Raw genomic sequence first — 69247 nt, 5'->3', positions numbered from 1 at the left:
CCCTTTTTTGTCAAATGGGGCTGATTTATTAGCGTCAAAATGGTTTTCTTTTCTCCCATAGACAGCTCTCTGGTCATTATGTTTGTTGAACAGCAAACAGGCAAACGACATCAACAAGCACTTTGTCATGTTTAAGCAATCAGCGTAAAAGTCTACACCTGAGGAATTAGAAACACCCATCCGTCACGTTTTTCAATACCTTTGCTCACTTGTTTCTCACCTGTCAGCTTTTGAAGGTGAATCATAAGATAATCAGGAAACCCCCAAAAAAACCTGTGGTTCAAGATATGAACAAACCAAGGTAAGTGGACAGATTAACGGGGGAAAGAAGACCGCAATTACAAATCGCCAACAACAGTATCAATTCTACCAAAGGAACGAATGAACACGGAAAAGACGAGTAAGGCCGCGCATGTGTGGAGCTTGCTGGACCCAAATCCGCACCCAGAGGACAACTAGCATTGCTACAGTAAGTTTCAACAACTGTACATTTCAAGAGAAGATTCCACTTTCTCCTTTCGGGACATAACAATTACTTATTACCTCCAATTAAATGCATTGCATTGAAGGATTGCATCTGTCATTCGTAAAGAGCTATCCACTACAAAACAGCGAACCCCTCAACTTACTTAATCAACTTTTAGTCTCGTCAGATTCCAGCACATTCTATTTAGTGCAGTTAGAGTGTGAATGTTCCTCCCTCTGGTTTTATTAATTTGATTCACACCCGTATGAAGTTTCGTTTGCTGTTTATTTCCGAGACATTCTGGAACGTGTCCTTCGAGCCTTGTAGTTACACATTTGGCCACGGGGAGCTGGCGCGACGCGAAAAATAACCATCCTACACGCTCCTGTGAATGGGGAGGTCTTGGGTACGAACTGACATTGGAACTTGGTCAGCATGTATTGTATTGTATTGTATTGTATTCTTGTCTCGTTCAGGCTTTCTTGTGCATTTGGATGAATTTCAGAAGAAGAAAGTGGAGTACTTGCGGAACACATTAAGGGCAAAACGGCACACAGGATGTTGTATATTTTATGACATTCATCACTAGGGCTTTGTGATGACAACCTCACCCCCAAACACTTGACGTGTCAGAAGGCCTTTGTGGTCAAGTGAAGAGTGGGTCAAAGGAATTTCAAAGTTGCGTAACATTCACATATATATTGTCTGCAGTTGTGTATTCTGTTGCTATGGAATTTTTCAATTACAAAGGAAAAATGTCAAATCCATGCATTTAAATTAGAAAGGTAATAATTAAACACAAGATACAGAGATTCTGTATCAATGCTATTAATCACCGCATATTGTAGCAATCCCCAGCCCGGTAAATGTGTGCCCGGCTGGCTCTGAGCAGTCAAGAGGTGTGATCTACGCGTTTGCATCTGTCGTGGTGGAAAATCTGGCTTCATAAAGCGAGGATGTTGGAAATGGAAAGGTGGTATGGATTTTATGGCCATTATGGTTTTTCCTCCCCATAGAGATTCACCGTAGAGAAAAAGCTTAATGTTAGAAAACTACAACCGGTCACCACCAAAAATCATTTGTAAATCTACCTATGCCCAGACCAATCTTTGAAAATATCAAAAACATTCCCTTCAATATTTTGGATTTTATGGATATTCAGTGTTTTTCTCATTAATCGACATTATGTTTGAGTGTGGGCCTATGGAGATGAAGACTGTAACAATTGGTGCGATCGTTTTGATTGTTTTCGGACGTTGATGTGGGCATATGTAGAGATGTACACATGAATTTTGGTGGCAATTGGTCATGGTTTTCTAGCATAAAACTCGGTTATAGTTTTTAATGGAGGGGGAAAAGCCTAACGCCCCTCGAATCCAAAATATCAGGGTGATTGATTTGATATTTTCAAAGACTGATGTGGGAATGGGTGGAGATTAGTCATAGTTTTATAACATTAAGCCACGTTAAGCATTTTCTCGATGGTGAGACAAAACCTTCATACCTGGAAAATTCAAAACACTGTGGTTATTGCTTTGATATTTTCAGATGTTGGAATGGGCATGTGGTGAATGGTAGGTGGGAATGTAAAAGAAAATGGTTGTATGTGTTCTCCCGCCTGTTGGCGACCAATCCAGAATGTACTTTGCCTCCCAATGAGTATACACACCAGAGGAAAAGAGATTTGATAAGTGGTCTTACGCCATGGATTTGATTCTGAGCTGCAGTCTTCTTCTGTGGAGTAGTTGATATGTTATGCCCTTGCCTGCGTGGGTTTTCTCTGCGTGGGTTTCCTCACACATTACAAACACATGCATGATAGGTCAGGTGTGATTGTGGATGTAAATGGTTGGTTGTCGACAATTGTGCCCTGCGATTGGCTGGCGACCAGTTCAAGAATTTCGCCGCCTACTCCCCGAAGACGGCTGCTCCACATCCGGGAGTCTTGTGAGGATAAGCGACTCGGATATCCATTGCAGCCATTTTAAACACCGCTTAACAGGGTCGCGGAGGGGGCTTAGAACCTATCCTAGCTGATGACAAGCGAAAGGCGTTGTACACCCTGAACTGGTCGCTACTCAGTCGCAGGGCGCACAGAGACGAACAACTATTCACACCCACATCCACACTGTCACTGAGCGAGAACTGATCCCACGCTGCCCACACACAAGTCAGGCGAGTGTACCACGACACCATCAGCGTCTGCAGCCCGGATAATGGATGGCTATTTGGAAATATATCAATGTAGATCGGAACACTAGCTAGTACATAACATTCAGTACATGAGCAGAGGTGGTTTTGGGATGACTTCAGTGATGTAGTTCTTTTTAATTTGCCTTGCGTCATTGCTGCATCATCGATGTTCTGTCCATGAATTTCAACTTTAATCTTTTCTCAGCGTTCCACTTACTTGTTCAATGTTTCACAATAATTTATTGGTTGCCATAAAAAGCCCTCAAAGGCTCTAAATGGGTTGCACATTTTCTTCTGTGAATGAGTCGGAAGCCGTTGTGCAAAGCTTGATGCTCGTACCAGTGGTGAAAACCGAAGGGTGTATTCTAGATGTCATCCACTACTGAGAAGGTGAGTCATGGTATGTTGGGTACAAACGTCATGATTGTCATACACGTCTCCGCTTAAAATAATTTACATTTCCCCAAAAAATGTGAATAATTTCAGTCTTTATAGAATCGTTTTTTTTCCTATTTTGCTGATAGTGAGGAAAGCTTGAAATAACTTTCTAATTTTGCAACATTCTAATTTTGCAGACAAAAAAGTTATCCAATTTGGAGAACATTGATTTCACAGCCCTCTAAAGTGAATCAAAATACAGAACTCTATTGTGAAAACAAAACAAAAAACACATCGTTTATTTTCTTTATGGAAAATGAACGATTGAGATCACTGCTTGGCCTCCGTCTGGATTGCTTTTAACGTGATGTTTACAAGCAGTGGGCGACCAGGTGGACCAGTTGTTAGCGCATTGATTCCAATATAGATTCTATATTAGAATCAATATGATTCTAATATACTGAAGTCTATAGGCTGGGCATCCCGGCTGATGTAACCTGCAATATAATTCATTTTTAGTTTATGGTTATATTGAGGGCTATTGAGTACAGGATACATTTCTCTCCAGTGGCTGCTATTTCGCTGTTCAAACTTGGGTCCCCTCCATTCGAACGTGGTTCCAGTTTGACGTCTGTGAAGCCTGTGCTGGATAATCCAAGCACTTAATTTCAGTGTTAAACGATTTCATGTCAATCTTAGGTTAGCTTAGCACTTAGCTTGACTCCTCCATCTTTCCTCATCGTCCCTTTGTGAGAACGATACTAGCCAGAAGTTTAGATTATTTGCCGCCATGGAGATGAGGATTACTGACTACACAACACGTTTAGCCACACTAGCTAGCAAGACAAAGCTCTTTGCCAAAAATCATGCCTAATACATTCATGGCAAAATTAAATTAATGGCACCGTTCACATTGTGTACAGTAAGGGGACAAAATGCAGAACAGGCCATATATGTTGTTTGAACAGAAACACATTTGATGACATTGAAAATTAAACCTCAACTGTCACAGGGAACCTAAAAAGAATAACAACCATACACACCGTCACTGAGTGGGAACTGATCCCATGCCGTCCGCACACAAGTCAGGCGAGTGTACCACAACGCCATCGGTGACCTCAAGTGGAACATGTAGTTTATTTTCTTTTTAGAAAATGAATGATTAAGATCACTGCTTGGCCTCCGTCCGGATTGATTTTAACGTGATCTTTACAAGCAGTGGGTGGTCCGGTGGGACAGTGGTTAGCACGTTTACCTCACAGTGCAGAGGTCGTGGGTTCAATCCCGGCTCTGGTATATGTGTGGAGTTTGCATGTTCTCCCCGGGTCTGCGGGGGTTTTCTCCGGGTACTCCGGTTTCCTCCCACATTCCAAAAACATGCATGGCAGGTTCATGGAACACTCTAAATTCTCCCTGAGTATGAATGTGAGTGGATGGTTGTTTGTCTCTGTGTGCCCTATGATTGGCTGGCAACCAGTTCAGGGTGTCCCCAGCCTACTGCCCGATGACAGCTGGGATAGGCTCCAGCACCCCTGCGACCCATGTGAGGATAAAGTGGATCGTCAAATGGTTTAAAAGCAGCCTTGTGGTCCCAGTCACTGCATGTTGAGAGGAATTCAAATCACTTGAGTGCTTTTGATGACAGCTTTGTTGCGAAGTTTTGAAGAGCATTTTGTTTTGTTCCAAGGTGGGCAAGGAAATTAATGCAGCCGTGCAAGGTAGTTCCATGTCGTCAAGGGAGACTTTGGATTTTTACTCACTCTCTACTTAATGACGTACAACTACTCCTCATCTCAACATTGTTTTTCCTTTTTTTTCTTCTTTGTTTTGCACGGAAGTGATTTAAAGCAGAGTTGAGCGGGTGTGCACTGACAGAAACAAGACCTAACATGCATTTATTTATTTGTTGCTAGGCCCACTATTTGTGGGCCAAATGGAAAAAGGTGGTGACACATCTGAGAAGGTTATCTCGCTTTTTCCTCGACTGCTGAAAAAGCAGTGATAAGACAGATGCGCACCTTGATAAATTGTTCTGATGGTAATAAAATTACTCTCTTAAAGGTTTTATCCTGATGAATGAAGTTTTCTTCTTGGTATAATCAGTTTTATGCATCCATATATTTTCAATATGCAGATATTCATTGATGAAGATTCAACATTTTGAATTCATTTGCTTTTTATATACATTGGCTCGTTGCTATTTCTGCAGTTCTTTTAGAGCTGGTTGTTTATGAAAAACAGCCATTGCTGCATACAAAGTGCTGTACATGGAGCAATTTAACATGCACAATAAACGGTAAGACAAATCGGTAATAAAAGCGGTAGAAAGCACCAAACAGTAAAACCAAGAACAAAAATATAAGTCATGCTGAGTCGAATGCCAAAGAATACAAGTGAGTTTGTGAGAGGAGAGGTTTTATTTTGGCCAGCTGTCAAAGGTGAAAGAAGCAGGATTTGACAACTGCACCAATTTGCCGATCAAGTTTGAAATCAATGTCCAGTTTATGGCCCAAGTTTGAGACTGTTGACTTAACATAAGGAGACAGGGGCCGAAGTCTACAGGATGGGATGTACAAGGGCCACTGGGACCAAACAATATCACCTCTTCTTTTCATTGAATTTCAAGAAATTTTGTGCCATCCAGGTTTTGATTTCTTCCAGACAGGATAGGAGTGGCCTTGCCTTTAGCTTAACACCGTCATTACGTCCCACACCCATCGACCTCTCACCGCCATCTTACACAAGCACACTCATGTACAGTGCTTGTACAGTGGACCTTGTACATTCCATCCTGTAGACTTGGGCCCCCTATCTCCTTATCTGAAATCAACGGTCTCAAACTTGGGACTTAAACTGGACAGTGATTTCAAACTCGATCGGCAAATTGGTGCCGTTGTTAAATCCAGCTTCTTTCACCTTAGACAGCTGGCCAAAATAAAACCTCTCCTCTCACATGAACACTTTGAGACAGTAATTCATGCCTTTGTCACATCCCGGCTCGATTACTGCAACGCCCTGTACTTTGGAGTCAGCCAGTCCTCCATCAAGCGCCTTCAGCTGGTACAGAATGCCGCTGCTCGCCTCTTGACTGGTACTCGTAAGAGGGAGCATATAACTCCTACTTTGGCATCCCTTCACTGGCTCCCCATTCATTTTAGAATTATTTTTAAGATCCTCCTCTTTGTTTTCAAATCTCTGAATAATCTCGCGCCACCTTACCTCTCTGAGCTCATACGCCCCTACACCCCTGCCCGGCGCCTCAGGTCTGTGGACCAGTCTTTGCTAGACGTACCAAGAACTAAACTGAGGCTCAGAGGGGATCGAGCCTTTTCTGTTGCTGGTCCATCTCTCTGGAATGACCTCCCACTGAACATTCGGCAAGCCTCCTCGCTGCCCATCTTTAAAGCCCTCCTCAAAACTCACTTGTATTCTTTGGCGTTCAACTCAGCATGACTTAGATTTGCTATTGGTTTTACTGCTTGGTGCTTTCTACCGCCTTATTACTTATTACTGATTCGTCTTACTGTTTATTGTATATGTTAAATCGCTCCATGTACAGCACTTTGTATGCAGCGATGGCTGTTTGAAAGTGCTCTATAAATACTGTTGACTTGACTTGACTTGACTTGACAAGCACACATAAACACACAGACATACATGGAGTGACTGCGTCAAGGTTGGAACATTACAAGCATGGGTGCTTCCCACTCCCCGTGCACTCTGTCTCTGTAATGTCTTCCTTGAACAACCACTGTGTATTTTTTTTTTGTTTGACACATCCCAAACATTCCCACACTTTTTTTTCCTCTGTGCATCCACCCTTCATATTTTGTAGCACATAATGTCGACTCAACATATTTAAACTTTTGTAGAGCTCTTTTCTAAAAAAAAAAAAAGGGATCTTAGCGTTCCCTTCTATTGGGCACAGTCTTGACTATCTGTGGTATGAACATGATGTGTCGAGTGGGTTGAACCTTTAACTTGACAAATTAAAGAAAATTTGGCATTTGGGTGGCAGAAAAATGGATTTTTCTGGATGGTTACCGGTCGAGTCCTTTTAGTTCTTTAATGTTCTCCAAACACCTTATCCTTAATGCGTCATGATGTTGCCACCCTCTGTACTCATTTACTCAGTCCGTTAAAAAAAAAAAATCCAACAAGGTTATCAGTTCATATAACCAATCAGCACTTTTACATCATGAAGTGAAACTGTATTACATAACAGCTTACACAATGATTCTATAAGGTGCTACGTTCTAAATACAAATGAGGTGTGTCACAAAAGATTGATCTCAAAGTACAAACTGTATGGTTGTTCCCCTTCAATGTGGGCAAGGTGATCAACCAGCTCGTCTACAAAGAGATCCTGCAGTGTTCCCTCCTGAGCATCCCACAGTTCCTAGCAAAGAAGAACATTGCCGCACAAGAGCAACCTTCCTACTCACCTGATCTGTCTCTGTGTGATTTTTTTTTCTCCCCCCCCCAATTTGCCCTCAAGGCAATCATAAATTGCCCAGTTTTCACAATGTGGGTGACATAAAAATGGCTGTGATGACGGAGCTGAAGAGGATGCCAAAAGAATCCTTTCAAGAGTTCATGAAGGCATGTCAGAGAAGCTTGCCGGCGTGAATTTGACTCCGGGGGGATTTCTTCGAAGGGGAGTACTTGTCGTTTGCAATTTGGATTTGAAATATATTTTTTAGCGACTATGTATTATAATCCAGTCCCGGAACTTCTCTGACACGCCCCAAACATAATGAGGACAAGCGAAAATTGATGGATGACTGGATGCATCTACCTAGAATGTAATTCATTCTGGTCAATAACTCAATAAGTTGTTCATATAGCAGGAAATCCATTGCACAATCGTCATTTCAAAAAAGAAAATCATAAAAACGAATTACTGATTATGTAGGATTATGCCAAAAATATTTTAAACAGATGTGAACAACATTGTTGTGGTATTTGTCATTCATTGTTGAACGGTGATTGAACAGAATCATCAAAACATTTGGTTCTGGATAAATATAATTTTTTCCCCAGATGAATCAAATCAAAATGACAAATTAATCAAGCAAATGGATTTGTTCCCCCATTTGTCCCATTCCTAATGAGTCATTCAAATAATGCCCTGTTGTGATCAATTGACATGCTAACTAAATAACCTTCTGTTGGGCAGCGGAGGCCTAAAGGGAGGAGGAGGTTTCCCCAGCACCTGATTTGTGTGGGGGGTGGAGAGAAAGGGGAGGGGGGATAATACAAAATAATTTTTCAAAGCAAGTAAGAATTGGACGGCATATTTTTACTTTTCATGGTCCAGGATATTAAGAAACCTCAAGCATAAACTAACCAACCATGAGTGTGTGATTATGTACTTGGCAGGTCAGCATATTAAATCATCAAGATATGGGTCACTGTCAAATGAAAGGCATGAATCTCTTTTTTTAAGTCAGGAAAAATCATTTTTGGTTATATTTTCTTGAGAACAAAAACCACTGAATGTCAAAATTGCCCCCAAACATGGAATAAGATATTGAAGTAACTTGATAGCCACTCTGTCGATTTCAGATTGAACTCTTCCTTTAAAGGTAGTGCCGAAGTTTAAAGTTCAAGATGCATTTAACCACATAAATTCATACCTCATATTTATTAATACTCTATGATGTTACAAACATATAATTTTTACTTAAATGTTAAAAATCAACTCTTAAATAAAAGTCTCACACTTGATATTGACCACATCATTTCTTGGGCATCAGATCTTTTTACAGATCTGCTCTTCATTTAAGATGGGTGTCTGTGTGCATGTTATTAATATTCTATATTTTTGTGTTAGTGCACACTGCACCCTAAGCATCCTCACAGTTTCATTTTCACCAAAAAAAAATTAAAAATAAAATAATATAACAAAGTCACCTTTAACCAACGGTGCCCCATCACCTGCATCACCGGAAGTTGTTCTTGGTCAGTAGTCTGCACTGGCAGCTTGCCATTACAGCTGCACCCATATATCTTTTTAATTTTTATTATTCTAATTCAAAGTTTGTTCCGTGTACATTTCACCGATGGCACTGGCAAAGAATGGGAATCTGAAGTTCTAGGACAAAAAAAATTAAAAACGATACACGTGAGCTACGATAGTGACGTTGTTGCACTGAAGACGCTGCCAAAGTGCGTCCCGCGCCGCCGCGGCATGTCTCGACTAAGGTAGGCACTAATTCCTTTTTACAAACACACAAGTTCTTGTATCTACTTTATTTTTCTGTTTCGTATTCTGGGACATTGTGGCTGTTGCTCATCATGGTATGCGTGTGCGTAACTGCGTATGCGTGCCCGTGCGGTAGAGTGAATGGGACACAGATGGGCCCAATTGCCATAAAGAGGAAGTCAAGCTTCTGAAACAATGGGAAATGGTGACAACAAAATAAAATGCACATTGAAAACATGAAAGAGGACTAAAAACGAGAACAGATTACATCTGACATAGATCTATTTATATTTCACAGAAATATATCAATTTAATAATTTTTGTCAAGTATATCATTTAAATTCTTAAATATACTGAATGTGTATAAATGTTTCCATTTTCATAATCTACATAGAATTGTATGTAAATCCGACATTCCACCAATTGCTTTTTTTCATCGTTTTAAAGCTCTTTGAAGTTGTAGTCTTACTGCCATGGTCCACTCATTGTGTTTAATTTATTCAGTGTGTGTTTTTTTTGGGGGGGGGGGGGAGCACAAAAGGTCTGCCAAGAATGTGCCGTTTCTTGACTCGGTGGTGGTACAGCACTAAGCAAGTGTGAGTGTGAGCGGGCTGCGCGAGCCTTTAAAAAGGAGTAGTAACCTTCTAAATATAGTCAGACGTGACTCAATGCCTCAACGTGACGTTTCACCGACACGTTGCTTGGAATTTTTCCACTGGTTTTCGACGTCGCCCCGGTAACGACAGATGCACTCTAGCCTCCAAGCAAGAAGTGTCAACTTTATGCATATCATCATCAACATCTGAATGTGCTTTGTTATTCTCCACACATATAGGGCTGATATTAGGGCAGGCTGTAAAGTGCAAGACATTAAACAAACAAAAACTTTAAAAAAGTTGTTGATAGAGTCATAAATCTTTCTTTTGAAGATTTTTGTGTACAAGAGGGGTGGAGAGACTTTCTTTTTTGCGTGTCCTAGAAAGCAACCATGGTCCACTTCATTTGTTTTGTTTCAAACTGCCATGCATCTATCATTACTGTAAATGATATGTTCTTGACGTCATCATCTTGTTTTCACAAGTCCTTCAATCATTTTGTGGGACAAATAAATTGGTACAATGTTGTTGTATTTTTCCAAAGGAGCCTTTTATTCGGGCACAAAGTGAATGAAGTCCCTGTGTCATACTGTTGTGTTCAACCCCCACCCACGAGCGTGCAGTCTTTCATGACAGTGTTCTCATGGGAACTTGTGTGCAAAGTCAGACCCTGGATTACTACAATGGAACATCTCAAATTGAAAACAATCAGTTCTGTGATGCTACAAATAATCTATTCCAGGGTCAAACTGTTTTAAAATGGAGTTACGTTCCTACGGTGACGATGTAACTCAAACTTCTACATAAATTGGAATGCCCTAGAGGCATAAATGTTTATAGTTACCTGGAATATTAGTTGAAACCAAGGCTCTTCATTGAACCTGTGGCATGTTCATCCTTCAGATTTGGCTCTCCGTAACGTTGGAAAATAAATGAGGATTTATTTTTGTAGTATGCTTGTTTGTCAACTGTGATTCTGTGGAGATTGTCATGCTCTTGTAATATTCAAATAAAACATCTATATTTTTTTGTTGCTCAAACTATACGCCACGACTCATCGACACTGGGTAGGTAAATGGTGAACACATCCTACAAAAGAAATGTATGTTGAGGTTTGAAAAAAAAATTCACATGAACAATATAAGTATTTTAATTGGCTATTATTTTGCAAATACATACCTTACCGCAAATTAGGGGAAGACTCAGCCGATTAAGATAGGGTTTTGGCAACCACGAATATGCAGGGAATTATTATATCATTAAACTGTGCTAATGCAGTAACAAAATTATTATTTTTTTAAATCTATGACAGACACTTCAAGGCCATTCAAACAAAACAAAACAGTTCACGATGGCAGTAACTGTAACAGTAAGTGCTTTTCTTGTGCCACTTGACCACAAACTAGTTCAGTGTGTTGCTGTTTGGATCTTGAAAGTTCCTGTCGGGAGCCTTGTATACAAGAACATGCTCTAACAGGCTATAGTGAACATTTTTGTCTTCTTAATGTTTGTTCAAGAGTAAAGATAAGGTCCACTATATAAAAAAATAATGGCCTTTGTGTCTGATTAGCGGTTGGCACATCAGCCTCACAGTTGAGAGATTCTATGTTTGAATCTGAGCTCAGGCCTTCTTGTGTGGAGGCTTGATGTTCTCCCTGTGCTTGCGCTGGTTTTCTTCGGTTAATCTGGCTTCCTCCCACATGCCAAAAATATGCATGTTAAGTTAAGTGAGAGCTCAAACTTGTCCATAGGTGTAAAGCAGAGTGTGAATAGTTCCTTGTCCATATGTGGCTCGTGATTGGCTGGCAACCAGTCTATGGTACACCCCACTTCTCACCTAGAGTCAGTTGTGCTTGACTTAACTTTAATAAGGACAAGTACTATAGAAAAAGGATGGGTGATTTTTTTTCTGCAAAAAAAGCCATTTTTTTCTTCAAATATAAACATTGCCCTCACAGTACATCCGACATTACATTTGACTTACCCTTTTCGGTGTTGGCCATTTGGTGCGTCTTGAAGCAGAAGCAGACCCAAAGTATTTTGGCAGCTCTTTTCATTGCTGAAGCAGTTCCGAGTGGTGTAATGCGATGGGGGCGAGGGGGATGGTCGGCACAAGTAACCGTGGTGCAAAATTTCAAAAGAAAAAAACTAATATAGTTGTAGTTGTAGAGGGGAAAAAATGGCATGTTTGCAACTGGCATCTTGTTAGCATCCATTGCCCTGAACTCCCCCCATTCCGCCCTTATCTGTTCCGAAGACAGCTATCAGGTCCAGATGGCCTTTTTCTTTTCCTTCTTTCTCTGACTATTATCTGCTCTTGGTATGAAAATACCACGATCAGAGTGACCAAAATTACCACTCTTATCAGTATTATCGCAACATTTCTAAGAGAAATGTAAACAGAAAATTAAAGTTAACACATTTTTTGGAATGTAAAAAATTTAAATTCAGAAACCCCGTTTACCATTTGGCACTTTAGAAATTGTCGTCTGTCATGCTCACGCATTCAAGACCCAACAGAATCAATTCGATTATGACTTACTTAATATAATGCTTGCAATTACATTTTGGGTGGTGTCCAAATTTTGCTGGAGAGGACAGAAATGATTCCCCGCACTCCCAAATTTTTGTTCCTGAATTTTCTGCATACAGGGGCATTATCTTGACTGAACTTTCCATCTGCTGTCGAGAAGAAAATAGAATACGCCCTCACTCCGCTCGTGTCCTTTTTGTAGGTGGTCTGGGTTCTGCCAGGTTTCTTTGGACCGTAACATATGTGTCTGATTTTTTTTCTCCGCTGTCTGAGTTGCATCACGTTCATTTTTTTTCAACAGTTCTTGTCTTTTTTTCTCACCTTGTCTTTGCTGCTGTGCTGAGCACCAGATGGGAAAAGTACAAAAATAAGGGCACACATCACAATAAAATAGCTAGAATGGCATGTTGAATTCTTTGCCGATCGGTTAACTTTTGATTACAATTTTCATTAACCCAATCCAATATTTCACTTCCTGTTATGTTGAAAATGTACTGTACATATTTTCATTTTCTGATGCTGCTTACTGAAATCAAATTAGTATTTATTCTAAGAATATCATAAAATGATACATTCAAAACCGAATCGAACCGCAGCAAAGATATTTTTAAATTAATATGTAAAAAAACAATTCAAAACTTATTCAGCGATTAATCTGAAAAAAAATCGACAGATCAATCGATTATTTAAATTATCATTACTATAAAACACTATTACAAATCCAAACAAAAGAAAGTTGAAACAGCCTCTTGGAACAGATTGTGTTGGAATGGGGTCCATTCAACTTGTTTTTGCACATGCCACTATCTGACAGCAGTTGCCTCTATCAAAAGTGTGGCAGTTTTGTTATTTTCTCACTTTTATGTATTGACCTTAACCGCAGTTGTCTGGAAAAGAGGATGACTACTTGCTAAATTCAAGAAATAGATGCAATTAGCCTCTAAATAACTGCATGGGGAAAGTCCATACTCATGCTTCTAATGCGTCGTGAATTAGTCCAGTCATGCAGCTTCCTCCTTCTTGACGTCAGTGAGGGAGGTAAGCCCAGAGAGGGTGGGGGAGGACAGCCTAATTGAAAACAGCCTCAAAGGGAAGCGATGCCGGCCTTTAGCAAGAACTCTCATTGAACACAATATATCGCGAATGAGTCAAGGCCAGCGTGAGCCTTTAGGAAATGCAGAAACTTTTACTCATACGATAAAATGTTTTCTTTTCCCAAACTACAAATGCTTTGACAACCACCAGAGACGTTGACTCAGCGAGTGTCCGGATGAAAACGTTTTTTCACAAGAGCTGTGATCTAGTCAACGTTAACTCTGAACTCATCTTACATCTTGGTGAAAAGTGATCTCCTGCCTTTCTCCGTGGCAAATTCTGTCACTCGTGACCCTTAGTGTGCAAAGCACTGGTTCCTAACCTGGGTTTGATCGAACCCTAGGGATTCGGTGAATTGTCTCAAGGGTTCGACGAAGCCTCTGCCATGGAGGTTAAGACACACCCGGCTCAACATGTCAATTAGCTCTGACACGGCCACTTGGCCATCACTGGCTGCAGATGATCTCTTTATATTGCTTGTCCAATAAGTGTTGTGGGAAATTTAGTTTGCTCACTCGTCTACTTGTGACTGTCGTGATAGTACGTCGTAAAACAACGACAACAACAAAAAACGAATACTTATGTCATGAAATGTTATTTACTTTTTACTATTTTTAATACATGCGTTTTTTTTTATGTCTGGAATTTTTTTAAAGTTATGTTTGTTTTTCCACTAATGAAGGATTCGATGAATGTGCATACAAACAGTTTGTGTTCGGTACCTCCGACAAGGTTAAGAACCACTGGTGCAAAGAAACATCAGTGGAAACTGGAATCGAATACTCCACATGCCTCACACAGCTGATAGAACCATGGGAGTTCTGCCAGCCTAAATAGCTGTTTTCTTATTAGTGGCCAGGAATGCAGCATGCTGGTCTAGTATTGGGCAATTTGGAGCTTCCCCTCTTTGAACTCCAGCTTCCGCCCACATTCCAGAAAAAAAGTATAAAAGCTTCATTGAAGACTCTTAACTGTCCATAGGTGTGATTGTGACAATACTTGGTGGTTGTGGTCGATGTTCCCTATAAATAGCCAGACCAGGGGGTACTCAGCATCTTGCCCAAAGTTAGCTGAAGTAGCCTCTGTCTTATCATGAACATTTATGCTAAATGGTCTTTCACTGATATCGCTCGTCTACCTTCAAGGGACTCGAACCGTTTGAATTCTGTCCACTCTTTTACCCGATGAGGCATCAGGTCAGGAGCAAATGGGTGTTCAGTATCTTGCTGAAGGACATTTCAGAGTGGTCATGGGGCGGTATGGCTCAGTGGTAGTGTAGTCATTTCCCAATCCTGAGGTTGCTGGCTCAATCCCCGGCGATTGAGTACCCTTGAGCAAGATACTGAGGGTCTAACCCACAACATCGGGTAGGAAGAGGACCACGATCAGCTGAGCCATTTTGCCTCTTGAATACTTAGTTCTATCAATCAGTGGTCCCCAGAGCCAAAATGGACCACATGCCATTTCAGACAGACTGAATTAAAAAAAATATTATATTCATCATCAGATTGTAAAAGTAGATATGTTTTGAAAACCAGGTTCATTTAAGCCCAAGCAAGAAAGACAGGAATTTAGTCATTAGTCCTGCCGGTCTGTCAAACTATGTCTGTAAAGGAAACAGGTCTGTGGTACAAATAAAGGCTTGGGGGCCAGTGCTTTGGAACACGGATGCATTGTGGCCATAGCGTCTGAATTGTAAAGTGTTTATTTGAAGGAGGCATCCATTCGAGATGAGGCCTTTATTCAGGCATGTGCTTGTAGAAATGGATGACGCTCCACCCACTGACTGAAATGTTGATGACAGGTCGCAATAGAGTGGATGCACCTATCTATATAAGATAACACTTAGTCCCCCTGTTTGAAGGGGCTCCTCTTGTTCCGTTTCTACAGTGTTGACATACCCCAACTTTGTATGTAGTTCAGAACTTACCATGGTCTGTCACCCACCTACACGAGCACTAGAGTAAATATTTGAATGAAAATCAGATTTAGCGAGAACTATAAAACAATGACACATACAAAAATAGCAGGGGCGTCAGAAACTGAGCTCAGCTACTTCTGCTTCCTTATTTTCCGTGGGTGGAAAAGGGGTAATCGTCGATTATACTGCACTATGTAATGTACTGTAATGTCGAATATAACAGTCAGGGACATGCAATCAGCAAACACTGATCCCTTTCTTAATCATTGTAGATGACCACGAGTCTGGCTGAGAATCGGAGATCGCATGCTTTCCGGGCACATCCGCGATTACTCTTCTGGTGATAGGCAATTTTGCCAGTGTTCACCGCTCAATAGTTTGTGCAAAACTTCCGCTTGTCCAGGTAGTCACTCTCCGACATTCCTCTACATCGATTGTCATGATAAACCCGCCCGACTTTATTGCTACAAATTGGCAGAACCACGGTGGCCACCTGCTGGGTCTCGCTCTTGCTAAAAATCCAGAAAAGTATTTTTTTCTACATGAAAACAGTGTTTTTACAGGAATATTTATTTTTGCTCAATGATGTTGCGATTTCAAGTTTGAATCGCCACAAAACTTGTAGCGGGCGGGCGGCCACTCATAAAAAGTTGTTGCCGAACCACCCCTCGCACTGCACGGCAAGAAGTCGATTTCAGCCACGTTGGTCAATATGTTGCCGCCCTTTGCGTGTCACAGAAAGACTGCAAAATTATCCAGGTCACAGCAAATTGGAAAGTTTTTCCGCAAATAGTTTTTTTTCAATTCTTCACATAAGATGCTGTGCTGCCCACGTGCAAAGGCCACATTCCATAACATTTGCCTCACACGTACTAATCATTTATCACATCCACACCTACATTCAGAATATATACATCCATCACCCTTAGAGCTTGGACATAACCATGAGGGACACACTTGAGTGTGGAACAAAAGTTTATTTCAATAGTCAAAAGCTACACAAATGTTTGAGGAACATTACACCCTAAGCAACACTTTATTTCTGATGTTGGCAGATTTCGACATCATTTACGTGTGATCTTTGTCTTTGGAAAAGATCACGTGTGATCTTTTCCAAAGTTTTCCCCGTATTTTGTTTTTTTTTTTCAAATTTTCCAAGATAAGATCGAGATCTGCCCACATCAGAAATTGCCTTTTTCCAAAGAAAAAGATCACATGTGAGTCAACAGTGAAATTAAAGTATTTGAAAATGCACCACGTTTTCAAGCTTTGAAGAATCGCGCTTTGATTGTCTACATGAAATCGTACCAATTTGAAACGAGGTTTGACCCAAGCCAACGCAGTCATCTAAGACCAAAGTCATACTCCTACGAACAGTCTTTGAGTCAACTTTATACCTCTTGCTCCTTCCAACCAAATTTACCTTGTGTTAATCAAAAATGGTTTTGCGAGGACTGCAATTGGCTGGCTGGCAACCAGTTCAGGGTGTCCGCCGCCTACTGCTGGAAGACGGCTGAGATAGACTCCAGCAAGCCTCACGACCCTTATGAGAATAAACGGATAAGAAAATGGAGGGATGGATGAATGGATGGTTTTGCGGGGAGCCATTCTGCAAATATAAATATTTCCACATCAACCAAAGATTCAGCGAAGTGAGCCTCGAAGTTTTAAAGACCGTGAGCTGCGTTACAGGAGGCCAAAAATACAGCCTTCTGACTCATGGCTCCTTCTCTAGAAAAAAGAGGATTAACAACACCACTCCTAAGTACAAATATATGCACGTGAGTAGCCTTTTATAGCAGTCACACTTCTAAGTAACTCGAACGTTATCTTAACTATCACAAACAAATCGATGCTATTTCCTTGTTGTCACTCCCTGAAAAAAATGAAATCGTTGTCTTTTTTTCAATCATATCTGAAAATACAGACATTGAACTGTGTGTCTTCACCCGTCTCGAGCAACTCAATTTTTTGGGGTCATTGTAATGAGACTTCCCAACGTCAACCGTTCCCAGCTGTCATTGGACAGTAGGCAGGGGACACCCTGAACCAGTTACCAGCCAATCGCTGGGTACACAGAAAGGAACAACAATCTGCGCTCACACCGACACCCCGGGATAATTTGGAGTGTTCAATCAGCCTGCTACGCATGTTTTTGGAATGTGGGAGGAAACCGGAGTACCTGGAGAAAACTCACGCAAGCCCGGGGAGAACATGCAAACTCCGCACTGGAAGGCCGGAGCCCGGATCCAACCCACGACCTCGGCACTGTGAGGTCGACGTGCTGACCAGTGGCCGCCAAAGAATTACGTTTTTAAAATGGCCTCAAAAACAAATGTAGGGATTTTAATTCAGCCCCCTTACTCTTAGCCTTCCCATGGCCTACAGAGGAGCCCGGGACAGAAAGAGACTGGAGCGACTGGTCAGGAGGGCCAGTTCTGTCCTGGACTGCTCCCTTGACACTCTGGAGGAGGTGGGCAACAGAAGGATGCTAACTAAGATAAAAGCTATGATGGACAGTCCCTCCCACCTTCTCCAGCCCGCCCTGACAGCACTGGGTAGCTCCTTCAGCCAGAGACTGTTACAGCGGCGCTGCAAGAAGGAGAGATACCGCCGCTCGTTCCTTCCGACTGCTGTCAGGCTGCTGAACAAACATACGTGGAAACCTGTATCCATTGTAAATAGCACAGCTGTGTTTTCTATGTATTTCTATCTATTCAATGAAAAGAAGACAGAGGTGATATTGTTTGGTCCCAGTGGCCCTTGTACATCCCATCCTGTAGACTTGGGCCCCCTGTTTCCTTATCTTAAGTCAACAGTCTCAAACTTGGGCCTTAAACTGGACAGTGATTTCAAACTTGATCGGCAAATTGGTGCCGTTGTCAAATCCTGCTTCTTTCACCTTTGACAGCTGGCCAAAATGAAACCTCTCCTCTCACAAACTCACTTGTATTCTTTGGCGTTCGACTCAGCATGACTTAGATTTGTTCTGATTTTACTGCTTGGTGCTTTCTACCGCCTTTATTACCGATTCGTCTTACTGTTTATTGTGTATGTTAAATCCCTCCATGTACAGCACTTTGTATGCAGCGATGGCTGTTTGAAAGTGCTCTATAAATACTGTTGACTTGACTTGTTCGTGTGGTACTTCTTCTTCTTTGAAATAAAGCGTGGATAAAGAGGACGTAACACAAATGTGTGAATCATAAAAGAATAAATGTTAGGGTTTGGATGTGACCCCGATAGCACGTCAACAGGCAGGTATCGTGGAAGCCAACACTTGCCGTAGTTTATTTAAGAGTCTTCACAAAATCACTCGGGGAGAAGCACGAGGAGTCCAAGAGGAAATGTCCGCACAAGGAACAAGAAGCTGCAGGAGACGGCAACAGAGTCCAAACGAGCAGATAGGCATCAGGTGGGTGATGAGCTGATGAGTCTCAGGTGTGAGGTGCAGAGCACCCTGGCTGAGGAGGCTGCCTGGCTGGCCCCTCCCTAACAATAAAGGCTTTAAATGATTACATTTCATGGTAATATCTAATTTTAGGAACCGGAGACAGGCAACAAATGTTTTGTTTTTGTTTTTCCCCAGTGCTCTAGCTAGTTTATCTTAATTGTACGCCTTATATGCTGACAAATCACTGTGTCACTTAACTTGATTGAAAACAAATGTATTTTCTAGTGAATTTTATCTGCATCTATATTTGTTTTCCTCGTGATACAAATGGCACACATTAGTTGGAATGGCCTTGATACAGTTCTGAAGAAATCGTAATACACTATCGCCAAACCCATGCCACTCTGTCCTACTTGTTTATGCTGACTGCAGCTGTCTAAATATAGCATTACTTTATTGGTAGTGTTTCCCTTTGTGATTGTGGCATTATCTGTTTTTCCTCATTCTCAATTTGATTCCGATTCAGATGGAAAAAAAATTATGGGTCTGTTCATTAAAAATGTATTTAAACAAAAAATTATTGTTGGAGGAGATCAAGCAGGGGGAAGCGTGTTGTTGTGGACACGGCAGGATCCCTTCACCGTTCTCCACTTCCCCAGGTCCTTCGTGTGTTCGTTTGATTCGGGCTGAGTTGATGTGCGAAAATCAGAGGCTGGAAATGGAGAAATTCTTGCAAGATGTTTTACTGAACGTTCAGGGCACAAGTGTGAAACAACACAAATCGATTCGGGCTCCTGTGAGTCTCAGATTTCATCAGGAAGCCCCGAGCAACTACAGTCACACGTATACATAGGCATAATATATTAATTAGGGGCGGGCAGTCCTTCCCCTTATGTAAAATTCAGAGACAAAGAAAGTCGAGCAAAGTCCGATCTTGGCATTTTGACAAAGTACAGACCATATCTGCTGTGTGAAAATCTCGAGATAAGAGTTCCTCCCCAAGGGAGCTTGACAGCCTTCAGGAACTCTCCCGAGGTGGGAGACGCAAAAGAAGACACTTGTGGGCTGTTAATCACTCCAGGGGGAAATAGGACCCCAACTTCACACTACATTCTTTGTTTTAAGTAGCGGATGTTCAGGACAGGGACCTAAAAGTCAAAGTCGACCTGTAACATATATAAGTGATAACTTCAATACCAATGACTTGAATGCCATTTTGACACAGATGCAGTATTTTTCGATTCCTTAAAACTCTGCCCCAACTCATTCATCTCCTCATGACTGCAACTCCAGAAAGCCAAATTACAAGTGCTTTTCAGATCTGATTTTAATTAATGAGCCATTGGTCACAGAACTTCCAAAATAGTGTCAAGCGTCTGTGACAATACTTTACTCATTCCGATTGACTGTTAGCATGCCAATCAGTGCATAAGAAAAAAAAAGTACACAAAAGCAAAGCCTTAGCAAAGAAATGGGATGATCTTGTAAATTAAACTCAGCAAAATGTTGCCTTATGCTTCATCTACGTTGAAAGCTCAATTCTGATTTTTTTTTCTTCCAAATCCGACCAGGGCCACTTCCCTCTGTGATTCTCAATCAGATTTGTATCAGATTTATGTCAATACAACTGCATTCTGAACAGGTAGGTCACATTTATCAAACCTAGACATCACTGAAAGATCAAGCTGCACTTCGCCACAGGCAGGTGGCGGAGAGGAAGCGCTTCGGAGGGATATTGATAGTTTGAATGTACGTGAATCTGCGAAGTTGTTTTGAGTAACAGTATGATTGAAGTTTACATATTCCTTTAATTTATTCCCACTTGAAACTTGAAGCATAAAGTTAACATTTGTGGTGAGAGGAGTAATCCACTCACACAGACAGACGGTTTATTTACTACATGCGGCGATGACATGATGTCATCCCAAAAAATGTTTTCTTCCTCTATCGTCACTCCTCTGTAGATATTAGATGATGAAAAGATTAGACCCTACTTACTTCCACAAGTGCTACATTGTGATATACATCTTCTCTTCTTCGGCACATGTGGGTTACTTCAGGGACGTATATATTCACACACCAGGTAGACCCGAGCTCACATTTAATGTGTAATGTGAATGCATACAGCCCCCCCCCTCAGAAAAAAAACAAAACAAAAAAATCTGATTTCACCAAAAAATACAAATTGAGCGTTAAGACCTGCAGTGTGTACCTGGCCTAAAACTTGTTCTTGCTTATGAGTGTACAGTTTTGGGTAAGGTTGGTATGATAAATCATGATGTTGTGCGCTCTTTGACTTCTCAGTGAGATACTGTGTCATCCTGGCCACCCTACTGAAAAATACAGTACAAGATATGGCTGATGTGCCCCTGAACATGTTATCTTTCATCGCGTTTTTTAAAAAAAAGGTCAGAAAACTCTTTCGCCGTTCGTAATCTATCTCGGTCTACCTGGCAAGCTAAGCAGTTTTATCTTTTTTCCAAGTTTGGGAACACTTTATTCGCTCGCTATCTCGACTGCTCTCTAGTTGGAAAAAAATGTAGCCTTTATGTTCAACCCATCTATTTGGTTTTTTTTAAATCTACTCTATGTCCATATCCTATAGATTTATGAAATATTTACTTGTTAAAACTGTATCAAGTCTTGCCAGCTATAGCTACACTGGATAGATAACTTGTTACGGTCAAAATTACCATATTTTACTGGCAGCAGTGATCCAGTAAAATACTGTAAGTTTCAACAATGTGCTTATGATTTCCAGTATAATAGCCTGCTGTAAATGGATGTGTTGTTAATATACGCTGGGACAAAATTATTGGGTGAAATTTTCCAGAAAAGTCTGTCCAGTTTCATAACAAATGCTTAACTCATTCAGTACCAGCCTAGTCTGAAAAGACATTTAAAAACGTCTTTGGGAGTGAATGAATTAACGGTGTCGCTGTGGAGCTCTCTGGCTTTAGGTGTGTGATTTTTACATTTTTGGATACAAAAACAACTGAAGTTTCAAATTAGAAAAATATTTATTTGTTCACATTGTCTCTTCACGTGACGACATCAATCCATCGCAAAGGCTTTATTATTCATGTAAAAACGACGACAACAACAACAATGCTGATACATTTGTACTTCACACATGTGAGTGGACGTCGATACTCCTACATCATTTCGGTAAATAACAGCAGGAATGTCGCTGTTTGAATATGATGTTTGCCCTTCGTAAAGTGAAGTCTCAATGCAGGCAGGTAAAATTGTTTTATTTTCATGCGGTCGGCGGTGAACGCCTGATACCTGCTTTTTTGAACAAATGGGAAAAAACGATGTTGGTCCCTCAGAACGTGGGAGTGGTCTCTTATCAGGAACTCAATGTTTTGGCTCAGAAGCTTCCGTGAAGGTCTCTGGAAGCCAAGTGGACTCCCTTTTTCTCACATCACAAATGCAACGATTTTGACAAAGGGGATCCCAAAGCAAGGGTCCTTTTGAAACATACATGCATACATACATACATATGTGGACACATGTTGTCCTTTTTTCAAGTGTGCAACCCTGCAGAAAAAGTCTCCTCAGAACTCCAGTGCAACAACAAAAGTGGTGAAAAGTGGTTTTGTTTTTACGGCTATTCACATATGTACAACCACGTATTTCTTATAAATATTTCCACAACCCACAATACCCAGGATCCTGTTATGTACAGCATTTCTATAATCTTTTGATGTAAGGAATATGTCTCTCTTATTTATGTGCATAGGATAGGCCAAAAGCCCTCAGTACAGTTTCATTTCCATGTGCAACGACATGTTTGTGTCAAAGTATGTTCTGCTCCTTTCACTAATTAATACTTCCTTTTTTTTCTCTTGGTTGGTTTAGCAGCTGCATGAAAAGCCCCCTTGTTGTCCTGAGATGGGTGACAAAATAAATTAATTAATTTAAAATAGCAGACGTATAATAAATTAACTCGCCGGGATGTCACTGGGCGCTCTGGACCTACACATTCAACTTGTAACTTTTAGCACGTGGCCGGCATGACCTGCGGAACCACACCCAGTATAAAACCATCATGATCAGCCAGTAACACAAGTAGACCACGCAGCCAAAGATAAGAAAGTCCGTTTCCATTTTCTTGGCATCAGTGAACCAGTCCATTTGACTTTCTCTGTAGATTGTGTAACCCAGTCCTGATAATAGAATGGCTGCCCACACTGACAGCGGCAGCAGGGGCATGTAGTTCCCCACAATCTTCCGCCGGCCCGACGTCCCCCAGCTGCTCTTGTTCATGGTGAGGATGGCGAAATACTTTGCCGGCAGCAGGCTGGTCATGTACAAAGCCGAGTAGAGGGACATGAACACCATCACCAGGTCCCTGCGCAGGATGCAGGCGTACGCCGCTTTCACCAGCCCGATCAGCTGGATGCAGCACAGTACCCACAGGATATCCCACAACGTGCCCGTCCAGAACAGCTGGATGATGGTGGCCGTGACGAAGAAGGGGAACACCCCCGACACGATGGACTCGTATGTCATCCACAGGTGGTGCTTGTGCCACCACATGGCATTGAAGAGCCACTCGCGGAAATAGGACTTTGTCCAGCGGGTCTGCTGGTTGAGCCAGCGCAGAAATTGAGCTGGCGTCTCTGTGTAGCATTTGGAGCGAGATGTGTATCTGGAAAGGAAAAAGATCAGTGGAGACTCCACGTTAGAAGCTTCAGATACGCTGCCAGCCGGAATAAAATGAAAGAGCGGTCCTTCCCGACGCACTGTCAATAGGTTTATTGCTTGAGACAGTCAAACACACAAATACAAAATGAATACACTCACAAGGAGCACTGAGAAAATGGCAAGGTTGAATTAACCAGGCAGGGCAACCTGAGCTGGAGTCAGAGCTCTTGATGTTACGCACTCGGCCACCAACTACTATTGTATGGCTTTTATATTTAATACAGAGGAGTGACGTCTTTATAGAATGAGGGCCTGCTGACACAAATCAACTGTTAATTATGCTGCTTCCAGTTTCTAAATGTGTTTTCCTCTTCATGGTCATGGGAAACAGCTGACCTTGGCCAGAAGTTTCAAATTCTCATCGTTCCATCCATTTTCAATAGCATTCATCCTCATTAGGGTCACAACTGAGTTGGAGCCTTTGCCAGCTGACTTTGGCCCAGAGGCGGGATGCACCCTGGACTGGTCGCCAGCTATTTACTATTTTGCTTTCCTATAATTGTTTCCTTCATTTGGAGAAACAAAATTTGCCTTAAATGTAATGTTGCCGTGTATGTCCCACTTCCCATTGCTCCCGACAGAATGCCATGTGCCACAACCTTTGCCAATCAAACAGTGGAATTGCCTGGCCTGCTGGGTACAAATGACACGACACAAATTCTGACTAACAAACGGTTGACCTGATCAGGAAAATTCACTGAAGCAATTCAATGGCTTGACAGCGAATATTTTCTTTCAGAAATAAAGTTTTATATTGAATCACAAATCAGTGTGGTACACAGATTGGCGTCTGATATCGATATCATTAAGGCATGTGGCCAACCTTACTGTCACGAAAAACCACTGGCGGTGATCTTGTGCAATTACGGCAGCGCGATATATTGATTCTTACTTTGTGGCGTATCCCATGCTCAGCATACGGTTGGTAAGATGTCTGTCATCGCCAAAAGTGCAGTGAGTCCCTAAAAATTTCTGATTGTACCAAGATTCCAGAAATGCCTGAAGCAGATCATTCCTGTAGAGCCCTAAAACAGAAAAGCGACACGTTTATACTTATGGCTGCAGATTGGAATCGTGTCAATCTCGCTCCAGAAATAAACATACCCAAGGGTCCACTTATGCAGGAGACGCAGTTGAAAAAAGACTGACAAGACCGCTCTATGTTGAAGGCCATCCAATAGCGAAGACTGCTCATGAAGCTTATGTACGAGTCCTTCATGTTGAGGATCATCACATCCCCGCCGACTGCGCCGTACTTGGGGTTACTCTCCAGCACCTTGCACAGCTCCACTGTAGCCAGGGAGTCCAGCTTGGTGTCCGAGTCGCATACCTGTACAGATGAATGGGAAACTGTTAGAGCATGTATGACATATAATTGATGCCGTCTGCCTGTCATTATTGTTGTACGCTCTGTTTATATGTTGCTGCTCCATTTGTATTAAGGAACACTTTTTTTTAAGGTTTATGACTACCGTACCATGTACGCAAATTTCCATTAGCCTGTCTACAGCATTTAACATTAGATGTTAGCATTAAGATAGCGGGCTTAGGATAGACAAAATGAATGGCTTAAATACAACACTTGTGCGCTCTTTTGTCCTCATGAGTACAACGATTCGCTCCTTTCTTTATGAACATGACACGGGATGTAACAACGTTATCACTGGGAAAAAGCGAAGGCTTAAAACTATCTGCTAAACTGTTGTATCCAATGTCCCAACCGATTTGGAACCATCTTGAATCTCATCTTAAAGCTGCCCAATCTCTCCACATCTTCAAGGGGAAACTAAACACTGAATTATTGTGCCGGCATTTCTAATTTGTTTGAATCTACTGACTGTGATCAATATCCCATTTGTCCGTAAACTCTTGATTGAATTTATCTTTTTGTGTTTTGTTTTGTCTTGCTATGTGTTTAAATATCCTGAGCCGCCACTAAATAAGTAGCTTCTAGCGGTTTCTCTGTCGCATGTCGTTATTGGGTAAAGTTCAGGTCGCCCTCATCATAAATATGCAAGGTGATACTTGACTGTAAGTCAGGTCAAAGTCAAAGTAGCTGTCCAGTTGGATTTGCAAAGTTATCTTACGAGTGAGGGCAATGAGCATACTAGTGCATTGATCTTAAACTAAATGTCAAGAATAGCATATAAATGTTGGAGCATTTGTTGGTATCCAACGACAGCAATGAACTGTCTTACTGAGGGCAAAGAGCAAACGATCACATAAACCTTCTTCTGCATATCGAGGATATTGAAAAAAAATGTCCAACATCCTGTGGGGAACCTGCGTGAGAGAAGAAATCGACTTACCTGGATGTAGTCGACTGATGATCCGAGGGCCTTAAAGGCAGTGTACATCACTTCCCGCTTGCCCCCCCATTTCTGCATGATGCACACATGGCTCTTGGTCTGAATCAGGTGCTCCACTTCCTTTCGTTGGGGGTCCTCTCCTTCAAAGAAGAAGCTCACAGCACCGGTCTCCTCATTGAGAGACACCTTATTGGGGTCCCACGTGTGGTAATTGTTGTTCCACACATAAGACGCTGGGTCCTGGTCGGCAAACACCTCCCTGAACATCTCCATCATGTAGCGGTCATCGTCGCTGTTCCCGTCTACCACCATAATGATGCGCAGCAGCTCAGATGGGTACTGGAGGGCCCGGACAGAGTTGAGGCACTCTCTGAGGTAGACGGGGTCCTCCTGGTAGGCCGAGATGGTGAAGCCGATGGTCTTGGTGAAGGTGCATGGCTTTTTGCGGTTCCTCATCTGCCCCTGCTCGATGAAGGCGAAAAAACTCTGGACCAGCACGTGGAGTGAAAGCAGGAGGCCATAAAAGCCGAAGGAGATGATTCCGTACAAGGAGGTGGCCAGTTGGAAACCTTCGACGTAGGCCCACACCATCACACCAAGAACGACCAGCGCAAAGAGAAACGTGAAGATGGCTCGGAGTATTGAGCCCAGCTTCTTGAGGAGAGGTTTCAGCTCCATTGTGTGTCTTCACCTATATAGAAAGCACACGCACGGGATAAGATGGAAGGTCAGTGCACCTGTTCAAGCGTGAAAAGAAGAAAAGCATCCAACATAGTCAGCGAGTGGTTTTATGAGGACTTGTTAAAAAGAAAAGTCATTGCGAAAGTAACAGGCTCTCAGACCTACTCCAAGTCTGTGCCGTCCTCATTTGAAATCATACACACAAACATTAGAATAACAATTGTCAAAGCCAAGTAGATTATCGTTTTTTTGTCTCGCCTGATTCCGGGGCTATTTTAAAAAAAAGGCAGCTAAAAATAATTCCAAATGCCATGCTGGAGCCTATCTCAGCTGTCTTCGGGCAAAGCCGTTTGCCAGCCAATCACAGAAATAATAATAATATGTATAACAATTATTTTTGGATTTAATTATTATTATTATTGGTAGATATGCTGCAGGGTGGACAAATGACTGGAGCAAACACTAATTTGCACACAATGAATAAGATGATTTATATTGCTTGATAGTTCTTTTTTTAATAAATGCTGTGCATAATTGTTCTAGTATTTTTCGTCATAATTTTAAGAGCAAATCTATTCAAAATTGAAAATCAATAGTATTTGTTTTCTGCAATCGTTAAAACTCGTACCTAGAAGCAAAGTGATCCTTGGGGATCGAGCTGTACCTGGCGTTGCGCTCTTGACGCATCCACTCTCGCGTAGCTCCCGTGTGCGCGGTCGTGAAGGACTTTGACTTTATAAGCTCCCGACTTGGATGTGGAGAGCCATCTGCGCGCCGGCCCAGGAGTGAGTGATGATTGAGCGGCGCTCCCCCTGAGTCAGCCGTGCGTCAGTGCGCCTGTGCAAGGCGGTGGTCCCTTTGGCTGAAGAGCGCGCCCATACGCGCTGCTTTGTTGCCCTTTTTTTCTTCTTCTTTTTTTTCCTACTCAAGCATCACCATGCATCATGTCTGTCGTCCTCTGATTCCGCGAAGAAAAACACCTCACTTGACTTGTATTGCGCGGTCCTGCCTGGGCTTTTTATCTCTTTAACTTTCCCAGCCAAGCTGGCAAGACCTTTGAACTCACCCCCCACCACCACCGCCACTGATATTAAATGGCAACCCATTAAAAATCATAAACTGGAATACTCTCCACCCTTTGTAGTTTCACTTTCATTCATACATTCCTTTTTAAAGCATTCGACCTTTTAAAGTTAACACAAAAGCAATTTTGGGTTCCATCCATCGAACAATTTTCTGATCCTCACGGGTCGCGGGGATCCAAGTGTTTTCCTATCCAAACCAGATGCCGTCCTCTGCTGGCCGTTTTCTTACACTACCCATATAAAATTGCTTCCCCCCCCCCCTTTGGCCAAGTGTAGCAATCGTGCTGACACAGCGTACAGTCTGTATTTATGGAGAAGCAGATACTTATCTAACTAAAGTCTAGTAAAAGTAAATGAATTGATTCCAATGATTTTCTTCAGGGGGAAGCCGCATCATTTTTTTCTTTGCAACATGTTGTTTTTGCCTCCACTGTAGTCTAAACACAGGATTCGGATTTATATTGCGTCGATGGGGTATGAATTCAGCAGCAAAATCGCCCCGTTTTTATTCATCTCAAGGGCGGCAATTTTGTCACTTGCTGTAGACAGAAAATAACATCACGTGCCGAAGAATTTACGTAGTTGCCCAATCCACATCCATCCATCCCTTTTCCAATCCGTTTCTCCTCGCGTGTTTCGTAGGCCTGCTGGTGCCTATGAGTCTCCATCTGGCCTCTAGCGTTGTCTCCAAACATTCAGAATCTTGAACTATCCCACCTCCAACTCAGCCTTCTGGTCTGTCTACTGTCCTCCATTTCCTTTGGCGCTCTTTCACAGATGAGCCCTTCCACTTAAATCGCACGATGAGAGGATTTTTCTTGGTTCCTTTTTTCTTCTTCTTAATTTTAATGAACTGACACAACGAAATTAAACGTGTGTCATAGAGATGCGGAGCCAGGAGAAAAGATCACAGCGACACAACAACCGAGCTCACGTACCTATCAATTTATGTGCCAAACATGCCTCATCTAACAGTAACATGCATGTTTTGGGGGACCGTGTTCCCTCATCGCATCATGTTATTCACATGGCCCTCTAGGGAAAAATGGCCTTCCGCACGACTGCCTGAAACATTTTCTGTTCTTTTTACAAGACAATCTGTTGAGCTCTCATGAAAGTCCACACCCTTCCTTAACCGCACGAGCTGCTTGAGCCATCAGCGTATGCAGCACACACTCCATGACAGGCACAAATAGAAAAAGTCACCAGGCAGCTGATGTCATGTGAAGCAGCTGGGCCAGTCCATGAGCAAATGAGAGGAGGTCAGTTAAATGTGTTATTATTCTGACCTTTCTCTTTGGGATCTGTTTATGTGCTCGAATGGACTTTACAGATGATGATGTTGGAGGATGACGTTTCTTTTAAAGTCAACTTTCAACAAGATGACTGCATTCTTGAATGACTATTCAATGGAAAACATGGCATTTTTAGTCTAAAAACTGCAGGGTTTTTTTTCTGCGTGAGGGGTGGGTTGTTTTTTTTTGGCTGACGCACACACACACACACACACACACACACACACACACACACACACAATAACTTCGACGACATTCAGATAGACCATGGTTAATTTTTAGAGGACTTTTAAAGCGTAGTGCATTGTTATTTTTAAAATGTGTTAGTGACAATTAATTGAACTGCAGATAATTATATCAAAGAAACAAATACAGTAAACGTACATATGAAATGGTTTATTTGACGAATATTTTTTTTGTGAAACACATTCAATTAGCAAATAATTTTAGGAGAAAAATGAATCAGACAATACATAAACAACAAATTAATACAGTTTATTCCCCATGACTAAATGAACGCAAGAACTGTTAACAGGTTTAAAGAGCTTTCTTGGGCCGCATTGTAAAACTGGGCAGGCCGTACTTTGCTCAGCTCCAGATGTAAGGTCGATTGCGCATAACTCTGTTAAACAATGGCCTTGGCGCAAGGAAAGAAACGAGGCGATATAATTCCGTTGCTGTGAATTTTGTCAACGCACGCCCTCTCCAGTGAAGCGCAAGTCAGAGCTGGGCGGTTGCTATGGTAACAACACGTCAACTTCACCTCGCGCTCCAGAAGTACAGTGACCAACATGTTGCCCGTAAGGTCCAAAATGTCCAAAAGGATGTTACAAAACCTCGCGGAAAGCATTTGCAAGAAACCGATCCACTGTGAGTATGATTCGCTCTTTATTATTACGATTATTATTTTTGTTTTATTTATTTGGAAACTAGGCTTGGAGTGTTTCACCATTGGGCAACTTTTGTCATGATGATGCGCTCATTTGTCCTTGTTCTTGTTTTACTGGGCCTAGTCAATAAAAGAGAAGTTGAGTGCCTCATCAGAGAGTTCCATGCCTTATTAGAGGAGCCGGCGAGTTCTGCAAGGTCAGTCGGCGGCTTGGACAGATGGAAGTTAAGAAGCTTCCTGCACAACGCCTTTGGACTCACAAACGACACCATCATGGATGGGGGTACAGCACTCTATCACATACAGTGGATACAAAAGCTCTACACACAAATATTCAGCTGCTAGTTTTTTGGGTGAAAAATTAAACAGCTTGCATCAACATGAATAGGCACGTCCAGTTCGTGGTGATATAGTTGTGCCGTACTTTCGCCACGTGACGACTTGCCTTCATTATGTATATTTATTGCCATGGAAATATCGGGGTACCCTTTTCCTAAATGAGACCTTTCAACACTGAGAAACCTTGGGTACCATGGAAAGTCAGTAGACCATAGCACGTGCTCACTCCCATTTAAGATGAGTTTGAATGTTATTAGTGACGGTAATTCTCAACACAGCTATCCTCCATGCGAGGGTGTGCACACTTGCGCAACCATATCATCTCAGTTGTTTATTTTTTGTTCACTTCTCGAAAAAACAATTTCAATTGAATTATGAAGGCTTTAAATCACTTTAATGGTTGAATATGTTTTGATTTACCTTATCGTTTTATATTATGAAACCAGGTATTTGAACAGAGGTGTGTGGACTTTTTATATTCACTGTATATAAAGTCACGCTATTATTGAATTGGTAATAGTACTCACAATGTGTACTGCAGTAGAAATACAGTAGAAGCTTGTGTAACAAAAAAAAGACCAGGAAAAGTATTGTACAAGTACAGAACGAATTTACTAAAGTAAATGCTCTTAAATCGAATCACGTCTAAAAACGTTTTTAGAGTTGTTTATAGACTGTACTTGTTTTGATAACATCAGGTGTATAGGTATAGTTTCTCTCTAATTAACTTTCATTGTTCTCATACCAGAGATCTGTTCCACGAGCCGGTCGTTAGCCTCGGGGACCGGCTCGAGTACCGGGGGGCGGTCCTTGGACCGAGGGGCGGTCCTTGGTCCTCGGCCTTGGCCTCGGAGTCAAGTCTTTGGCCTTAGCCTTGGATCGTCGGTCCTCGGACACAATGAGAAATTAGAGCCTCGAATATCTTTTACAAGGACCGCAAAATTCACGAAGGACAATTTAATCCTAACCAAGGAAACCCATATTGATGTACTAACTTTGGCGCTTTGAGAGGGGCATGTCTGCCACTGACAGGTAGCAGTTAGCGCAACGTATAAAGAGTGGCATCACAGTTCGTTTCAATCACGGTTTGTTGCGTTCGCGATCGGCAGTTGAAATAGCCTGTAACGCCTTTCTTTAACAGTGGTGTCTTTTATTGAGTTATTTTTGCACAGTCGTCACGTTTGTGCGGTCGCACTAGAATGTTTGTTTGAACCAAATAATTTGCGTTACAGCTGGAGTCAATAATGTCGGCAGTTCACTTCCGGGTTTGGCCGTTGGGATTTGGAGTCCTTTTGCTCGATTCCAGTTATGTTTCCTGAATGCTTTCTCATATTTGGAAGAATGAATATTGATAATACATAGTTTTAAATCATGGTTGATTTACTTATTTATTATCATCATTGTGAAGTTGAAGGTATTAATTAATGTAGTATTAGCGGTAGTGGTAATAATAGTAGTACTCAGAGAATGTTTAGAGATTCAGCCATCTCGTTACCTCTGCGTCCAGCGTCCTAGACGTATAATTTTCCCACGGGACGCACAGTTCCAAACAATGTGCAAAGTTGTTGCGCCGTTGTCGCAGAGATTCCTGGTTTACGCTGCTGTCCCTCTTTTCTCCATGAAAGACCCTCAAACCTCAATCAATCAGCATACCAACCATATTTGACCTTTATTGATCTTTTTACGTTATGTCATGATCACCCACAGAGGAAGAACCTGTTCAATTTTGCCGAGGATCTGGATAATGGTGTAAAGAAAATAATTTCTTCTCATGGAATCCCATATTGGTGCTTGAGTAAAACTTTCAGTACATTTTATAAGTATAATACCGAATTACAATAGACGATATCGCAACGCGCTTTACACATTGAGCAGGCAATCACAAACACAGTCCCACAATTTGAACATGTCATCAGCTCAGCCTTGGCAAATCTCCATGCGACTGACTCAAATGAATGACAGCCTTTAGATTTGGACACATTACTGTATTTTTTGGGGCTCCTCCACGCCACCTGTAATATAAGCCAAATGTGTCAATCTATTGTGACATAAAATATGCTAACCGGGAACGAATGAGCACTGTAACCTCATACTTGACGTGACCGTTGCTCATCCTGCAGTGTTCCGGACATTTGACAAAGACAATGACGGCTTGGTCAGCTTGAAAGAGTGGATTGAGGGACTATCGGTTGTTCTTCGGGGCACCTTGGACGAAAGAATAAAATGTAAGTCCGAAAGCATACAATACCAAGGAGAACTTCTCTCACTAGGACTCTTTTCTCTCCCGTGCTCCATCATTCCTGTAGACTGCTTTCACGTGTACGACTTGAATGCTGACAAGTACATCACCAGGGAGGAGATGTTACAAATGCTGAGGTACAGTCTCAGACTACCTGGGGAGGAGGACCCTTACGATGGTATCAAAGACCTGGTGGAGATCACACTCAAGAGGATGGTGTGTATCCTACTGAACAGAAAAAAGGACAGAAATACTGAACTGGTGGACATTTTAATTCTATAGATAAAGACGGGCAAACTAAGTTCACCAGAAAAAGTTACCACTGGATGGTGGACCCTCACATAGTCGTGGTTGAGCATTCACGGATTTATACATTCAGAGAATTTTGGGAGGAATTTATTCCGTTATTAGCGGAAACCCCCACTTATTCACCCCCCCCCCCCCATTGATCGCCGCTTATGCACGTTAAATAAAAAAAAAAATCACTACATTTGTTTTAAGTTCATGGTATCCTCCACAAGGAGGAAAAGATCTTTAAATCAAAATTCCATTGCTCCTATGTCATCACCATTCTCAGGATCACGACCACGACGACAGGCTGTCTTTGGACGATTTTACAAATTCGGTGAAAGAGGTGAACCACGTGCTTGAGGCTTTTGGAACGTGTCTCCCCAGCACCACGGTGCGTTCGATCACTTGTCAAGCATCTTCACCCAAAAGACCTTCTTACACTGAAGACGTTTTCTCTCTTTTTACAGAGGATTGAGACTTTTCAGCAGCGTGTTTTTCAGAGTCAAGTGCAAGGATGAGGCGGTCTTTCAAATATCGCTGCTTTTACTGGTGCAACATCCATTTTCTACGGCGCTTGTCCTCATTCAGGTTGCAGGTGAGCTGGAGCCCATTCCAGCTTACGTTGGGCAAGAAGCAGAAAGCACACTGGAATGATTGGCAACCAATCAATGGCTTGGCACATAGCCATGCCCATTGACATTCACACCTACGGACAATTTAGAGCAGGGGTGCCCAACCAGTCGATTGACTTGGGACCGGTACCCCGCGAACTGGTGCCAAGTCAATCGGGGTAGGTCGAGGGGAAAATGGATTAAAAAAAAAAAAGTGTGTGTCTGTGTGTGTTATATTTGTGTGTTAGTGCATACTACACCCTAAGCAACTTCTCAGTTTCACTTTCACAAAAAAAGTATTTAAAAAATACTGTATAACAAAGCAGGTCACCTTTAACCTACGGCGGCTCGTGACCTTTCTCACCGGAAGTTGTCCACGGTCAGAAGTCTGCAATTGTAGCTTGCGATCACAGCTGGTACCTTACATTGTTTTTATTTTTATTATTCTCATTCAAAGTTTGTTTTATGTACAATTCACCGATGGCACTGGCAAAGAATGGGAATCTGGAATGCCAGGAGAAAAAAAAATTAACGATAGACGTGAGCGACGATAGTGAAGGCTCTGATTCCTTTTTACAAACTCACGCGCTCTTGTATCTACTTTATTTTTCTTTTCGTTCGTATTCTGGGACATTATGGCTGTTGCTCATCGTGTCATGCGTGTTTGTATGCGTGCAAGTGCGATAGCGGGTCAATCGTGACAGGTCGGTTGCTTGAAAAGTCGTGGTTTAATTTGAACCAACATTTTCATTACTTTCATAAGAAAAAACCCAGAATTTTGACCCAGCACAAACAATTAAAAAAACGAGTTCATGATTCAACTCAACTGTTTTAGAGTGCACACAAGCATGGAAAGAAAATGCAAAAATGTGTCAAATCAAAAAGATGTGTAGTCATTTCAGTGGTTGTTTTATGAATATATGTGATGAGAATATCAAGTCAAGATCAAATTCGCCGACGTGGTTTAATCTTCTTCCCCACTGGTTTGAGGTCCGGAACAGATTCCACCTATAAAACACAACAACAACAAAAAAAGTAATCTTATTTAGGAACGTTCATTCATTATAAAGAAATTAAATGACAACCGGGATGAGCATTTGACTAAGGCTGGATTTATGCTGCTCTTTTTTTGCTCTCATAATTTGGATATGCATTACAGCAGCGTGAATTTGAAAAAAACAAAACGCATGTAATCTGATATCATCAGATCAGAATCTGGCCTCTTTCAAATGCGAATGAAAATCTTGATATGTACTGGATATCTGCTAATGTGAATGCAAAGATTGTGGATATGAAGTATCCCATGAATGCTAGCTTGCCATCATTCAAATAACTCCGTGTTGTGTATAAAAGAAAAAAAACTCACAAACGAACACCATTTTTTTATAACACAGCAAAGCTATACAGAGACGGAAAGTGATGTGTGAAAAAGTGATCATTGCGGAAGGACACTGGTGGAGAAAAGCGCTCTTGACCCTCACTTATGTCATGATCTGTTAGTTTGTATTTCTGATTTCATCTGCTTTGTTTGCCTTGTTGTTTTTGAAGAATTCATCCATTTTCTTTTTTTAAATTCATTTTGCACTCCTGCCTAGCCTCCCTGCTTCCCTGCACTTTGGTCTTCAACCATGCTGATTTCAAAACTAGTAATACCTTCATTTGTTTTGTTCAAGTAAAAATGCAATGAGACGATGAAAGATTTTTGTAGTTTCACGGTTATAATGGCCCCCCTGAGGGAAGACATAACTCCAAAGTGGCCTGCGACGAAAATGCGTTAAGACAGCCGTGGTCTACAGCCTCCAAATTGCAATCAGCACCTCTGCTGGTTGCCCTGCATTTTGACCATTACTGACATTAATTGACCCAATTCTCAACTATAAAAGGAGGCGATATATATTATGTATACTAATCATCGACTGTTATCGATGGCTTCTTTAATACAAATATTTGTTGACAAATATGAAAAAGTCCATTCTTAATCTTAATCTTTAATTAGTACCGTCTAATATGCTACAAGACAAAAGCGACATGCTACCTTTTTCATTGTGTTCCTTATCAGGTTGACAGTTGTGTTCAGAGAATCGTTGTCCATGTCCACTTCAGGAGTGTACTCGAGTTTTGGTCCGATGAGTGGCTCATTTTTCCCAACGAGCTCAACCGGCGAGTGTGACGCGAGCTCTTCCATTTTACGTTTTCTGCTCTCCAAGTGTGTCGTCCTCGGTACAAACGTGACTGCAGGCGGCTGATTCGAACTCGGTGTAACGCGTGGACCTACAGACTTATGTGAGTGATTTTGGCAAAGGCTTAAGTTTGATGCGGCCGCCTCTTTTGCATCAGCAATGGCATTGTGCAGTGTTCCCATTTTGTCCTCCGTTTGTACAGGCCTTTGGTGTCGTTTGTGTGTGTTGTTGTGATGTTCCTGAGGAGGAAGTGGCAGTAGAGGAAATGATGAATGATCGTCCACGTTCCAACATGCTCCTTCATTGTCATGGGCACTCGCTTCATAGTGAGTGGTGATGACAGCCGGTGTGGGTTCTGCTGATGTGGGCTCCTTGTTCACTGCCGCTTCCTGCTCCCTCTCTTGGACTTTAGATCGAAGAATACAAATTTACAATTAAAAAATGTAAAACATACATTGGGAAAATGCAAGACAAATACACCATATTTTTGGATTGGAAATGAGGCTGATCATGTTTTTCAGCGGATCGGTATGATTTTAAAAAGAGTAGATTCTTTTTCATTTTCTTAATTTCTAAAGTCAATAAGAAAATATTTTATTTCTTGACTTGATTTGAACCGATGCTGATTTTCAGCCTTATACGAAATGTATAATCTTGGGATGCCTTTATACAAATATAAAAGAGAATAATTTTAATAAAATAAAAATCAATCTTTTTTTTCTTGTTTTCTTGTTGTTTCTTTTCAGTTTGGCCTGAATACTAAGAGTAGGCGTGCACCTCTCTTTTCCGCCATCCTCATTACGTATCTCCTCCGGTCCTGCAGCTTCACCCTGGTGTCCTCCACAGTCTCATATTCCGGGACGTAGCAAACATGCAGCACACCGCCATAAAAACTCTTCTCATCCATATGTCGTTTGGCAGCTCTGAAAAAGACAATTTGCGTTAGCCTTGTTATTCAGATGGGATTCATATTGTGAGGCATTCGATAACATTTTAACAAGGTAAAAATACTTTTGTTACAGCAATGAAGTAGATATTTTTTTTACGTATTTGAATTGTATGAGTATTTATTTTTCTCACAGCTTTTGACTTTTAAGACCTATATTAGAAAATGTTAGCATTTTTATAACTCACTTCCCAACATTAGCAAAAAAAGGGGGGGGGGGATAAGTTGTTTTGGTTGCAAATTTTTGGGCCGAAACTCTCTCTTGGTTAAAAAAAAAGACATGCAGTATACATAATTTTTTTTCCTTCTCAGTACCAGCACTATGTGAATCATTATAGAGGAAACTATTTTGCGTGTGTTTTTTTTCTTTCAATGTGTTAAGTTTATATATCATTGATAATATATCATTGACAAAATGCAATGTTTACTTTTGTGAAATAGTATTCTACCATTACTTGAGTACAGGAGTAGAGTTCTGCTTTCACCTTCACCAGTATGTTTTTTTTCTTAAGGCAAATATTTGGACTTCTTAAGTACAGATTGAGAATCCTTTTACCACCGTTATTGCATTATTGTCACGAAACAATAGAATGAACCTGGCACTAGTGAGCTTCTGGAACTTGACCAGGTAGACTTCCGTGAACTCCTCCGCGGGGTACTCGTCCAAGGGTCTATACTCTTGCACGACTCCATACAAAGCGCACAGCTGTATGAGCTCAGTCATAACTCCAATCGCGGGGACCCCTTGCACCATCACGTAACACGACTCCAAATTGATGGTGTACACCTGACAAGAAGATAGAAGAGAATAAACTGTGCCCACTGCAAAGATGTGCGTTTACCTTCTTTTGCGTAGGACAAGAAAGCAAAGCTATCGATCACATTCAATTCTCGACTTTATATAAGATGACACGACTTTTTAGATTACCTTTACGGCCCTGGCTTTCCTCCCCTCTCGATATTTGGGTCGAGAAATGCACACTTTTCGCTGTTCGTGGTGTTTGTAAACATCGGGAGCTTTCCAGCAGCGACTCTTCGACGCCGCCATACTTGGTGGAAATGTGTTTCCGCTAGCGCTCTTTGAAAATAAGAGGCAACTGTCAAAAGCAACTGGATGTTTGAAGTACACTTCACTGTTGTGCTTTTGTTTTGAAGTACGACAGGAAGTAATTTAAAAAATAGTATATTCAGTACAGAAAGTGTCTCAAGTGCTCCATGGCATTTGAACCCTGAACTGAACGGAGCGGGGAACGCTGGCATTCGCCGTGGGGTGGGGCGCAGCCAGATTGACCCCCCCCCCCGTCCCCCATTTACATTTGCGCAATTGCAGCGTCCTTCCGCAATCTGGGGACAAATTGACCTTTATCAACATCTCCTGAAAATCAATTGATAACTCAGAGTTTTATTTTAGGAAAAAGAAAAGACATGACACTGGTCAAGATGTTCCAAAATTTACAACAGTGTTTCCCAATTTCCAATGAACATAGTCACGTTTTTAAAAATATGTCATTAAATCTTAAATCACATCAAACAAAAATGTCACAAAATGTATGTGTGATGAAATGATGATCTTGTTTCAGTTTATACAGATCACAAAGTAACCTAGTGTGAAATCTAGGTTTGTGTTGCCTAGTTGAGCAAACAGCTTTTTTAATCTGTTGACCGGCAACGGGCATGTCAATTGTACATTCTGCCATCTAGTGGGAGAGCATCTAAATGTTCTGCCTGGCACTGTTTATCACTGGCATTGATAGATGACCCATCCATCCATTTTCTGAATCGCTTTATCCTCACAAGGGTCGCGGGAGCTGGAGTCTACCCCAGCACAAGCAACAATTCACGCTCACAATCACGCCTAAGGACAATTTAGAGTCTTTAATTAACCTACCATTCATGAGAACATGCAAACTCTACACAGGAAGGCCGAAGCCGGGATTGAACCCTGCACCTCTGCATTTGGTGGTGGACGTGCTAACCAGTTGAGTCTAGATGGCGGACACTGCGCCAGTGTGCGTGGCGATGCTCCTGCCACTTCGGTTTTATTTTCTACACACACACTCACACACACACACACACACACACACACACGCACACACGTATATACTGTATGTATGTATGTGTGTGTATATGACCAATTAAATAGAACTTCATGATTTCCCACAGCACAATTGATTATACGTCACAGCACACTAATAATGGTTGGGAATCACTGCAATAGACAATAGATTGCTTACCTTTGTGACATTTTTAACCTATTGGCAGGCTATTGACAGCTGAATTGATCCACAAGGCTTTCAAATAAAATCTGAAATCTTTGAGATTCCAATAATGTTCCAAATGGCTTCCTCACAGATCATGTACACACGCTCCTTCAGTCGCTCAAGACTTACTGTTACATGTACTGTAAATAACCAAGTACACTATTTTTTGTTTGTTTCCCCTGCATTTAAGTTCACGCACAACCACTAAAACATGACCGTCCAATTGCACTTTAATGCAGAGCAAAGCCGACTAAATACTACATTCGGAACTACACTCTCCATTCAGTGATTATGGACAAAAGCCAGAGCGTGTAAATGCTTTGCAATTTTAAAGCCACATCGTGCACAGTGTCGCAGTATATTTTGCTCTTGTGATTTACTGTTGTTTTGACAGTAAATGTCATGTTAGAACATTTGTGTTCTGCTCAGGACCATTTTTTTCAGCCATTTTATAAAATCATAGTTTGTGGTGGTGTTAAATAATTTGGAAAAGATTGAGCATTGCCAACATCAGCGTAATGCTTACCAATATTATAAATCGTTGCACACGAATGAAAGCCCTTGGATGTGACCAAAAACATGTCAGTCCAGTTATATTGCACCTATTAACGTTTCAAATAAAAAAAGGAATTCACACGGTCTGTGCTAGTGTGGGGAAAAAGTGGCAGAAAAGCACAGCTTCTCACATGATTTATTTTTAGTTTTTTTTTGCACCCACATGCTGTGTGTTTCCACAATGATAGACCACAAGGACATTTCACGATGTTCTCACATCAGTCTTCTAAGTCTAGCCTGCTATCATTGTCTTCTTGATCCACGTGACGTAATTGCACACTTTTGTATACACCCCGGGCTTATTTCTCAACGCACAGCCTTTCCCCCACGACACAATTCCTTGGAGAACGCCCTCACATGTCATTGGACCCCCAGAGTCACCCTGTGAATGAAACAAACACATTCTGACGGTGGGTATGTCTTCAAGAGGCAGGAACACACTGTGAGGTGGCATCTTCAAATTACCTGACACGAGTCTTTGCCTCCTTCCAGATAACCGGCGCAGATCATGTTGTCAGTGATTTGGAAAGGATATGCATTAAAACATGCATCATCACTCAGGAGAGGGACATCCAGGCACTGCAGCGTATGAGGAAACCTTGCTAAATAAGAATAGATGAGTGAGGATTCAGTGTGCGCAGAAAGCAAATCTGCTTTTACACTTTGATGATGTTTTTTTTGTCTTTTGTTTTGTTTCTCTAAAGTCGACTAAAACCAAGCTGAAATCAAATGGCTCATTATCAAACAAATGAAGTGAGGAGCCAAGCACTTACTATACTATTGTTCTTTTTAAATATTCTCAGCTAGGCCTGTTCAGTGCCAGGTACCTGTACAGTACGTAAAAAAATGCAAATAGGTGATACAGAGAGACCACCTTATAAAAATATGGTTTTACCCTCCCACATGCTTTTTTTCTCGGAATGGCATCACAATTAGTAAATATACTGTAAAAGCCCATTAAAAGGGTCACTTAAAAAATGATGGTACGTATAGCGAATGATGAAATAGCAAGGGAACATGGTCGTGTATTAATAATTAACAAGTGTTCAATAATGCACCTGTGATATTCTCAGCTTTATCTCTGGCGATATGGTTGATGCTCCATGTACAGCACTTTGTATGCAGCGATGGCTGTTTGAAAGTGCTCTATAAATACTGTTGACTTGACTTGACTTGACTATATGCTGCAGGGCTGACTCTCTCCACATTTCACTTTTATTTTATTATTGAAGATGGACTATTGTCACTTCAGCCAATATGTAACTTGTTTCGGTTCCAGATGCGTTCATGATTTATGTTATTCACAGTCAATGAACTAAACTGTTATTTAGAGTTTTAAATGAATAAGTACGTAATTTAGAGGGAAAAATAGATTACTGCAACAAATAGAGGACTCTTGATCATATAAATGCTTCGTGGGTCAGATTCATATGTGAATTCATACGTATGTGTCTTGCTGGCCATGCTTTTCCCACCTCTGCTTTAACTTACTAAGCCGATCTTACCAAGCTTTCTGACATCTTGCGTGTTGTCACTCATTATAGCAAAGTTGTTCTAAAATTTTAAATGCATTTTTTTCCCCAAAAAGTATGACTTGCACGAATTTAGTCACATGACTCACAGCCTTCATCACTGGGGCGGATGCTCCCCCAACCAGAGACATGGCACATGGTCCCATCAGTGGCACATTCAGAAGGGAGTGTCGCAGGGCGCACGTGGCTGTTCAGAGAGGCGGGTTCACTCAGTTTGATGAGCATGATGTCGCTGTCCTGTGTGCGAGGGTTGTAGTCGGGGTGGCGAATGAATTTTGCAGACATGATGTGCTGTTCAGGGCCCTCGGGCTCCCAGATGTCGTGCTCACCCAGCCGCACCTCGACATTGGATCTGGATGAGGCATATTAAGCGTCATGAATAGTCCTGTGTGGAGGCTCATGATTTAAAAGGTACCGGTTATAGTGATCTTCTTTCTCACTTTGTTCTGCAGTGGGCAGCAGAGAGCACCCACTGTGGGGACAGGAGAACTCCTCCACAGAAGTTGTATCCCGTGAAGAGAGACACTTGGTAGGGCACTGAGTTTCTGGGACACTCGTACCCACCAACTATCCTGTCGTCATCTTTCAGGGCAGCTGCAACTAAAGTTAACAAACCATCAAAGTAAATATCAATCAGTCATCACATGTACAGTGGATATATACAGTACATGTATATAGAAACATGCTTCCACTATTTAATTGACCTGTACATCTCAAATTATATGTTATAATTTTTATTTATTTTTTTACAATTGCACGCACCGTCTTAAACTGGGGTGTGGCTTTGTTCAGAATTAACCAATCGCAATCAAACTTCAAACAAATGGCAGTCAACACACACTGCCACCTTTGAAATTGGTTTTGGTTATGTAAGATTTTTTTTTTCACAGAAGCCTTAATATTTTGTGCTAACACTGGCTGCTATTTAAAATTGTTCACATTTCATCCATCTTCTCTATCTCTCCAGTATCTCTAAAAAAAAGTGCCCCAAAGCAAACCAGAAATATTGGAATCATGTCCAAAAGGTTCAACTTTGGTGATCGGACCATAACAATTTTTCCCACGTGTTTTGAGATTGTGATGAGTTATTGTCTGGCCCGGCGGCACGGTGTTGACTGCTTGGCACGTCAGTTTCACAGTGTAGATGTCGTGGGTTCTATTCCAGGCCCTGGCCTTACTGTTCAGATTTTGCGTGTTCTCCCCATGCCTGTGTGGGTTTTCTCCAGGTACTCTGGTTTCCCCCCACATTCCAAAACCATGCATGGCAGGCAAATGGAACACCCTAAATCAGGGGTGTCAAACTCATTTTTATCACGGGCCACATTGGAGCCACCGTTTCTCTTGGAGGGCCATTATGACTGTCAAACCAAATGAAGTCAAGAATAATAGTTTATTCAACGATAGTTGAAGTGACTGTGATGAGGACTTTGGTCACAAGAAAATGCTTACAATATACTGTATGGTATTTATTATATATAAGAATTTGAAATTTTGCGAGATTTTAGCAAGCATCAATCATGGAAGTTGACATGTTTGATTTGTTTTTGCGGGCCACATAAAATGATGTGGCGGGCCAGATCTGGCCCCCGCGCCTTGAGTTTGACACAAGTACCCTAAATTGTTCTGAGGTGTGATTCTGAGTGTGAATGGTTGTTTGTCTATGTGTGCTCTGTGATTGGCTGGGAACCAGCTCAGGTTGTACCCAAAGACAGCTGGGATAGGCTCCAGCAAACTTGCAACCCTCGTGAAGATGAAGCGCTTGGATGGATGGCTGCATGGATATTGTCTGTCCCAATGGTGCAGTTAAAAAATATTTGCCCACTTCCTGATTTTTGTTTTTTTGCATATCTATCACCACAAAGGTTTCACATCATCAAATCAATATCACTCAGAGACAACCCAAGGAAATACAAAATGCAGTTCTCAAATGACACACAAAAAAAAATCCAAACTTTTTTGACCCTCTGTGTAAATACTTGTCACTGCACTGTACATGTGCCCTGTAAATGTCTGGTGACCTGTAGATGAGGCTGCCTTTTGCACAAAGCCATCTGGTATCTCGGCTCCCTGCGGCCCAGCACACAGAAAGCCATGTCGAAAATGGATGAATGAATGTTTAAATGAGCTCATTTTTGCTTTGATGTTAGTTAGGTCTCTTGTTCTGTTGTAGGCCACAGCCGGCAGTTTCCTAACTGTTCCTGGACTCCATCTGCCTGGAAGTATTCACGGCTTTTGACCGATTGAGACAACATGTGGCCACAACCCCTCCTCGGCATGAATCGGCATGCACTGGAGGAGCAAAAAGTAATATCCGTGCTCGATGTGCACCAACAAGTTCACCAAAGGATATATAGACTTAAAACTATGTTGGAAACCACATATCGATAACGTGAAAAGAAAAATAGCCAAGACCGTAGGGATCCTCTACAAAACCAAGGAAGTGCTAAATAAGTGATCTTTGTACACATTATAAACTTCATTATTATTACCATACATGACCTACTGTGTGGAAATATGGGGAAATGCCTGCAAAACAAACACACTCCCTATTCTCAAGCTACAAAAAAAGCAATTCGAATTATTAATAGATCAAAATATACGGAACCCACAAATGCACTATTTATCAAATTAAATATGATGAAATTTTATGACCTGGTTGACTTTAAAATCGCCCAATTAATGTACAAAGCACACAATAACCTGCTCTGCCAAAACATTCAGAAGTTTTTTGAAATTCGAGAAAGCAACTATGAATTAAGAGGTACCAACTTATTCAAAAAACTCAAAACAAGAACAAACATCAAGCAAAGAAGTGTATCTAGCAAAGGTGTGAATCTGTGGAATAATCTCGAAACGGACCTAAAAATGAGTAAATCGCTTGCTGAGTTCAAAAACAAATTCAAAAAAATAGTACAAACAACCTACACCAATCAGAGTTAAAATGATAAATTCTAAACATTAAATATAATGATAAATCAGAACTAAGTTGATAAATAGAGAAAGGTATTGCAATATCCATTATGAATACAAGAGAAAATTGACACAAGAGTGCCAGGGTGAGGATGTATATAATCCCGATACAAACCAAAAGTTGTGAAAATATCACGGTTAAGGGTAAAGTATGAGCCTTAATGGAGACTTCTTCTTACTTTTTCTTTTCTGATTGATATAAAAATGATTTAGTAGATATAAACACATAATGGGGTAGGACTAGATAAGTTTTTTTTTACTTCATCCTACTCCCTTGAACATAATAACTGTGTTGAATGAAGACTGATTTCTTTCTTTTTACTTTTTTATCTACCTTATTTTCTGTCAAATTATTACTGTATATGTTTTATGTTCAATAAACAAACAAACAAACAAACAAAGGACCCCCTCTAAATGTCAATGGCAGTTTCAAGGACATTTTGGAGAACTTTCAAGCATTATCAACCGGTACCGCTTGAACCAAATGAGGTTCCTTGCGACCAACACCTTGGCTCCAAATTTAAAGCCAAGAAGACACCTCAATGAACAATGCTTCAGTCGGTCTCCCGCCGACGTTTCCGTTGGTGATCCTGTCAAGAACCATGTTGAAGATTGGAATTCTTTCTGCATGACCCGGTTCATTTCTGTGGCCTCAGTACAACGGGAAGAAATAAAATTGAGTAAATTCACCACACCATTTTTTTCTGGGTGGGGATTTAGGAGTAGCCAGGCAGCCATTGGATCATTGGAAGAATGGCTGACGCTTTGAACAAAGAACTAACATGTACGTAAAGGATCAATACTGTACAAAGCAGTCCAGCCAGACTACCGCTAATTAAGGAAAGCTGTGTCAATCAAACGGTTTATTCGATGACTTTGGTAAATATGTATACTGTGATTGGCATTACGTAGTGATTGTTTTTATTTCTTTAACAGAGGGCGACCATTGAACTCATCTTTAAATCCACACTCATTTAGCTCAAGATGAAATAATTATGAGTCACGCCCCAAATATAATAATAAGCCAATTTTAATACCACACAAAGACAAAACAAGTAAACACGATATATTTTTATTTTGGGTTTTTTGATACGCGAGAAAGTAATTCCAAACCCATTTGAGCCTATGTGAAGAAGTAATTGGACAGCTCATTTCATATTTTACTGGTCACACGCAGGCGTGACCAGTAAATTTCATGAAATTAAGAAATGACTTCTATCGATAAATAACTGCTTTTGCAATGTTAAAATGGGCACCGTGTCTTTGGCAATGTTCAGCGCGATAAACCTTGCGCTCCACCCTCCTTTCTTGTTACACAGAAAACAATGCAAAAATGGTTCTGCTCATGCTTTCTTTTCAAGACAATAAAACTCACCAAATAAATCGCAAGAGTTGTACAAATTTATTAACACCAAATAGCTGAGTTGGCAAAATTAACTGCTTTTATAAAGTAACTTTGCTGTTCACTGCCTTGTTGTTAGTCAAGTGCAATCAAGACATGGAAACCACTAAAAAAACAGAGTAAAATAGATACATTTATTTTCAATCAGTCAGACAAATAAAGTCTAATTAATTGATAATCAATTAAGTGCCCAGCTGCGATTGTTATGAAAAGTCTGTGCTTCTTTGCTATAGAATGCAATTGATTTTTACTTTACCTGCAATTCCACAGAGAGCAAGGAAAACCAACAGCTTCATCCTGAGTCCAGCAATGTTCATGTGACTTCAGGATATTCCTCTCAGCAAAGTGAGTGTTCTTATCGCCATGGGTTTTTTTTTTTTTTGGTCACACCTCAAACATTAGACATCTGCTCCATTACCCATAAATTGATTAAGTTTACAGTTCAGTGGATTTGGTGTTCGCACAGCCATGTAAAAACTAAACCAAACTAAAAATACAAATAAAAAAATGCATTTTAAATGTTAAACAATTTGAAAATTATTACCGGCTATAAACATCTGTTGAAAAACAACAACAAAAATAGCTCACACCGAGGCTAGTCATGCTGACAGACTCATGGCCAAAATATGTTGATATTGAAAATAATAATTCAACCTTTAACATGTACAATTATATTGGAAAATAAATCAATAACTTATGTATTATAATTATTATTCTAAATTTTTGAAATGTTCAACCGTGAGGTTTAATGACAGAAATGTGTTGACTTTGCTTATGAACTTTAAGTAGCTTTGATTCACAGATTCCAATCTTTACAATTTGGGCTATTTTTTTCGATGCATGTTGGTGTTTTGTTTGTTCTTTTGTTTCAGTAGTGTCGATAGCTCATTGTAATGGCAGGAAGTTTGTAGCTATATATCAACACGTGATGTTCTTAGTGTCACCTTCCACATTGCTCAACTAAAATGCGAGTCACCTGTATGCTGCAGTAAATAATTCATTTTAGTTTATGGTTATTAAATCAGAAATATGAATTCATTATGCAGTGGCTTTCTGAGTCAGAGAGCGTTACTCATGTATGAACATATAGGCGGTATTCGACAACAGACAAGAAGACAGCAAAATGGGAGAGTGCGTTGAACCAAACCCTGTGATTATACACTTAAGGCTAAAATACAACATATTCCCTTCCAGCACAGGCAGGTTTGACCTCAATTTTGCATAAACCCCCATCTCCGTCTTGCAAATTGGGGCTTATTCTTTTTGACTTCAAATAAAGCAAAACAGCATTTATTGGTATGACTCACCATGTCAGGTCATTCCTTAGAACAACTTCTGCGACTATTCTTGTATTCATTTCTCTGAATTCAATTTGACCTGGAAATAATTTTACTGAGCTGCGGTTTAGTCTTTCAATTGTGAATAACAATGGATACCACGAGTGGTGTCTGTTATACCGCTGCAGTGGGACGAAATCTTTGTTCATGCGCCATGTTTGTTCATTCACATTTTATTGTCAATGGGAGCAAACCAATTTCAACACTTTAGATTGGCCATTCATTTAAATAAATACAAATACAGAACAAAGAATGAAAATCAAGTCAAGTCAACAGTATTTATAGAGCACTTTCAAACAGCCATCGCTGCATACAACGTGCTGTACATGGAGCGATTTAACATATACAATAAACAGTAAGACAAATCAGTAATTCGATCCCCTCTGAGCCTCAGTTTAGTTCTTGGTACTTCTAACAAAGTCTGGTCCACAGACCTGAGGCGCCGGGCAGGTGTGTAGGGGCGGATGAGCTCAGAGAGGTAAGGTGGCGCGAGATTATTCAGAGATTTGAAAACAAAGAGGAGGATCTTGAAAATAACAGTGAAGGGATGGTAGAGTAGGAGTTATGTGCTCCCTCTTACGAGTACCAGTCAAGAGGCGAGCAGTGGCACCCACATATGTGGACTGATCAATAGTATACATTTGTGAAACAAATATGAAATTGTGACATCGGAGGTTCCGGCCTGACACCTGCCAAATGCAACATAATGGTGGCTCACCAACCAATCCGGCGTATATGCAACCTACTGCCGCATTCGGCACAACGTGCAAAAGCACTTCCTCCTTGCCGAGGTTAATGGCGAAAGGCCACGTGGACGTGGCACCCGTGGGAATTTCAAACGTCAACTATGTCTTTTGTTAACATGCCACCACAGTGTCACCAAACATAACAATAACTGAACTTTCATCTTTGTTTATGTTTCCGTAAATTCATTCATTCATTCATCTTCCTAACGGCTTGATCCTCACTAGGGTCGCGGGGGGTGCTGGAGCCTATCCCAGCTGTCTCCGGGCAGTAGGCGGGGGACACCCTGAATCGGTTGCCAACCAATCGCAGGGCACACAGAGACGAACAACCATTCGGACTCACACTCACACCTAGGGACAATTTAGAGTGTTCAATCAGCCTGCCATGCATATTTTTTTTGGAATGTGGGAGGAAACCGGAGCACCCGGAGAAAACCCACGCAGGCCCAGGGAGAACATGCAAACTCCACACAGGGAGGCCGGAGCTGGAATCGAACCCGGTACCTCTGCACTGTGAAGCCCACGTGCTAACCACTGGGCTACCGGGCCGCCTTATGTTTCCGTACATCCTAACATATTTGTAGAAATAAATGATGTACACTGGTTTGAACATTTAGCCAAAGACACCAGCCGTAAAGTCTTCCTTCATTTATTCTGTTTTAGTAAGTTCGACTTCAACACGTTGCTTTGCTCATCACTCCAGCATCCGCAGGAAATCAATGAACACGTTCTGTAGTGGTTACAAATCAAGAGCATTACTCCTTTTACTGTCTGAAGTTCTTTTTTTCAAACATCCTATTTCTTTTCCGGTGGTAACATTCTTAACTGCAAAATCAAGACAAAGCATTTGTTATTCTTGATCAAACTTCGATCCAGAAAGTAAACCGCAACCATGTGTCTCATTCCGTTTTTGTATCCACTTGTTGAAAGGCAAAGTTCATCGATCTTGCCCAGTTGACCAATACCGTCTAAAAATGCGGACAGAAAGACGCACAAATGATTAGCAGAGGTCTGTACACACGCTTTCCACAAATCGCGGCCATCCCTCTTTGAGACACTGTATCCCACTTTGCCGTGTGGTGCATTATCCACTTAAGACGAATAAACATCGCTTCATCCCCCATTAGAAAACGTGGTACTAATTGTTTTTGGTCTCGTTCATAATTGCTATTGTTCTTGCACGGACTGGTGACCCCATTTCAATTTCCTGCACAGCAGGAGAAATCATGAGAAAGCATGCTGCAGACACATCTTCCCTAATTTCCCAAAGAAATCTGTCGACTATAGACTGTATATTAAAATGGATGTTGTGGACAAGAGTGTAAACTCAAATAAATACATTCTTTAATCGAAATGAATTCAGTCAATCAAGTGTTAAATTTTCTCGCTGTGACATGTGACACCCAGATGCCTGTTTATTGACACATCTGCAGAGAATTGATTAAACTGGATAAGTCAAAGGCATTTGTTTCTAAAAAACAAAACGTTTTTGCCTTGTGTCTGAACTCAATTATATTGATAATTACATAGGTCCTAATGTTAATTTTAGTCTCGCTGACCTTGCAACGAGTAGGGAATTGTGTTTATTTGACCATCTGGTGCTCCCTATTTAACCAGTTCCGGTTCCCCTCATCTCATTCAACTGTGCCTCCAAATAAACCGGTCGAGAAAAAGAAAGCACTGTATGACTTATGCATTACCAGGCTTCTTTTCTGTCAGATGGAGCCAAGGTTGATTATTCATATCCCTTTGGTCTGCTGGAAGGCACCAAACGTTGTGGTGGAAAATATAAGGACCAAAGTAAGGAAGTGGTTTTGGTTGTTGAGGCATAGCTTTTTTTTCCCTTGTGTGCGGTGTATTTTGTGGAACAAAAAAAAAAAGAACACACCAATGAGGCATAATGGGGGCAAGCACAGTTGGCACTCATTTTGACTTGGAAAAACAAAATCCCCGACCGTTCCACACTCGGGGAGCCCAAGATCTGACTCCCAGTCAGCGCCGCAACAAGACCAACAAACTTTTGAGGGCTCAGCTTTCTGCGGATTCCCACTATTTGTGTCTTTATGACGCCGCCGTAACCGGAATCCACAAGTTCCATCACCATCGTCTCACTCAGGCCCCGAAAGCAAAACGCGGCGTGCTTAACTGTTTTGCACTGCATAGCTATGATAAATACCAGTTGAATTACAGTAGAATGACTGTGGAAACTCCCCTATGTTATTAGCGCGCCACTGCGCCACACACAAGGACACGCAGACAGGAGCGTGCATACATTGTGCTTTAGCACGACGGGTTATTCCCCCACCTCCCCAAATCCAATATCATGTATAATAAAGCCACATAGTCCAACTGCGTAGATCGTTCTGCTCTGGCATTCTCCTAAAGCCTCCACTGGTTCCTTCTACACACCCAAATTGGTATTTGTGTGGTGTACGCATAATTGCAGGCTTGGTTGGTAAATCAAGAACTTTGGCAAAGCTCCGCACTCAGAAGGCTTCCCTCAAACTATAGCCTTGAGATGACTATTAATATCCCCTACAGACACCAGCAAAACGCTGTGTCTTTTGCTTCTGTGAGAAGACCGCGTACAAAAAAGGTTTGGGGTGGGGGGGGATAAAAATTTGTCAAGCACATTCAATCTAATTTAAACAAAGTCGTCCGTCTGTCTAAACTTTAGCTCGATTAGACGCAGTCATTTTTCTGAGGTTGCTGAAGTGCATTTCATTTGTTGGTCGGAGTGCAAGCATACGGGGAATCTTTGGTTATTGATGTGTCCGAGATGCAATAGTTGTTGATGAGTCCTCCCACGCACTTCAAAAAGGGCGTTGTTCGAACTCAAGCTGAGCGTGAGCGTGTGTAAATGGACACAATCCCTGACTTGGAGTGTTTCTTACTCCCCCCGTTTCCCATTCTTCCTCCCCCTCACATCTGGACTATTGGCAGGGATCTGTTCCTGTGTGGTTGTGTTTGTATATTAGCGGGGAACTCGGTTTTGGGGTTGGGCAGGTCTTGGTAGCTTACTTTGCAGTTCTGATCATCTCGCCATTTTGAGCAGCATATTGTTTTTTATCACACCAACTTGTGAAATAATCAAATGTACAATCATCATTATAAATCTCACCGCTCTAAAGTCAAAGGCACCTGAAGTTGTACAGTGTGGGATTCGACTAAATATGAGTCTGAGCATGCAGGTTGCTTTTTCATTGGCTTTTGGTGCCTTTTGGCTGCATGTATTTTTTTCCAAAAGTGCAAATAAAACGGCAGAATAATGCCCAAGTCTCGGGCCAGCATACCTCGTGACCGACACTTTGTCGACTGTATGTGTTTTGTTTTTTCTTTGGCGTGTTTTTGAAACGCGTATGATAAATGCTCAGCGCTGTTATGCATGACAAAGATTCAGAAGACCACGCCAGGCCAGCATACGTCAGGATGGCGTCAATGACTCTGCGAGTGTGTTATGTATTTTCTTTTGACTGTGCCTGAAATTTATCAAGTCTAGGGACCAGCTGGAATCATTTGTGATGAGAAGAGCGCAACACGAGAAAAGAAGAACACAGGAAGTTCCATTGTCTCGTAGTGGGTCGTCACCTAGTTAAAAGGGGAAGTCAATCCAAAAATGTTCTACACAGCCCCATGAAATCAAACATGACAATCTGATTAAAATTGCGTTTGTGGACTATGAGTTAAGCATCTCAAATCTACCGTTTTTGTCCATCTCGGGGGTGGCCATTTTGCCACCTGTTGTCGATTGAAAATGACATCACAGTTGCTCAGGGCTCAGGTAACGGTCAATCATGTCTCAGCTTCAGAAAACGGGGCGTTTTGGGGTTCACTTCCTTTGTGAGGTGGACTGTTTTAAAATGGTCAGTTTTAATCCCAAATTTTTCTCAGACATTTAAAAGTCACAATCAGGTGTCATTGGTAGCCCTTTTAAGTCATCAGTAATAAAAAAATGTCGAGCCCTGTAAATGAAATCATTGTTGTCCTTTACAAATGTGACCATTGGGATTAAATGGGTTTTAAAATGTGAGGATTAACTCTGTATAAAATTGGCACGGTCAACCAATATAGGATTAAAGAATTTGGCTCATCCATATTCTCTAATAGTAAAATGATTGAATATGCAGTTTCAGTAGAAACATCGAATTACTTCCATGGCTTCAAAGCCTCTGCTGTTTCTTTACCATCACATCGCTGAAGCACAGTCATGACGGAAACACCGCATTTCATGTTTTGCAACATTCCTTTGGAGACTTCAAAAAAAATACAATCTCATGTCAAACCGATGTATGAATGTGCGGCAAGTTGGGCTGCAAAAACCAAGAAGACTAACCCTGCGGGAGGAAGTGTGACCACGGGGTTAAACTGAGATGCTGACTGAAAGGTAGAGAGCTATACTTGAGGGACCTCAAGCAAGAGATTGATTTTCACTCTCTCCGGGGCCAACACTCCCACTCCGTTTCATGCATTCCGCTTGCTCGTGTTATATGTGTATATGTTCATCCCATTCAGTAGATGAAGCGCTTATCTTTAAAGCCCTCCTCAAAACTCACTTGTATTCTTTGGCGTTCGACTCAGCATGATTTGTCCTTGATTTTACTGTTTGGTGCTTTTCCACCGCCTTTATTACCGATTCGTCTTACTGTTTATTGTGTATGTTAAATCGCTCCATGTACAGCACTTTGTATGCAGCGATGGCTGTTCGAAAGTGCTCTATAAATACTGTTGACTTGACTTGACTTGACTTATGTTTTAATCTGGCCACATGATGTTTGAAACGTGTTGGGCGAGTTACGCCGCCGCGTTGAAACACTCGAATCGAAAGGCTGCGAGACCTTTCAGCTAGTTGTCAGAAAGAATTACCCTATGCTTTGAAAATAAATGAGGTCAAAACTAATCTCTTTATTTTTAACTATTTTAATGATTTTTTTTTCCTCCAAGGGCTGTGTTTTGAAGCCATGCCGATGTACGACATACCAATGTAGTATCTGGGTGGGTGGATTATATGGTTTGCGGATCCCAGTCTGGATACTGCCCATCTGGAGATTCCAACATGCTTCTTTTTGGGCATGGCCTTTGACTGCCAAATGTTTTTGGAATGTATGGTTGTGAGAAAGAAGACAAAAAGCATTCTTAAGTGACCAGAAACATGCTGACATGTTCTTTTTAAGACCTTTTTTGACTTTGCTCTGTGAAAGCTTTACTGCTGGCTATAATTCTACTTAGGGCGTCAATTCGATCACTAAATTGATCGACTTGTCCGTTTGTCCCTTAGTTGGTTAATTTGTTCACCTCTCTATCCGGCTCTTTCTTGATATTTAAAAATCTATCTATCTATCTCTCACTCCACCGATATCATCCATGCATAACTCCATCCATCCATCATCCATCTATCAGTCTGTCAACGTCTGTCTGTCTGGCTATGTACCTGTCAGTCTTTAGACTCGGTCATTCATCTGTCTGGCCATCTGTTGCCTGAATTGTACTATCATCAATCTGCTCTTCCTTTTCCATCATTCTTTGGCTGAACATGTAATCAAATTCAAATAGACGTAGAAGAATGCAGTTTTCGAATTGCAAAGGGTGCAGTTCGGAGGGGGGAAATGACTTCATTTCAGTCAGTTGGTAAGTTTTATTTTCTCTCTCTCTCTCTGGGCATATATATACACACGATTGGCTGGCAACCAATTCGGGGTGTCCCCCGCCTACTGCCCGTAGACTGGTGGGATAGGCTCCGGCACCCCCCGCGACCCTAGTGAGGATAAAGCGGTTCGGAAGATGAATGAATGAATGTATATATATATATATATATATATATATATACTTGATGCCACACTTGAAGCCAATGGCAAGCCACTTACCCAAGTGTCCATCAAATGTGGCATATACCAAGGTGATGCACTCTCCCCACAGCTGTTCTGCATAGGACTGAACCCCCTAAGCCTAGTAATCACCAAGACAGGCTATGGATACCGCCTCAGAAATGGAGCTACAATCAGTCACCTCCTCTACATGGATGACATAAAGCTGTATGCTAAGAGCGAAAGGGACATAGATTCCCTGATCCACACAACCAGGATCTACATCAGCGACATCGGGATGTCATTCGGGCTTGAGAAATGCAGTCGGATTGTGACTAAGAGAGGAAAGGTAGTCCGCACTGAAGGGGTCTCACTCCCTGAAGAAACAATAGCAGACATTGAGGACAGCTACAAGTACCTTGGTATACCACAAGCCAATGGCAACCTCGAACTGGCAACAAGGAAAGTGGCTATGGCCAAATACCTCCAGCGAGTGGGGCAAGTCCTAAGAAGCCAGCTCAATGGCAAGAATAAGACCCGGGCAATAAACAGCTATGTCCTGCCAGTGATCAGATACCCTGCAGGAATAATAAGGTGGCCAAAGGAAGAGATTCAGACCACGGACGTTAGGACCCGAAAGCTCCTAACCATGCATGGAGGGTTCCATCCCCAATCCAGCACCCTGAGACTGTACGCAAGCCGAAAGGATGGAGGCCGGGGACTAGTGAGTGTGAGAGCCACTGTCCAGGATGAAACATCCAAGCTCCATGAATACATCAAGGAGAAGGCTCCAACGGATGACGTACTCAGAGAATGTCTCAGACAATGGGGAACAGAAGATGAGGCGCTGGAAGAGGGACCATCATGGGAGGACAAGCCCCTACACGGGATGTACCACCGAACCATAACTGAAGTGGCTGATCTCAAGAAGTCCTATCAGTGGCTAGAGAGGCCTGGCCTGAAGGACAACACAGAGGCACTCATCCTGGCTTCTCAAGAGCAGGCCTTGAGCACCAGAGCCATCGAGGCCCAGATATACCACACCAGACAAGACCCAAGGTGTAGGTTGTGCAAAGAGGCACCTGAGACGATCCAACACATAACTGCAGGGTGTAAGATGCTGGCAGGGAAAGCCTACATGGAACGCCATAACCAGGTGGCTGGCATAGTCTACCGAAACATCTGTGCGGAGTATGGACTGGAAACCCCAAGGTCAAAATGGGAAACACCTCCGAAGGTGGTGGAGAATGACAGAGCGAAGATACTGTGGGACTTCCAGATCCAGACTGACAAGATGGTAATGGCGAACCAACCAGATATTGTGATCATAGATAAAGGGCAGAGGAAAGCCGTTGTAGTGGATGTAGCGGTCCCAAGTGATGAAACATCAGGAAGAAGGAACATGAGAAACTCGAGAAATAACAAGGGCTCAGAGAGGAGCTGGAGAGAGCCTGGAAGGTAAAGGTGACAGTCGTGCCTGTGGTGGTCGGAGCACTTGGGGCAGTGACCCCCAAACTAGATGAGTGGTTGCAACAGATCCCGGGAACAACATCGGACATCTCAGTCCAGAAATGTGCAGTTCCGGGAACAGCAAGGATACTGCGCAGAACCCTCAAGCTTCCTGGCCTCTGGTAGAGGACCCGACCTGAATGAGGGACGGACACCACCCGAGGGGTGAGATGAGGATAATAATACATTTTATATATATATATATATAGAGAGAGAGACAGAGAGAGAGAGAGAGAGAGAGACAGAGAGAGAGAGTCTCAACAAATTCACTTCTTAAGTCGTGAATTTGACACAGAATTCAAATGACACAGAGTGACAAAGCTGCAGATTTTGTTTTTTGTATGACTGCTTTAATCTGAATTATACATCCATCCAATTTCTGATTCACTTATCCTCACAAGGGGCACCGGGTGTGCGGGTGCCTACCATAGCCGTCTTTGGGAAGTAGGCGGGGTACACCCTGAGCTGGTTGCCAGCCAATCACAGGGCACACACCGAAGGATAATTTAGAGTGTTCAGTTATGAATAGTTGTGCGAAAGAAGATAAAAACGTTCCCAATTCATGAATATGGGTGGAAACTAGAGTACCTGGACAAAACTTACGCAGGCATGGGCAGAACATTCAAACTCCACACAGGAAGGCCAGGGCCAGAATTGAACCCCTGACCTCTGCACTATGAAGCGGACACGCGATTAAAAGACTGCAAGAGAAAAACTCTAACTGAAATATCGGAATTTTTTTTTCATATTAATTCATGGATTATTTGCCTTTATTTTAGCATAAGCCTACCTGATAAAACCAGACCATTCGTGTATAATAAATTTGACATTTTTTCATGTCAAATGCATAATAGATCACAACATAGAGGGCAAATTTTTTTTTTTTCAAAATCATTCAGCCCAACATTCCTTCTTCCATCCATCTTTCGATCTGCTGCTTTCATCTGTTGTCCATCTATCTCCAAAGTACATATCTATCTATTTGTGCCTGGTCAAGAGTGTAAATAAAAACTTTGTAGTGTTCATCTACTCCCGTCAAAGCCAGGCAAATGTTTTAAAGACGTAATTTTGTCCTTCCACGCCTGTTTTGCTTCGGACCCATCAATGTCCAAAGTGGAGTGGACAGCTGCAAAGATTTTTTTTTTTCTCCCAACGAACAGCTCAGTAACCCTAATTATTGACAGATGCTGCTGTGACCCCCCCCCCCCAATACACACCAAAAGAGGACATTACAAATGTTACCTACATGCCCAGATGTCATTTCAAAGTCAGCACACAGCAATTAGAGTTAACCTCAAGTAAACTGAGCTCGGCCCACGATGAGAAAAACATGTTGTGATTGGTGCAAATGAAGAGACAGCAGCTCCTCACCCATCTCAGGTTGTCATCTCAACCTACCACTTTTCTGGATTGTGCTTCTGTTTTCACTTGTGGACTTTTCCCAAAAGACAAACGCTCTTATATGTATTCCAAAAAAAAAAAAAAAGACATGTTGTGACACGGTATCACTCTGTCCTGACATACTTTGTGTGTGTGTGTTTTATCTTTCATCAAGTGTGGACAAACTTGTTGATGGTTGATCTCTCCAAGACAGGATCGCGGTGCACAAAAACATGACAAAAGCACGGAGGGGTGTTGGAGTGGGGGTAGGTTCAGGGGCACTTGTGGTCCCGCCTCAATGTGGCTGGTGACGTCAGACATTTTCATGAGACTGGGTCGAGAGGTTTGCTGCTTGCAAGGAGCAGTCAGCGCTCTGCTTCGGACACATCTACACGACAAGAAGGTATTGTGTGTTTTTGTATTTGATTTCATTTGAAAACAATGTGTATATTTTTAAACGACACCCGACATCTATATTAGGAGCAATAGCACACACTCTTTTTAGTTGTTTTTCAAGTAAATCAGAGGCAATTGGAACTAGCAATTGGTCTGATTGCGACGGGTTAATTAAGCAGGAGCTCACGCTCGCTGGTTCAGTGCTTTCATTCGGTGTGGTTTATCTAATGAGCCCAACTTGTTGTCTGCCGTTATGAACTATAGGTACATGTTTGTTTTCATAGAAAGATATTTTCCCACCACAGAGCAATTATGTTGCGCATAGAAAGAGGTCATCATCGGAGGGGGTTGGGGTGGTGGTGCATGAAGATACTCTTGAAATAACGTCAATTTATTGTTGGAGGGTCACAATTAAATGTAAAATAATCATTGTATAAAACTGTACAAGCAAATACAGTGTGAAGAAATATTCCTAAAGAAAAAAAACTACTGCCGTGTAAATTACTGAATTTGAATTAGATTACTGCAATCGATTTATTGGTATTTTTAAACATTTTTTTTTCTCTGGTAAAATTACAACTGTGTACTTTTTCTGCCCGAATTGATATGTTAGATTTTTGGTATTTCTGTTGCAGGTCTCAGGACAATGATGGACGTAATGGGTGCGACGCCCTACTATGATATAAACGTTTCTGATGCCAGCATCGCAAATGGCACGTTTTACGACGACGGGGACGAGTACGAAGACAGTGACGACCACGGCGAGCTGAGGCAATCTCTTAACATCATGTCTCTTATCGTCTACTGCCTGGCTTTTGTCCTGGGCGTGTTGGGAAACGGCGTGGTGATCTGGGTCACTGGATTCAAGATGAAGAAAACAGTCAACACCGTTTGGTTCCTCAACTTGGCTGTGGCCGACTTCCTCTTCACAGCATTCCTTCCTTTGAGCGTGACTTACACCGCCATGGATTTCCACTGGCCCTTCGGCAAGTTCATGTGCAAGCTGAACAGCACCATCAGCTTCCTCAACATGTTCGCCAGTGTCTACATCCTGATGGTGATCAGCGTTGACCGATGCGTGTCAGTGGTGTGGCCTGTGTGGGCTCAGAACTATCGCAGCGTGCAGAAGGCATCCTGTGTGAGCCTGGGTGTTTGGCTCCTGGCCCTAATCCTGAGCACTCCTTACTTCATCTTCAGGGACACCGGGCCGTCATACAACAATGACCAAATCATCAACTGCTTCAATAACTTTGCCTTCTCTGATGATTATGTCACGCCACAAGTGACCCAGGTGCGATACTTCCGCCATCAGGCCATGACCATGACTCGCTTCTTTCTGGGATTTGTCATCCCCTTCACCGTCATCGTGTCCTGTTACGCCGTGATAATCCACCGCCTCCGTAGGAACCGGACCCTGGCCAGTCAGTCGAGTCGCCCCTTCAAGATCATCGCTGCCGTCATTGCCACTTTTTTCCTGTGCTGGGCTCCCTATCACATTCTAGCTCTGATCGAGTTGGTCAATCACATGACTGATTATGAGAGTGAAGTATTGGACCACGTCATCACTATCGGGGTCCCAATAGCCACCAGTCTAGCTTATCTCAACAGTTGCCTCAATCCGCTGCTCTATGTCTTCATGGGACAAGATTTCAAAGATAAAGTTCGTAAGTCCATCCTGAAGGTACTGGAGACTGCTTTCCAGGAAGAGATTTCCCGCTCGTACACCTATACAAACTCAATGGTCACCAGTCGAAGCAAAGAGAAGTCCCTTTCTGAAGCTGAGGTATAAAGCAGCCCATGTTAAACACTGTAAGAGTACATAGCCATTGTATCTGACAAATAATCACAGTTTTTGCCTCAACTGCTACGAATCCACACTTACAATATTTACAATGTGACTGTTCCAAACATTGTAACCAAGCTGTGATGCATTTGTAGACTGTGGGTATTTTTTTTTATATCATGCTAGCTGTATATGGTCACTCCAAAGAGGAAATGGTGCAACTTGAAACCAACTAGGGATGTGTATAAAATTCTGTGAAAGGATTGTGAAGGATTTAGTCAGTGTGGAGCTGTTGATTGTTGTTAAATTGTGTTATGAAGCAATCAAGACCAAAAACATTGCACACGACTTGGCTGCACCCCAATGAGATGCCGCTGATTCACTCTCGACTGGCATAAATACGAAATGCATGAGGTCAGCTATGGAAAGTTGAGATACATCACTGCAGACCAGCGGTATTTTTACACTCAATATGACACTGGCATTTAAAACATTCAAAGAGCTGCTCCCATCTCAGACAAATCCAGAGTCGATCCAGAGAATTTTGTCAAGTGCCTGTCCGAAGTCCCATCTACTTTGTAACTGTCCACGAAGTGTTTCTGCAAAGAATGGCCAGTTTTGTTTGTGCACATTTCATTCGAATTTACATCAAGTGAAACTGGACTTTCACACAAAATAAGAATTTGTATTATCGAGATATGCTGCAAAATTGCAAGAATCAAGGCAGACAGGGTAGAACAAATAAGACACATACAGCTACTTGAAACATCAACAAAATCGTGGGGCAAGTTGACTGAAACGATAATTATCATTGAAGATATATTTTCCACATAATATGGGATCATCTATATTACTGCGAAGCAAACCTATTCGAAAAACACTTTAATTCATCCTAGAGACTTTTTTTCTTGTTTCAGTATCCTACTCCTGTTTTGGTTAACTGCCGAGTTGAAACGGGCCCGTTACTTCTTTTTTTCCTCTCAATGGGAACACAGAGTTTTCTATTTATTTACCTAAAGTGAATGATGCACCTATTTGAGGTATCTATTCGTGGCGATGCCATTACTTGAGGAAATGATTCTACGATACAGTAATTGTCATTTCACAAGTCTTCATTCTAGAAGCAGGTTGTTTATTTGAATAGATAAATAAATAATACTCATCAGCACCAATACCAAACTTGCACTTTCAACCGTTTTTATTCTTACTCTAGAACTGGAATAAACTGCATGCTTTAGTACGTTATAAATGGCTGTTAAAGGCTCTACTTACTAAATGCAGGCTATACTGTCACTATCCAAAGTATCTTTCTCAAAATGTTCAGAGTTATTTCTTTTAACTGATATTTTTTTGTTTGTTTATTTTGCAATAGAAATGACTCCACATATTTCAAATGGACGTACAGTACACGTAGAACAGTCTTAAACAATACAGTCATTCGTACTTTTGTCCCCTCTAAGTAGTTACGGACTCCACATGTCATGGTTATGCGTATTGCTATCTAAGCACACGACCTGTCTAAGAAAGCTTGACTGTTATGTAAAAAAAATGTAAATGATAAAAAAAGTGTGTGTGTACAATAAAAGTGATCTTGAAGAATTCATTTATTGAAGCTGGTTTGTAACATCCATTCATGTGTTCTCTCTAGTGACCTCCAGCGGCTCAACAAAGACTCTTTAAATCCATGTAAGTCTACTTTGAATTTTCGATTGTCTCGAAGTTTTGTTTAAAAAAAAAATGTCAAAGAATTGTATGGATATTTATTTTTTATATCATTTTTAGATGTCAATAATTCTATTCTGCCATAAATGATATATAGATGACGTAACAAAACACAACCGGTTAAAAAAAAGCTGCTTTTCCACATTTCCCTGAACTGTAAGTACTATTTATAAACATGTGGCTCACTCACGAGCACTGTTTAGTACACATTTCTATTGCGGTTGTTTTTTAGGTGCTTTCCTTTGGTTTTGTTTTATATTCAACCAGCAAGAGGCACTGTTTTGCATTTCTCATAATTTCATGTAGCAAACCATTTGAGGCACAGGGTCTGCAGTACATCGCATAGTGGAGCGTATTGCTTTTATTCTCCTGCAAGTCAGCGATTTGATGAGCTGCAGTCAGGAGGTGACTTGTGTTCAGTTTGCTTACGACCCCATGATGCCTTGTGTTGCATTTATGAAGTCTGCTCACATTCCAACTGGTCAAACGTCTTTACAGAGATGTTCCATTCAAGAAGGTCGTATTTCCACTGTGAACTTGCCAAATTCAAGGCACCCAAAATTGAAGGGCTATCATGTGAATATTTTTATTGAGAACCGGCCACGGTCTCCGTCAGGGTCATGTACTTTGTGGCCTAATTCCAGCCTATTCCAGTCTGGTATTGGCTCTGCTGTTTGGGGGATTTTTAAATGTGTGCTTTGGCTTTTTCTGCTTATGATCTTTGTTGCTGGCTTTATTTTCTTGTGTTACACTGTGACTTGTTTGAGTTGACTGTTATGGTTACCACTCATTAAATCTTCCTATTCTTTCACAGAGACCCAAGAATTGCCACATCGGAGCCGTGAGCAAGACCCAGCAATTATCCAGATGCACAGAACCCAACGAAATGGGACATTGCCACAAGTGTGTGCAGGTCAACTTTGCGCTCATCATCAACTAAAGACAGCACAATTGTCTGAAAATCTTTGAACTCTATTTATAAGCAGATCAGATAATGGATGGATGGATGCCTCTTCATTCGAAACACAAATGGTGTCAAAATGGCGTCTCTTACACTGAACAAAAAGTAGTTAATATTAAGTTGCATTAGATTAAAACGTGTCTTAATTCAAATTCTGTTTATTTTTGTTGCAAACACAAGAAAATTACATCTATTTACCATTTTAAATAGATGCAACTGATGCACTTTTTCCAAATTAAGTAAATCCAATGGATCTTCTTTTTTTAAGTGTTTAGGCCATGTAAAAAGGGGGCTTATGGGTCTCAATGTCCATCAGTAGCCAATCAAGAGTTGTGTGTTTTTGTTGCATTTATTTCCCAAAGATTTTTCTTTAAATGGGTGTATCAAATGTACTCATTCAGATTTTATTAATGATTTAATGTCTTTGATGCATTACAGAAGTGGATAATTGATTTAATGTAAATTCAATGGCAACACGGTATCTATATCTATATGTAAATAGTCCTAGTTAACACATTTGTAGAAGTAACCACTCTAATATCCGCTAGTAGGGCATTCCAGAGTGCTGAAGCCTGAATAGAAAATGTTGTCGAATGTGTCGACAACCAAAAAAAAAAAAAATGGGCATGTTGTGAGTCTAAGGCTTGGGATGGAGTGAGAATCCATCAGCGTTTCAAAATGAAACATCAACGGAAACAAGAATAAACTAATGGGAGCATATTGGCCAAGCTTTGCGCATGTCTCCTAAGTTTGCGTGTTCTCTTTGCTAATGTGAGTTTCCTAAGCTCTAACTTCCCTTTAGTTTAGGAAACTTTCAAAATGTTTTTTAAGATACCATACACACAGAAACTTTCAAAATGTTTTTTTAAGATACTATACACACAGAAAGAAGAAGCATTTTAAAGTGAAGTGCATATGAACTTTGAGTCACCGCAAGTGGGTAGTGTCATCACACCGGTTGCTTTATTAGAACGATTGACTTGGGTAATTTCGCCTTTTGTCCCAGATTCACACCACTTTGAGAAAGGTACGGTAGATATTATGTTCTTTAAGTTGTTATTTGGCTCTGGTGTATCTGAATAAGTTAGAATATTGTCCAAAAGTTCATTTATTTCAGTAGTTCAATAAAAATTGTTAATTGATATATTTATGCAGTACATACCTGTAGATTACTTGGATTAATTAAAAAGCAAGCACATCGGTAAATACTTTTCAGAATGACACACGCAACCTAATTTTTGTATTAAATATGATGATTGATCAGTTCCATGGCAAAATCTGATTTACTGAGAGTGTGAATTTTTAATGAATCATCGTCTTTCTTAGCTTTAAGTATAATCGTGAAAATTATTTTTTCAAAATATATATCGAAATAAATCAGCACATGTTCCACCCTGTATCATACTACCACATATGAGTTTCAATATTTATATGGAACTACTGAAATAAATTACATTTTGCAAGATATTCTACTCTTTTGGAGATGGACTTTAATTTATGGCATCATTATTACTAAAGCCGAGAAAACTAAGCGTTTTACAGCTCATAGCTACTGGGCGGCCCAGTTCATTTTTTTCCCCTAAATACCTAATATTTACTGTAAATAGGATTTAAAAGACACTTATAAGACATAATTCAGGCTCTTTAGTTTTAACTATGTTATTATTCTTGTGTGGAAGGTTAGTTTAGAACGTTCATCCAGTACCGTAATTTCCAGCCACTGAGGAATGTGCCGTGTTAGGTCATCAAGGATGACACAGAAAAATGTTCAATTTCCCTTGGTTCGAAAAATATTCAACATCATTGTACTGTATTTTTCATCAATTCAGGCAAGTGTATCAGCTTTGGGTTTTACGAAATGGCTGCAAGTAAATTTGTGAGCAAATTAATATGAGCTCATCATGATTTCAACATTTAAACTTTTTGACATTCCTGCTTTTTATTGAGCTGCAAGATTTTTTTTTCTAATGTAAATTTTTTGCCTTGCCTCAATAAAGGTTGGAAAACACAATAAATGGATTCACTCTTTTCTAAAGTGCCAATAAATGAAGTTATAAGACAAAAACCTCCATCATCACATCATCGTCATGTTAACATTTTGTCAGACATAAAAAATAATAGGACCTACGATATGACTCTGAGGCACACCTTTATTAATGGACAGGAATGAAGTTTCACCCACATTCATGCTTGGCGTTAGCTCATATCAATAAAGATTGAGTTCAGGGTTTCGTTGGCTTACAATGGAGTGTTCTTTCTACGGCAATGACAAAACACACTTGTCCACAAGTTCGAACCAGCACTAGTGCATCACTAACCGATGATAATGCAATAGTAAAGTCATAATTACAGGAAATCTATGAATATATGAAAACAACACTTCTAAACAATAAATATGAAAATATCAAATGAAAACTGTGTATTTTGTGCCGCATGATCACATATTCTTGCACCTCTGCGCAAACTAGTTCATACCATGCCATTCGTAACCTCGAAACATATGTTGGTATCATCCGAAACTCAGGACCCCTTGTACGTAGACATGTACACAACTTTCATTGGTTAGCCAACAGGAATAATGACATAAGGAAGTAACCATTTCATTGTCAACGGAGGAACTTGCAGCATGTTGCATAGCTGCTTATTCTGTGAACAGCATCATTATGAACCGCGATGGGGAGTGTATAGACAAAAAAAAAAAAAAACATGTTTTTCTTTGCAGGTTTCAGGACGATGGAGGTCATGACATCTGTCTCTCCCATTAATAAAGCCTCGGTGCTTGGAGAAGACCTCAATGAGACGGATTACTTTTTTGGCAATCACACGAGTGATTCAAATGCTCAGTTGAGGGATTCTCTCAACATCATGTCAATTGTCATTTACTCCCTGGATTTTGTCCTGGGTGTGCTGGGCAATGGCATGGTGATATATGTCACTGGATTCAAGATGAAGAAAACCGTTAGCGCAGTATGGTTCCTCAACCTCGCTGTGGCGGACTTTCTCTTTACAGCCTTTCTTCCTTTGAGTGTGACGTACACTGCTTTAGAATTCCACTGGCCCTTTGGGACGTTCATGTGCAAACTAAGTACTGCGGTTAGCGCTCTCAATATGTTCGCCAGTGTTTACACCCTGATGATGATCAGCATTGACCGATGCATTTCCGTGTTGTTGCCCTTTTGGGCTCAGACTCACCGCAGTGTCCAGAAGGCTTCCCGTATGAGTCTGTGTGTTTGGGTGCTGGCTCTGATTCTAAGCACTCCATACTTCATCTTCAGGGATACAAAGCCATCCTTATTCAACGAAGAGGCCATTAACTGCTTCAACAACTTTGCATTTTCTGACGATTTCACACCAGAGCTAATTCAGCTCCGACTGTTTCGCCAGCGGGCCATAACCGTGACTCGCTTCCTCCTGAGTTTTGCTATCCCCTTCACAGTCATTGTCGCCTGTTACGCTGCCATCATCCATCGCCTCAGAAAGAATCCCAACTTGGCCGGCCGATCGAGTCGCACCTTTAAGATCATTGCTGCCGTTATAATTGTTTTTTTCCTCTGCTGGGCTCCCTTTCACGTCATTGTTTTAATGGAGCTAACCAGTCATCAGTACTCAAGTGTACTCATCCAAAATGTTGTAACACTCGGGATGCCAATAGTCACAAGCTTGGCCTTTCTCAACAGTTGTCTAAATCCACTGCTCTATGTGTTCGTGGGACAAGATTTCAAGGATAAAGTTTGCAAATCCATGGTGAAAGTATTGGAAAATGCTTTCCAGGAAGAGGACACTCAAGCGGACTCAAAGACAGTTCAAACCAGTCAGGGCAATGAAAATAGTAAACTCTGACTTTCTCTAAAACAATATGTTGCCAACAAATACCAAAACATTACAATGGAAATAATTGCAACAAATTTATATATTCCTGTTGTGATTTTGTCGTGTGTATTCTAGGTTTGGGTGTCTTAAGTTTTTAAACATTAACAGGATGTCTGTTAGTGAATATATTTTTCCGGCATGTTGTGTTAAAACCCCACAACCAATTAAATTGTGTATTTGGCATTTGGAATTCCACCAAAAATACCAAAAGAGGAATGTGATACACTTTCATGGCAGCACAACAGTGATACACAAGCATCTAAAAATCAAGCATGATGTGACTAATCCCAATTCTGATGAAAATGGACAGTCATCTCGGTTAGCGATTTGGCTCATATCGACATGGCAATCAGTGGTGATCAATGTAAATTGAAAATAAATGATGACTTGCTAATTTTTCCACCAGTTTTGATGAGTTTTCCTTTCTTGTCAATTTCAAAGCATGTGCTAATACAGAACATTCAGAAAAAATATTCTTACCTAAAATAAGGTTCTTTCTTGCTCCTTTATCATGATTGTGCATAGTTTTTGTTTCCAGTTTAAAACGCACCACACATTTACAGCTAACAATGATACAGTCAATAAATTGCCTTGATCTTAATTTGTAAAACATGTAAAACCAACAGAAAGCATATCAGGAATGCTGGTACAAGCTGTAAAATGTGTTCAAAGTTTAATGCACTTTTATGTTAGATGATGAGAGGCGGCAAATGTATGGTGACATGATTACCGGTACGTTCTTGTAACCACCTCAGTAACTGAGAAGTCATTGTTAAACATAGCATCCACAGTCAGTGTTTCATGAAATAAAATGCACGCACATGCAGAACTTTGCCCAACACACTCATAATACAAGCAGGAAGAATTCTCAGTGAAATCAACTTTTTCTGAGCTTAATTTACAAGGTGAGGCATTTTTCTTATCCGTTGCTTTGCTTTTTTGTACTATCTCAAGGCCTATTTCTATACATGTCACAGAGGGCCAACACCATTTTGCAGAATGCAATCGATGGCTCATTCACTCAAATAACATCTATAAATCACATAGAAATAAAAGGCTCTCAATTATTGGATTCAAAATTTTATGTTTTATGAAGATTTTTTTATTATGAGTGTGTTGGTATATGTGTGAATTTTATTTTATGAAACCATGTTTGTGGATGGTATGATTAACAATGACTTCTCTGCCATGTTCTATGCTTGCTTCAACGTGAAAGTCACAATTTTGAATAATACTGACAGAAGGTATCAACTGCTCTTTACCAAAGTACATTGTTTAGAGTTTGCATTCAGATCAAGTGTAATTCTTTTCTTAAAATATGCATTGCCATTTGACATTAATGAATTGTGGCAGAGTATAAAGGGATTTATCAAGGGATATCTTTTATTAGAGATACACAGCCATCCGGCTTATACATTTCGAGACAAACATACGCAAACAAAAACAGTAATTACTGTGAAAATGCGATTTGATGTTTCCTTTGTTGAGTCCATCTAAATTCAGCCATTTGTGGTATGTTTTATGAAATACTTCATAAAAGACACGGGAAAAATACATTCAGTATTTCACCCAAAAGACGTAACATCTTGTGGTGTTTAATGAAATTTCCGATGTTGAATAATTTTAAAGAAAGGTTCACAACTCTGAAACAATTTTATATAATTAACTGTAAATGGAAAGTGAATAGGGCGGCAGTGTGATCAACTGATAAGCACGTCTGTCTCTGTGCGGAGTTGCACATGCATGGCAGGTTATTGGAATACTCTAAATTGTCCCTAGGTGTGAGCGTAAGCGGTTGTTTGTCTATGTGTGACCTGCGATTGGCTGACAACCAGTTCAGGGTGTACCCTGCCTACTGCCCCGAAGACAGCTGTGATATGCTCCATCACGCCCATGACCCTTGTGAGGATAGGCGGATTAGAAAATTGATGGATGGATGGATAGAAAGTGAATACTGTACTCACTTTCTATCCATCCATATCTATCTATCTATCTATCTATCTATCTATCTATCTATCTATCTATCTATCTATCTATCTATCTATCTATCTATCTATCTATCTATCTATCTATCTATCTATCTATCTATCTATCTATCTATCTATCTATCTATCTATCTATCTATCTATCTATCTATATATATATATATACAAAAATAATATTATATTATATATATAGCCGAAAGGAAGGAGGCTGGCCGGGGACTAGTGAGTGTGAGAGCCACTGTCCAGGATGAAACATCCAAGCTCCACAAATACATCAAGGAGAAGGCACCAACGGATGATGTACTCAGAGAATGTCTCAGACAATGGGGAACAGAAGATGAGGTGCTGGAAGAGGGACCATCTTGGGAGGACAAGCCCCTACACGGGATGTACCACCGGACAATAACTGAAGTGGGCAATCTCAAGAAGTCCTATCAGAGTTCTAGAGAGGGCTGGCCTGAAGGACAGCACAGAGGCACTCATCCTGGCTGCTCAGGAGCAGGCCCTGAGCACCAGAGCCATCGAGGCCTAGATATACCACACCAGCCAAGACCCAAGGTGTAGGTTGTGCAAAGAGGCACCTGAGACGATCCAACACATAACTGCAGGGTGTAAGATGCTGGCAGGGAAAGCCTACATGGAACGCCATAATCAGGTGGCTGGCATAGTCTACCGAAACATCTGTGCGGAGTATGGACTGGAAACCCCAAGGTCAAAATGGGAAACACCTCCGAAGGTGGTGGAGAATGACAGAGCGAAGATCCTGTGGGACTTCCAGATCCAGACTGACAAGATGGTAATGGCGAACCAACCAGATATCGTGATCATAGATAAAGGGCAGAGGAAAGCCGTTGTAGTGGATGTTGCGGTCCCAAGTGATGGAAACATCAGGAAGAAGGAACATGAGAAACTCGTGAAATACCAAGGGCTCAGAGAGGAGCTGGAGAGAGCCTGGAAGGTAAAGGTGACAGTCGTGCCTGTGGTGGTCGGAGCACTCGGGGCAGTGACCCCCAAACTAGATGAGTGGTTGCAACAGATCCCGGGAACAACATCGGACATCTCAGTCCAGAAATGTGCAGTGCTGGGAACAGCAAGGATACTGCGCAGAACCCTCAAGCTTCCTAGCCTCTGGTAGAGGGCCCGAGCTGAATGAGGGACGGACACCACCCGAGGGGTGAGATGAGGATTTTTTTTTTAATATATATAATATATTAATCCTTACTAAAGGAAGTTTGTAAATATATTTTTCCCCTTGGTTTGCCATGTTGAAAGAAAGAGATGTTTAAAAGAGAAGATTATCTTTGAATGATTAAAGCCTACGACTGTTGTTTACTATCAATATCTGTACAAATGGAAATGTAAGGAACACGAGCCGTTTGTACACATAGCTAACCCGACTAATTGCATCATTAGCTCAAAGCAACTCGTTAAATCCAAATAAAAAGCGAGTTGCGTCGTAAGTCGTTACCTTGCGTCGATAGGTAAAAAAACGATTTGACGTAATCTTCCTGCCAAACAGGATCTTTGGGCGGTCCGGCCTGTAGCTACGGACGTCCATGCCCATAGCAGGAAGCGGCCAGCTAGCAACAAGCTGGGTGATTGGGAACCAACACAAATCGCTCTGGTTTGTCAACAAATGTGATCGATGTCGCGGTAAGTGCAGTCTTCATTAAATATCAGACTATAGTGGTTGGGTGACGTCCTTTATTTAAATATGCCATTTATATGACGATATGCTAATGGTGGCTAACGCTGTCTAGCTCCCGAGCACGAACCGAGACAAAAGCATCGAAATAACATGATGAGATGGCGCACGATATTGTTCTTGCGTTCGCTGTTTGATCTTTAAATCGGGTGTATGTTGCGCTTTAGGGTGAGTTTTATGTCGTACATATGCGGAGAAGAGCCATAACAGGCCGCTTTGGACATCTCCAGCCTTCATCTACCGATTGCCTGTCTTTTTTACCTTCCCGCTGACATGTTTTCCTGTTTTCAACATGCTTCTACTGTGCCTCCTGACTCTACATTTCGTAAGGTAGAATGTTTTGTGTGGGGGTATATTGTAGTGACATATGGTGTTATGAATGAAGTGAATTTCCCTTTGATGACACATACAAATCGGACACTGTGCTTCTCAAATGGCTTTTGAAACCGAATATTGTTTAAAGATTACTGCTCCACAGCATGAAACCGTTTATTGTAACAGCCTGAGCGTTATTTAGTCAGATTCTCAACCAGTATGTCATGACCCGTTAGACTGCCGATTTACACGGAAAATGATCTACAGCCACTTAATTCCAATTTATTTTAATTACTACAAATACAGTATCTTTGTCCACCTTAGACAGCTGGCCAAAATAAAACCTCTCCTCTCACATGAACACTTTGAGACAGTAATTCATGCCTTTGTCACATCCCGGCTCGATTACTGCTACGCCCTGTACTTTGGAGTCAGCCAGTCCTCCATCAAGCGCCTTCAGCTGGTACAGAATGCCGCTGCTCGCCTCTTGACTGGTACTCGTAAGAGGGAGCATATAACTCCTACTTTGGCATCCCTTCACTGGCTCCCCATTCATTTTAGAATTATTTTTAAGATCCTCCTCTTTGTTTTCAAATCTCTGAATAATCTCGCGCCACCTTACCTCTCTGAGCTCATACGCCCCTACACCCCTGCC

The 69247-nt window shown here is 41.3% G+C and overlaps 7 protein-coding genes across 10 annotated transcripts in view; 4 read left to right on the top strand and 3 right to left on the bottom strand.

Moving 5' to 3' along the window:
• Positions 1-21782: 21782 nt before the first annotated feature.
• Positions 21783-27566, bottom strand: has1 (hyaluronan synthase 1). 2 transcript variants are annotated; one of them, XM_052065476.1, is made up of 5 exons: positions 27116-27566; positions 25807-26497; positions 24602-24827; positions 24390-24522; positions 21783-23441 (listed from the first exon to the last, which is right to left on the bottom strand). In XM_052065476.1, the coding sequence occupies exons 2-5, from the start codon at positions 26482-26484 to the stop codon at positions 22766-22768; spliced, it is 1713 nt and encodes a 570-aa protein (XP_051921436.1). In that variant the 5' UTR covers positions 26485-26497; positions 27116-27566; the 3' UTR covers positions 21783-22765. The 2 variants fall into 2 exon arrangements, with proteins under 2 accessions (XP_051921436.1, XP_051921437.1); XM_052065477.1 differs by having other exon boundaries at positions 27152-27566.
• A 1906-nt stretch (positions 27567-29472) lies between these two features.
• clxn (calaxin) lies at positions 29473-33623 on the top strand. Its single transcript, XM_052065558.1, has 6 exons — positions 29473-29737; positions 29881-30039; positions 32216-32320; positions 32402-32550; positions 32912-33016; positions 33093-33623. Exons 1-6 carry the CDS (start codon positions 29659-29661, stop codon positions 33141-33143), a joined length of 648 nt encoding a protein of 215 aa, XP_051921518.1. The 5' UTR covers positions 29473-29658; the 3' UTR covers positions 33144-33623.
• Positions 33624-33945: 322 nt separating this feature from the next.
• On the bottom strand, positions 33946-37453 carry rbm48 (RNA binding motif protein 48). The gene is made up of 5 exons (XM_052065518.1): positions 37291-37453; positions 36959-37149; positions 36194-36339; positions 35272-35822; positions 33946-34244 (listed from the first exon to the last, which is right to left on the bottom strand). Exons 1-5 carry the CDS (start codon positions 37408-37410, stop codon positions 34182-34184), a joined length of 1071 nt encoding a protein of 356 aa, XP_051921478.1. The 5' UTR covers positions 37411-37453; the 3' UTR covers positions 33946-34181.
• Positions 37454-39296: 1843 nt separating this feature from the next.
• LOC127600762 (trypsin-3-like) lies at positions 39297-45435 on the bottom strand. Its single transcript, XM_052065552.1, has 5 exons — positions 45339-45435; positions 41151-41310; positions 40800-41062; positions 39644-39780; positions 39297-39560 (listed from the first exon to the last, which is right to left on the bottom strand). The coding sequence occupies exons 1-5, from the start codon at positions 45397-45399 to the stop codon at positions 39411-39413; spliced, it is 771 nt and encodes a 256-aa protein (XP_051921512.1). The 5' UTR covers positions 45400-45435; the 3' UTR covers positions 39297-39410.
• A 10674-nt stretch (positions 45436-56109) lies between these two features.
• Positions 56110-59976, top strand: fpr1 (formyl peptide receptor 1). 2 transcript variants are annotated; one of them, XM_052065517.1, is made up of 3 exons: positions 56110-56258; positions 56887-58034; positions 59683-59976. In XM_052065517.1, exons 2-3 carry the CDS (start codon positions 56898-56900, stop codon positions 59683-59685), a joined length of 1140 nt encoding a protein of 379 aa, XP_051921477.1. In that variant the 5' UTR covers positions 56110-56258; positions 56887-56897; the 3' UTR covers positions 59686-59976. The 2 variants fall into 2 exon arrangements, with proteins under 2 accessions (XP_051921477.1, XP_051921476.1); XM_052065516.1 differs by lacking the exon at positions 59683-59976 and having other exon boundaries at positions 56887-59633.
• A 1402-nt stretch (positions 59977-61378) lies between these two features.
• LOC127600749 (chemerin-like receptor 1) lies at positions 61379-64987 on the top strand. Of its 2 annotated transcripts, XM_052065502.1 has the most exons (3): positions 61379-61528; positions 61568-61744; positions 63440-64987. In XM_052065502.1, exons 2-3 carry the CDS (start codon positions 61633-61635, stop codon positions 64555-64557), a joined length of 1230 nt encoding a protein of 409 aa, XP_051921462.1. In that variant the 5' UTR covers positions 61379-61528; positions 61568-61632; the 3' UTR covers positions 64558-64987. The 2 variants fall into 2 exon arrangements, with proteins under 2 accessions (XP_051921462.1, XP_051921463.1); XM_052065503.1 differs by lacking the exon at positions 61379-61528 and having other exon boundaries at positions 61600-62593.
• A 2926-nt stretch (positions 64988-67913) lies between these two features.
• Positions 67914-69247, top strand: part of si:dkeyp-84f3.5 (uncharacterized protein LOC334144 homolog) — a 12091-nt gene continuing 10757 nt past the window's right edge. Inside the window, exon 1 of the mRNA XM_052065475.1 lies at positions 67914-68225. The gene's annotated coding sequence lies outside the window, so the exon portion shown is untranslated. The remainder of the gene's footprint in view (positions 68226-69247) is intronic.

Source organism: Hippocampus zosterae, chromosome 5, assembly GCF_025434085.1.
Source record: "Hippocampus zosterae strain Florida chromosome 5, ASM2543408v3, whole genome shotgun sequence".
In the NCBI taxonomy this organism is placed as follows: domain Eukaryota; kingdom Metazoa; phylum Chordata; class Actinopteri; order Syngnathiformes; family Syngnathidae; genus Hippocampus; species Hippocampus zosterae.
Note: the sequence above shows the minus strand (reverse complement) of the source record. Positions and strands in the feature narration are given on the sequence as shown.

Excerpts from the sequence above, each read along its gene's own strand:
- has1 (XM_052065476.1), bottom strand. The coding sequence starts at position 26,484 with ATGGAGCTGAAACCTCTCCTCAAGAAGCTGGGCTCAATACTCCGAGCC. Across the intron at positions 24,828-25,806 it reads CATCAGTCGACTACATCCAG|GTATGCGACTCGGACACCAA; the intron begins GTAAGTCGATTT and ends TCATCTGTACAG. Across the intron at positions 24,523-24,601 it reads CTGCATAAGTGGACCCTTGG|GGCTCTACAGGAATGATCTG; the intron begins GTATGTTTATTT and ends TTTCTGTTTTAG.
- clxn (XM_052065558.1), top strand. The coding sequence starts at position 29,659 with ATGTTGCCCGTAAGGTCCAAAATGTCCAAAAGGATGTTACAAAACCTC. Across the intron at positions 29,738-29,880 it reads TTGCAAGAAACCGATCCACT|TCAATAAAAGAGAAGTTGAG; the intron begins GTGAGTATGATT and ends TACTGGGCCTAG. Across the intron at positions 33,017-33,092 it reads CGTGTCTCCCCAGCACCACG|AGGATTGAGACTTTTCAGCA; the intron begins GTGCGTTCGATC and ends CTCTTTTTACAG.
- rbm48 (XM_052065518.1), bottom strand. The coding sequence starts at position 37,410 with ATGGCGGCGTCGAAGAGTCGCTGCTGGAAAGCTCCCGATGTTTACAAA. Across the intron at positions 36,340-36,958 it reads CAGAAGCTCACTAGTGCCAG|AGCTGCCAAACGACATATGG; the intron begins GTTCATTCTATT and ends TGTCTTTTTCAG. Across the intron at positions 35,823-36,193 it reads GAGGATGGCGGAAAAGAGAG|TCCAAGAGAGGGAGCAGGAA; the intron begins GTGCACGCCTAC and ends TTCGATCTAAAG.
- LOC127600762 (XM_052065552.1), bottom strand. The coding sequence starts at position 45,399 with ATGAACATTGCTGGACTCAGGATGAAGCTGTTGGTTTTCCTTGCTCTC. Across the intron at positions 41,063-41,150 it reads GCTGCCCACTGCAGAACAAA|ATCCAATGTCGAGGTGCGGC; the intron begins GTGAGAAAGAAG and ends TGCCTCATCCAG. Across the intron at positions 39,561-39,643 it reads GAGGCAAAGACTCGTGTCAG|GGTGACTCTGGGGGTCCAAT; the intron begins GTAATTTGAAGA and ends TTTCATTCACAG.
- fpr1 (XM_052065516.1), top strand. The coding sequence starts at position 56,898 with ATGATGGACGTAATGGGTGCGACGCCCTACTATGATATAAACGTTTCT.
- LOC127600749 (XM_052065502.1), top strand. The coding sequence starts at position 61,633 with ATGAACTTTGAGTCACCGCAAGTGGGTAGTGTCATCACACCGGTTGCT. Across the intron at positions 61,745-63,439 it reads TTCACACCACTTTGAGAAAG|GTTTCAGGACGATGGAGGTC; the intron begins GTACGGTAGATA and ends TTTTCTTTGCAG.